The sequence below is a fragment of the Notechis scutatus genome, chromosome 4 (genome assembly GCF_049901735.1).
Source record: "Notechis scutatus isolate UNSWTSFEM ecotype Mainland chromosome 4, rNotScu1.2, whole genome shotgun sequence".
In the NCBI taxonomy this organism is placed as follows: domain Eukaryota; kingdom Metazoa; phylum Chordata; class Lepidosauria; order Squamata; family Elapidae; genus Notechis; species Notechis scutatus.
The window spans coordinates 7,528,843-7,594,673 of record NC_142012.1 but is presented as its reverse complement, the minus strand read 5'-3'; the positions used below and the strand labels follow the sequence as shown (position 1 = coordinate 7,594,673).

The 65,831-nt window shown below is 55.0% G+C and overlaps 5 protein-coding genes across 12 annotated transcripts; 3 read left to right on the top strand and 2 right to left on the bottom strand.

The window, feature by feature from the left end:
• Positions 1-18,283: 18,283 nt before the first annotated feature.
• Positions 18,284-25,626, top strand: LOC113431234 (rho-related BTB domain-containing protein 2-like). Of its 8 annotated transcripts, none has more exons than XM_087962717.1 (11): positions 18,284-18,656; positions 18,806-18,985; positions 19,469-19,679; positions 19,752-19,855; positions 20,760-20,945; positions 21,153-22,069; positions 22,175-22,293; positions 23,443-23,593; positions 23,719-23,807; positions 24,234-24,339; positions 24,532-25,626. In XM_087962717.1, the coding sequence occupies exons 3-11, from the start codon at positions 19,488-19,490 to the stop codon at positions 24,708-24,710; spliced, it is 2,043 nt and encodes a 680-aa protein (XP_087818843.1). In that variant the 5' UTR covers positions 18,284-18,656; positions 18,806-18,985; positions 19,469-19,487; the 3' UTR covers positions 24,711-25,626. The 8 variants fall into 8 exon arrangements, with proteins under 8 accessions (XP_087818843.1, XP_087818842.1, XP_087818837.1 ...); XM_087962716.1 differs by having other exon boundaries at positions 22,175-22,302; XM_087962711.1 differs by lacking the exons at positions 18,284-18,656; positions 18,806-18,985 and having other exon boundaries at positions 19,214-19,679; positions 23,724-23,807.
• Positions 25,627-25,951: 325 nt separating this feature from the next.
• Positions 25,952-29,781, bottom strand: WDR54 (WD repeat domain 54). The gene is made up of 9 exons (XM_087962718.1): positions 29,535-29,781; positions 29,397-29,478; positions 29,249-29,315; positions 28,963-29,019; positions 28,727-28,854; positions 28,426-28,526; positions 28,087-28,249; positions 26,989-27,063; positions 25,952-26,649 (listed from the first exon to the last, which is right to left on the bottom strand). The coding sequence occupies exons 1-9, from the start codon at positions 29,756-29,758 to the stop codon at positions 26,518-26,520; spliced, it is 1,029 nt and encodes a 342-aa protein (XP_087818844.1). The 5' UTR covers positions 29,759-29,781; the 3' UTR covers positions 25,952-26,517.
• Positions 29,782-29,938: 157 nt separating this feature from the next.
• On the top strand, positions 29,939-31,712 carry C4H2orf81 (chromosome 4 C2orf81 homolog). The gene is given in 4 exon segments (XM_087965856.1): positions 29,939-29,996; positions 29,999-30,162; positions 30,310-30,538; positions 30,709-31,712. Coding segments are annotated over 4 exon segments (1,392 nt in total). The 3' UTR covers positions 31,650-31,712.
• Positions 31,713-45,058: 13,346 nt separating this feature from the next.
• LOC113417893 (retinol dehydrogenase 11-like) lies at positions 45,059-55,957 on the top strand. Its single transcript, XM_026676510.2, has 6 exons — positions 45,059-45,293; positions 47,690-47,929; positions 48,559-48,648; positions 52,368-52,559; positions 53,899-54,005; positions 55,426-55,957. The coding sequence occupies exons 1-6, from the start codon at positions 45,137-45,139 to the stop codon at positions 55,717-55,719; spliced, it is 1,080 nt and encodes a 359-aa protein (XP_026532295.2). The 5' UTR covers positions 45,059-45,136; the 3' UTR covers positions 55,720-55,957.
• A 3,332-nt stretch (positions 55,958-59,289) lies between these two features.
• Positions 59,290-63,668, bottom strand: LOC113431570 (uncharacterized). The gene is made up of 4 exons (XM_087965719.1): positions 63,355-63,668; positions 62,851-63,003; positions 61,912-62,078; positions 59,290-60,656 (listed from the first exon to the last, which is right to left on the bottom strand). Exons 2-4 carry the CDS (start codon positions 62,999-63,001, stop codon positions 59,370-59,372), a joined length of 1,605 nt encoding a protein of 534 aa, XP_087821845.1. The 5' UTR covers positions 63,002-63,003; positions 63,355-63,668; the 3' UTR covers positions 59,290-59,369.
• Between the last annotated feature and the right edge of the window lie 2,163 nt (positions 63,669-65,831).

Sequence of the window (65,831 nt, the reverse complement as noted above, 5' to 3'; positions counted from 1 at the left end):
CTCTGGTTCCTACACCCCTCCTCCAAGAATCCTACTGTAGGGAGAATTCGGGACATTCTGCAAGCCCCCACTCCACCCACCCACCCGGACGTCTGGTTGGCCCTTTTGCAGGCCTGGCCAGGAACCAGCTGCACAGCTCCTTCCCTTTGCCTTATTTGGTCAATTAAACAATCTCCCGAGCACAAAGTCCTTTTACAGCTGCATAGGAGGGGGCCGTTTTCGGATACCTCAGCTCTCGGGTGTTGTTGTGCTGGGTTAGAGGGAGCCCATCTCTGCCCTGGGCTGGAGGAGAACCCTGAAGGCTAAGTTAGGGTCCTCCTTGGAGGCCTGCCAGGTGGAGCCTCCCTTTGGCAACCAGTGCCCGCCCCCCACCTCTTATTCCAAGAATCCCACCCTGGGGGCTATGGAGAAGAAGCTATGGCCGCTGTGGGGTTAGGAGGCTGGCCCAGATGAGATCCGGTTTCATGGTTCCCTAAGATGAGAAGGAGAAACGCCTCTATGCTCTCGGGCATTTAAGGGGAAGCGATCCCAAAGGGATCTTGTCTCAGTTGCAGAGTCTCTTTGGTGGCCCCTTGAGGCTGCTCCTTCATGGCATGCTCCTTCATGGCGTAAAGGAGGAAGGGGCTTCTCCAGGACCCCTACTCTATTCCATCCCCTTCGGTTAGTTGTTTCAGACCACTGCGCTGGTCCCCGGAAGCAGAGAGAGGCAACTGGAGTCACCAACAAATGCTCTGCACTTCTCCCCTCCAGCCATGGGGGGCGCCCTCTTCTTCCCACAGCTGGGCGATGGAGAGAAGAACCCTCTCCAGCCTCTCCAAGGATGCGCCCACCAGGGATCAGTGCCATGGCCAGAGGGAGGAGTGGGGGTGGTGAAGCGCCCAGGAGGACCCAAAAGGCAGTTGGCTATCCCAGGCCAAGACATCCCGGTCAGACGACAAGGATCTTTCAGGCGGGAAACAGATAATCAGAGTTGGAAGGGACCTTGTAGGTCATCTAGTCCAACCCCCTGTCCAAGTAGGAGACCCTACACCATTTCTGACAGATGGCAGTCCAGTCTTCTCTTGAAAGCCTCCAATGATGAAGCTCCCACAACTTCCGAGGGCAACTTCTGTTCCATGGGTTGATTGTTCTCCCTGTCAGAAAGTTTCTCCTTATTTCCAGGTTGAATCTCTCCTTGTTCAGTTTCCATCCATTATTCTGGCCTTCAGGTGTTTTAGAAAATAGCTTGACCCCTTCCTCCTCTCTGTGGCAGCCCCTCAAATATTGGAAGATGCTATCATGTCTCCCGTGGTCCTTCTCTTCACTAGACTAGCCAAGCCCAGTTCCTGCAACAGTTCATTGTATGTTTTAGCTTCCAGTCCCCTAATCCTCCTGGTTGTTCTTCTCTGTACTTTTTCTAGAATCTCAACATCTTTTCATAGTGTGATGACCAAAACTGGATGCAGTACTCTAGGTGTGGTCTTACTAAGGCTTCATAGAGTGGTATTAGTACCTCACTTGATCTCAATTGAAGGAAGGATCTTGATTGAAGGGAAGGAGACATGGATCCAAAACAGCTGCTTGGTTTTGTTCAATTGTTCCTGGGCCAAAATCAGCCCTCTGGACTCTCGCCACGGGGTCTCTGCAGACAGACAGAGGGGCTTCTGGACGCCCAGGGGTGGTGATGTGGTGGTCTGCAGAAGAGGGTAGGGTAGAGCCCACCTCCAAAACCAGGAAGGAGGGGCGCTTGGGCACTTGGAATCTCTCTGGAGACACTTTCTGTGCCCCTCCCCCCCCCATAGAGGGATTCCTTCGTCATTCCTGCCTCGTGGAACTGCACTGTGGGGGCACTCTCTCCCAGCCAGGCCCAGGGCAAGATGCTTTCCTGCCCCAAATGACAGAGAAGAGGCAGCTTCCCCCAGCCCCATAGGGACAGAAGGCAGTTCTTTGGCTGTGCGTCTACATTCTTATTCAGAGCATTGCAGTATAAATTCAGCACCAAAAAAAATGACCGAGGCTTCATTTAACTTCTTTATAAACATATAAAGTAAATTTTACAATACCAGTTGTAGATTTGTCCAACATGGAGCAAACTCAAACAGAGGCAGACAAGTTACAGGTTCAGAGCAGAACAGCAACTCAACTTCAGCAGAAACAGACATCAGTTTCACTTTAGTTCAGCAGGCAAGCAAGACACACAACAGAGGAGAGAAGCAGTTTCATTTCCAATAGGCAGACTCAGAGCTTAAACATAGCTGCAGAGCTTAATATAGAGCCACGCCTGTTAGGAATGTAAGTCACTTAACAGTTATTTGGGTTGGAAATATATAAACTAGGATAGACATTTTAATACTGTATCTTTAAGAAAATCCTAAAACTGTAATTGGGTGTGGTTTCTCAAATGGCCATAAGATGGAGCCAGAAACCCGGGTTGTATTAATCTCAGAAGAGAGTGTGAGTGAGTCTCTGTTCCTTTCTGTGGGAGAGAGTTGCCGTTCCTCCTAATGACAGTTACTGATCGTTGATGTAAGTCTGTTACTGAACTGTTTTTTGATACTGGACTTTGATATTTGGATTATCCCTGAACTGAACACTGACTGCTTTACCTGTGAATGACTTGAACTGCTTATCTTGGAATTTGCTTAAACGTTTTTATGAGAAGTAAAAACCTACATTTACTGTACAGTGTATCTGTGGGCTGTTTGTGTGTGTTATTTTTCACTACGTTCACTACGTCTCCCTGTATGCGCTCATTTTCCTAATGGGGAATTACCTCAACAACGCCTAAGCTACTTCTAGTTCTAGTTTCCAAATGGTTCTCATTGGCTGACTTAGTTGCTATGCCTATTCATTGGCCGACCTTGTTACCATGCTGTATTCCACTTCATGAATATATTGACAATTCTCTCCTCCACTGTTGGGCTGTGCTGCAGGGGACGGGTGGGTGGGTGGGTGGGTGCTGTTCTGGGCCAGCCCCAGGGGTGGCTTAAACCAAGGGCAGGCATGGAAGATGCCCACAGGGGTCAGGCAAGAAAAACCAAACACACACACACACACACACACACACACGCGCGGATAGGTGGCAGCTGGCTCAAGAGCAGTAAGTGTGAGAGAGATCTGGGTGTCCAAGTGGACAATCACTTAAATGTGAGCCTGCAAAAAAAAAACAAAAAAAAACCAATGCAACCTGGGCTGCATCAACAGAGGGATAGCATCAAGATCCCGTGGAGTTCTACTACTGCTTTGTAAGGCCTTGGTAAGGCCACACTTAGTGCATCCAGGTTTGGTCGCCACGATAAAAGCAAAAAAGATGTTGAGACTCTGGAAAGAGTGCAGAGAAGAGCAACCAAGAGGATTAGGGGACTGGAGCAGGGGTGGGATTCAAATTTTTAACAACCGGTTCTGTGGGTGTGGCTTAGTTGGTGGGTGTGGCTCAGTGGTCATGTGACTGGCTGGGTGTGGCCAACTCAATATCACTCACATCGAGGCACGCATCTTCTCCCCTGGCCTCTCATGACTGTGGGGATGCTGCAACAGTCGTAAGTGTGAAAAATGGTCATAAGTCACTTTTTTCAGAGCCATTGTAACTTTGAAGGGTCACTCCACACAAGCAAAGTACCAGCAAAGGAGGGGGGAAAAAACTCCAGAGAAGTTTCTGAGACAGGAAGTCTAGTCCTGCCAAAAATGTAATAAGGGTTAATGGAGAGGCAGTTTCTGTAAGCAACACCAGAATGTTTCCTTCCTGCCTTCCTTACAGGATTAGGCCAGTAATTTCTTCTAACAACCGGTTCTCCGAACTGCTTGGAATGTTAACAACCAGTTCTAGCGAATAGGTGCGAACTGGTAGAATCCTATCCCTGGACTGGAGATTAACACATACAAAGAACAGTTGCAGGAACTGGATATCTCTAGTCTAACGAAGAGAAGGACTAGGGGTGCCATGATAACATCTTCCACTATTCCAAGGCCTGTCACAGAGAAAGCAGGGTTAACTTGTTACCCAAAGCGCCTGAAAGCAAGACAAGGAGCAGCAGATGGAAATGTATCAAGAAATCCGACCTAGAATTAAGGAGAAATTTCCTAATAGTGAGGACAGTTAATCAGTGGAAGACCTTCCTTCCAGAAGTTGTAATGGCTCCATCACTGGAAGAAGTATTTAAGAAGAGACTGGACAGCCACTTGTCTGAAAAGGTATAGGTTCTCTGGCATCAGCAGAGGGTTAGACTAGAAGACCTCCAAGGTCCCTTCCACCCGTTATCCCGTTATTTGAATCTCCTTGCCCTGGGACAGCATCTCTGGTGGAGCAGGCTCTGTTTCCCCTGCCAAGATCAGCCAAGGCAGCGCTCTCTCTGACACCACCACTCCACTGCCTCCTAGCCCAGCTGGGTCAGGTCCAGCTAGCCCAGAGGGTGGTCTGGGCCCTTCCTTCCTGCCTCCGCCATCCCCGTTTTCAAACTTGAGCCCACGGTATGTATCTTTTCTTGTATGTGGAGCGTTTGCACCAAGACAAATTCCTCGAGTGTCCAATCACACTTGGCCAATAAAGAATAAGGAAAGGAAAGAAAGAATTGTACAGCTGCGCAGCATTTAGTTTCTTTCTTTCTTTTTAAACTGAAATGTTTTCCTGGCATTCGATCTTCCTCCCGGTAACTTGAACCCATTATTCCATTTTCCTCCATTCTGGAGAGAGACAGAAAACAAACCTTGCCCTTCTGTCTCTTCAGGTCTTTATCAGAGGTTGTCACTCACTCACACACTCACACACACAACACACACAAACACACACACTGCCCCCCTCCATGCAGTCTTTCCCCAGGCAACACATTCCAGGCTCCTCCCACCCCTCTCTTCACTCCGGCTCCCTTTCTCTGCCCCAGTTCTGGCTCCCTTTGAAAGGCTGGTGCCCAGAGTTGCATGTGGTCTCACAGTGGCAGAACTAGAGGTGGTATCCAGCCGGTTCTAACCAGTTCTGGAGAACCGGTAGCGGGAATTTTGAGTAGTTCAGAGAACCGGCCAATGCCACCTCTGACTGGCCCCGCCAACCCCATCTCTTCTCTGCCTCCCATTGAGTCCCAGCTGATCGGCTGGGTCTCCTTTGGTTGCCCTGCACGGGAAAACGGAGCTGGAAAGCAGGTTAGTGGGATGAGGAGGGAAGGGGGATTTTGCAATATCCTTCCCCCGCCATGCCCACCAAGCCACGCCCACAGAACCGGTAGTAAAAAAAATGTTTGAATCCCAGCAGAACTGAGTGGAAATATTGCTGCGATTTGGAAATGATACTTGGGTCCATACTGTGCTCCCCTCCCTCCCCCACCCACCTTGTTTGCTCTTCTGGCTGAACCCTGAGGGAGGCTGGGCAGATCCCCCCCTCCCCCCCCCCCGATGATTGACAGGGCCACTTAGGAGAGCCAGCAAAGCCCCTGCTCCTCCCCTCCATGCCTTTTTTGGCTATTTCCCTTTCGCCTGGGACTCCTTGGACCCCTTCCTCCTCGATCCTCTGCTGCCAACCCGCTTCCCTCTTGAGGACAAGAGAGACCCTCCCCTGTCCCCAGAAGGCCATCCCCTCCCCCGCCCCCTCCCCGCCCGCTAGCCCTTCCCAGCATGTCACACCTCTGCTCTGCCAAATCCAGGCTCTGCCTCCCTCCGTGCTGGGGGGGGGTCAGCTGGCCCAGGCCATTGGCCGCAGAGTCCACTAAAACAGGGGTCTCTAAGCTTGGCCACTTTAAGACTGGTGGACTTCAACTCCCAGAATTCTTTCAGAAGCTTTGCTGGCTGAGGCATTCTGGGAGTTGAAGTCCCCAGTCTTAAAGTGGCCAAGGTTGGAGACCCCTGCACTAAAACGGGGGGCAAGCTTGGCCACTTTAAGTCTTGTGGACTTCAACTCCCAGAGTTCCTCGGCCTTAAAGTGGCCAAGCTTGGAGGAGACCCCTGCAGGAAAAGGGGCCGGGGGAGGGGGGCAGTTGCGGTGGCTCTTCCTTTCTTTGCCTAGGTTGGGAGCGCCCCCTAGGGGCAAGAAGGAAGACATCGAGTCCCCTTTGCAGCTGCCGTTTGGCCCGCTGGCAGCGGAGCCGCAGGGAAAAGGCGCTGCCTCGCCCGACGGAGGCCACGCGCGGGCCGCGAGCGCAGCTGATTCCGGGCTCTGGAAACCTCCCTGCAGACATGAGACGGCAGGGAGGCTCCTCGGGCGGAGGGCGGGAATTGCTGCCGGCCGGGGCTGCCTCCCGCCGCCGCCGGAAGAGCAGACAAGCCTCCCGGGGAGCCTGAGCCGGGGTCAGCCTCGCTTCTCTACGCCCCGGGCTCCTCAGCCTGGTCCGGGGATACCGTACTCCGCGCTTCCGTGCTGCGGAAACCCCGGGCCCTTTCCCGAGATTGTTGGTTGGACCAGGCTGGGAAACGAGGGATCCCCCCAAACTTGGCAACTTTAAAACTTTTGGACTTCAACTCCCAGAATTCTTATAGCTGGCTGGAGAATTCTGGGAGTTTATTTTATTTTATTGATCGATTTGATTTGTCAATTGCTTATAAGATAATAGGTATGAATACAGTATAAACATAGTTATTAATACATGAAATGGATACATATAAGAAAAATAAAAAAGAATCAATAGGACAGGGACGTTGGTGCGCTTATGCACGCCCCCTACAGACCTCTTAGGAAAGGGGTGAGGTCAATAGTAGACAGTCTAAGGTTAAAGTTTTTGGGGTTTGGGGAAGAAACCACAGAGTCAGAGTATTACAGACATTGACCACTCTGTTGCTGAAGTCGTATTTCCTGCAATTAAGTTTGGTGTGGTTAACCTTGAGTTTGTATTTATTGTGTGCTCTAGTGTTGTTATGGTTGAAGCTGAAGTACTCATTGACAGGTAGAACATTGCAATGTATGATTTTATATACTATACTTAGATCGGACCAAAGACGGCGTAGTTCTAGGTTTTCTAGGTCTAGAATTTCGAGTCTGGTGGCATAAGGTACTCTACAATGAGTAGAGGAGTGGAGAACTCTTCTTGTGAAATATTTCTGGACTTTCTCAACTGTGTTAATATCAGATACGTAATGTGGGTTCCAGACTGATGAGGTGTATTTGAGTATTGGCCTAGCAAATGTTTTGTATGCTATTTTGCAAATGTTTTGTATGAAGTTGAAGTCCACAAATCTTAAAGTTGCCAAGTTTGGAGACCTCTGCAGTCTGGGCGCTCCAAGGATTTGTGGGGCAGTCCAAGGACTTTGGAGGAAGAGGAAGAAGAGCTGGTTAAAACATTTCTACCTCCGATTGTTATGTTGAGAGTCAGGCAGCAGCATATACATTTGAAAAATTATTATTTTCATCCAATTATGAACATCCTGTGCCAGATTGCAGGCTTGTTTTTCTGTTTTGTGCTGCTGGCTGTCTACTTTCGGTGTCCGTTATAGAAACCTTGAGTTTCCAGTCTGTGCCCTGCAGCCAGGCCTCTTCTGTGAAACTAAAAATCCCTCAGGTTCTGGCTGGGCTGATCTTAGGCTCTGCCTGGAGCACCGAGGTTGGTTTTGGGTTCCCTTTTAAATCACTATCCATGTTTGGAAGAGTTATCTCACTGTTCTACACCGATGTTGACTATTCTGGTTCTTATAGGACAAACTTGGCAAGCTTAAGACTTGTGGACTTCAACTCCCAGAATTCCTCCTCCAGTCATGTTGGCTCGGGAATTCTGGGAGTTGAAGTCCACAAGTCTTAAGCTTGCCAAGATTGAAGACCCTTATGATAGGTGGTGAAAATTAAAAGGCATTTTTCTAACTTCTCCCCTTTTCTCTACTTCTCTTCCGTGAGCTTGGCCCATCTGCCAAGGACAAGGGGGAGAGAAGGCCTGGGGCCACCCTTCCTGCCCTGCGGCTGCCTGCGCAGGAGGCGGCCTTGCCAAAGGGCCAGGCAAGGACCCACAGGCTGTGGTCGGGGTGGCCACTGCTTCAGACCTGAGTTAATGGGAAGCCATCAGGAGTCCAGCCAGCCTCTTTGGAGGCCCATGGAGGGCAGTGAGTAGTTGAAGCAGCCCCCCCCCCCCCAAAAAAAATGACTGTCCTGGCATCTCCTGGCCTTTCCCTCACGTTGTCCGAGGAAGAGGGACCATGCAGATGGCTTTGGGGGGCCCCAGTGAAGGATCCTGTCCTCGCTGACTCTTCTACTGTGAGAGTTGCTCTGGTCACCAGTGGTGGCAGTTGTACCAACACCTGCAGAGGTTGAGGAGGGAGGGCCCACCTTGGACAGGAGAGCACGCGGGAGACTCTGGGGAGTGGGGGAGGATGAATATTAGACACCAGCTGGGGCTCCAGCTCCACCAAGTCCGGGCTGCAGAAGGCCACGAGAGCAAAGCCATTTTCTCACCCTCTAGGTGAAGCTGTGCCAAAGCGCAAAAGATTGACAGGTGGCTCTTTCCTTATTTATTGACCCTTCTATACGGTACAGCTGCCCAACCTGCAAACAGCAACTCAGGGTGGCCTTAAGATATGTTACACATGCGAGACACAAGACAGCAAGAGCATACTGCACAGCATTGCATAAGGCCATACTCTATACCCATGATGGCGAACCTATGGCATGCGTGCCACAGGTGGCACACAGAGCCATTTGTGCAGGCACATGAGCCCCAACCAAACTTACCTGCACTGCGCATGCGTGTGCCTCCCAGCTGGTTTTCGGCCCATTTGAGGCCGTTTTCGCCCTCCCGGAGGCTCGAGGAAAGCCTCTGCAGCCTTGGGAGGCCAAAAAACGGGCCTTCTGGAAATACCGGAAGTGCCTAAACGGGCCTGTTTTCAGCCTTCCAAGGCTGCAGAGGCTTCCCTCGAGCCTCCGGGAGGGCGAAAACTGTCTTCCCCAGGCTCCAGACGTCCTCCAGAGGCTGAAAACAGGCACTTCCGGAAGGCCCACAGTATTTCCGGAAGGCCCATTTTTCAGCCTCCTGAGGCTACAAAGGCTTCCCTCAAGCCTCCAGGAGGGTAAAAACAGCCTCAAACAGGGCGAAAATGAGCTGGGAGGCGCATGCATGCACAGTGCAGATAAGGGGAAAAGGCGGGGGTGTTGCGCATGCATGCGCAGGGCGCATTGCACTGTGGGTGCTGGCCCATGCGCAGGCGTGCACTTTTGGTAGACCACAACCAAAAGGTTTGCCATCACTGCTCTTATACACACACCCCTTTCGTGTCAGACTTGCCCAAACTCTGTCCAATGCAGCATTTCTGATGCGTGAATCATTTCTGTGGAATTTGCAAGCCTCACTTTGTGCCTCCACCATACTGCGTGTGTCACCCCAGCCAATGCTTTGAGGCGTGGCTCTTGCTTTTTTTTTTTTCTTTTTTTCTTTTAAAACTGCAAGTTCTTGGGTGAGAAGCAAAACGTTTTCAAGGAGAAAAAAAAAAAAAAGCCAAGAATCGCCAGTGGCCTTTTGGGAAAAGCACCGTTGGGACACTCACTCAAAAGTGGAAAACCCCCCCACCCCCCGCCCAGCCTAGTACAGCCACGGGCTTGTCACTAGCCTGGTGGCCAAAAATGGGGTGGGTGGGCAGCTTACCCCTCCCTGCTGTCTCTGGGGAAGGTCAGCAGGAGAGGGCAAGAGCGGAGATGCTAAGCCAGAGCCAGGAGAAAGCCGGAGAAACTTCTTGGGCTGGTTCAGCCTGTTCTGACCCAGGCTTCCAAGACCGTAATTGCACACACAGTTATTTTAAAAACAAATCTTGTTTTATTGCAACGCTGGGAATTGTTTTCATTCCCAGCCGGTAATCAATCTCAAAACAATCCCTCGAGTTAAGCACCCACCTTTCTTCCCTGTGAAGTGCTGCCAATAACAGAAGTGTCAAATGAACTAGGAAAAAAAACCAACCAACGTACAAAGAGCTTCAAGAATGAATCCGAACCAAAAGAACGACTTTGCTTCCTGCAAAGGTTTCATCACCTTGGCCTGCCCTTTATACCTCCCTTATACCTTACGGGAGGGGCAATCACCTCCAAGCCTTACTCCCGAGTTGCCCCTTTTGTCTCAGCTGCTCTTGCCTTCTAGCAGCTCTGTGGATACACACACTGGAAACAGGCTCCCCTTATTCCTTGGCCTCGCTGCTGCCAGACTCCGAAGGCTCCGGAGTGAGCACTCCATTCCCGGATGGCCCCATCTTTGCATCGGACACAGGGCCATCCGAATCCCCTCCAGACTACCAGACTTGATTCCCTGTTCTTCCCCACTGTCCAATTCCACTGCCATCTGCACAGGCTGCCAGCGAACCACAACACAGCCCTCCTGAGGTGGCGAAGGCAGCAACTTCTTGCTGGGTAGCCCCGAGTTCTTCCAAAAGAGTCATTCTGAGGCTGGCCAGGGACTCTCCAGGGAAGACCAAAAGCTCCAATATCCTTTTGTGCTCCTTTTGAGTCCTCATGCCAAACTTGCGCCTGTCAATCCTTTTGCACAGAGTTTGTGCCATTTGCATAACCTGTGATGTTGGCATAGATGTGGAGTCAAAAGACAACACCTGGAGAATCTGGCTCCTCCCGTTAGCCTCTCTTGTTGTTCCCTGATGCTTAGGAGAAGCCCCTGCATGTTGGGTGGTTACCTGAATGCAAGGGAGAGGGGGCTTCTCGCCCAGGGCCAGAGCAAGTGCCATCTCATTATCCAGGAGTCATTCAAAAGGCATGTGAGTTGTGAGCTGTGGGCAATGTTCTGTTTTTGCTTCTATTGTCCGTCTTTTAATATGTCCTCCCTGGGAATCGATCTGGCTCTATTGATTCGTCTGTCAGCGGCGGGAAGTCAGTCTGCCTGGTTTCATTCCATCGGCTTTGCATCTCTGTCAGAACCAATGCAGTTGGGAGCTGTGGCATGCTGGGCAACCTCTGGGGTTTTCTACACAACATGGGGTTGAGGTGTCCATCAGAAGTAGGTTTACAGGGATATGAAGGAAGTAGGTTTCTCAGCCTTGGCAACTTGGCAAGTATAGCACCCTTCAACTCCCAGAATTCCTCAGCCAGGTCCCATGTCTCAAAGTTGCGAAGGTTGAGAAAGCCAGGCCCAGATGGGAGTTGATTGGGGAATGCGGGAGGTGGAAACTGTTGACGTCGTAGTGGATTTTGATAAGACATTCGTTTCCCAGGAGTCCACGGCTGCAGTGGTGGTATTCAGCAGGTTCTGACCAGTTCTGGACAATCGGTAGTGGAAATTTTGAGTACTTCCAAATTTTGAGAACCAGCCAATCTCACCTCGACTGGCCCCGCCAACCCCATCTATTCTCCGCCTCCCATTGAGTCCCAGCTGATCGGCTGGATCTTCTTTGGTTGCCCTGCACAGGAGAATGGAGCTGCAAAGCAGGTTAGTGAGGTAGGGAGGGTATGGAGATTTTGCAGTAACCTTCCCCTGCCACAGAACCGGTAGTAAAAAAAAAATTTGAATCCCACCACTGCATGACGGCTGATGAAAATGTCATCCATGAAGGAGCTGCTCCAGGGAATGAGAGTTAAGAAGGTCTTGTTCTAGCCCGACCAAGAAGACGTTGATGTACTTAGGAGCCATCAAAGAGGCTGTGCCAAGGCGTTGCACCAACATTTTATCGCCAGAGGCAAAATAGTTCTGGGTTAGTACACAGTCCGAGAGTCCGGTGGGCAGGCAGCCTGTTTCGGTGTCCGTGATGTTGTTCTTGATGGCTCAAAGCCATTTCTGTGTAAGATGCTCCTCAGCCTCCATCCACGGTGGCCAAATGAGGTTGCCCAGCCTAAGGACTCCAACCTCCTTAGGTGTCAAAAGGCAGCTGGGAGTGCAGGGGAAGGTAAACTCCCAAACCTTTCCCCACGAGGCTCAAACAGATGCCTCCTGGAGGAAGCGGGGGGGGGCCTCACACAATCAGCCTTGCAAGATTATTATAAATGACCTTAATAAAAGTAGCTTTATAAGAGCCATGGTGGTGCAGTGGTTAGAGTGCAGTACTGCAAGCTACTTCTGCTGCAGCCAGCTGCCTGCAATTTGGCAGCTCAAATCTCACCAGGTCTCCAGGTGGACTCAGCCTTCCATCCTTTTGAGGTTGGTAAAATGAGGACCCAAATTGTTGGTGGGGAGGCTGACTCTGTAAATTGCTTAGAGAGGGCTGTAAGTATAAAGCTGTATATAAAGTCTAAGTGCTATGGCTATTTAGTCTTCTGCTGGAATTCACATCTAGCGCTCTTCTACTAGATCATCAAGTTTCAATAAATAAATAAGTTCATAGAAATAATAAAAAAACATATTAAAAAGCAAGGCCATGCAAAATCCCCATTCAGCAGAAGCAGAGGGAAACCTGCCATGCCCACCCGCCGCCTCCTCTAGTGCTGACCCGGCTGGCAGGACTGGGTTTGCTTCCCCAGCTGAAATCCATCTTCCATCCGTGCAGATCTTGCTCTTTTTCAGAAGAAAAACATGTACTTAATAAGAAGCCGACTGAAAACTTGATGAGCAGGATGGAAATCGCCAGCCGGGCATTATTTGGGCAGACCCACTGCAGAACAGGGGCAGGCCAGTCAAATTTGGATCCCAAAGGAGCTGCGAAGAGCGCCAGGCTGGATTCATAGCAAAACTTGCCAAGAGGGCTGGGGGAAGGCTTTGAATGGCAAGTGGAGGAAGGCCTGGGGGCTGCACCCCACCTGGCACCATGGACAGGCATTGTCCCTCCCTGCCCCACACGGCTGGCTGGATCGCCCTTGTTAGGAATAACAAGGTTACCTAACGTAGTTTGGGTAAAATAATATATATAAACTATGATAGTGAGTTTAAGTGTGTGTCACTTTAAACTGCAAAGCATGTAATTTTGGGTGCGGTTGTAAAATCGCCATAAGAGGGAGCAAGAGAACTTGATTGATTGCTGGCTTACTGGATTGCTTGCTGACGATGATGGATTGATGGTTTGATAACTGCGTGTTTCCCTGTTGCTGAAGGAAGAAAGGAGGTTTGACTTCTTCATATCTCTACTGCGAAGAGATATATTACTGGACTGATATTTGTAAGTTTACTGACCTCTTTTTCGACACTGGACTTTGCAACTGATTAATCCCCGGACGGACTGAACTAGTGTATGATATATGGACTGTTTGACTATGCTAAAACTATTACTGGAATAAACTATTTAACTAGCACATTGTATCTGTTTTACTGAGTGTAAGCTACAACAACGTTTATCTCACATATTTGCCTGCCTGCCTGACTGCCGTGCAGGTTCTGCTAGGGTATATATCTCTAACAGCCCTCCCTGTTGGCAGTACATTAGCCAGGCCTTCTCCACCCGAAACTCCCCCTCCTCCCCAACCGGCTCTTCATCTGCCCTTGTCAGCACAAAACCAGGTTTTCCCAGCTTCTCTGCCTGATGCTAGTCCAGATCGCTGCCAAGCTGAGTATGCCAGTCTCTCAAGGGAGCCATTGGGGTGGTCCTCTGGTTTTACTGACCCCCCCCCACTTGTCCCCTCCAACCATCCAGACCCCACAGTGGAGGGTCAGGTGTCAAAACCAGAGGTGGTATTCAGCCAGTTCTGACAGGTTCTGGAGAACCGGTAGTGGAAATTTTGAGTAGGTTTTTTTTTGCTGGTTCTCCAAACTATTCAAAATTTGAGAACCGGCCAATCCCACCTCTGACTGGCCCCACCATCCCCATCTCTTCTCCGCCTCCCATTGAGTCCCAGCTGATCGGCTGGGTCTCCTTTGGTTGCCCTGCACAGGAGAACGGAGCTGGAAAGCAGGTTAGTGGGGTGGTGGGGAGAATGGGGATTTTACAGTAACCTTCCCCTGGAGGGGGGTGGGGATGGAGATTTTGCAGTATATCCTTCCCCTGTCATGCCCACCAAGCCACGCCCACAATGCCACACCCACAGAACTGGTAGTAAAAAAATTTGAATACGACCACTGGTCAAGATACAGCCTGGCCACCTCTAGGCTGGTCTGGCTGCCCTTCCTTCTCCTCCTCCCTGCCCTGGGCAGGATGCCCACTTGGCCTAGCATCGCCCAAATTAAAATTAGGGGAGAGAGAAGCACCGAAGAACTTGGCCTGGCCACATGCAACTGGCTGAGGTCTGCAAACAGAAACCGACCGGGCAGCCGCATCTCTGACCAGAGCGGGCACCGAAAGCCACAAGTCCAGGGGCAAAAGCAACCCAACTTCCTTCCTCCTTTTCTGGGCAGGAAAACAAGGCTGCCCGTTTCAGAATATTTGCCACAATGGAAGAAGAGCACCGACGCCAGCTCTTTCTTGCAGAAAACACCCAAGTTGTCAGGAACAAATGCAGCAAAACCCCAAAGGAAGGCAGCAGCTCCTGGAAGAAACATGGCTGCCCTGGAGGAGGATATGGGCAGCCACAAGTGAGAACGGGCACAGATCCTGGCAACCTGAGGCAGCTTCACCTGCAGCCTGGGGACGATGGCGAAGTTGTGGTGAGGGAAAGGCCCTTGTCTGGGACTTAGTGCCTTGCGGCCAAACACAAATGGCCACAGGGCTTAGGATAAGTTGCTTTATTACAACTCTTCTCTGTAGAGAGTTTGCAGAGAAGAACAGCTAAGATGATTGCAGGACTGGCAGTTAAACCATATGAAGAACGGTTGCAGGAACCGGGCATGGCTAGTTTAATGAAAAGGACCGGGGGGGACGGGACACGGTAGCAGTCTTCCAATATTTGAGGGGCTGCCCCAAAGAAGAGGGGGTCAACTTATTTGCCAAACCACCAGAAGGCAAAGAAACAATGGATGGAAACTAACCAAGGAGAGAAGCAACCTGGAACTAAGAAGAAATGTCCTCACACAGGGAGGACAATTAACCAGTGGAACAGCCTGCCACCAGACGTTTGTGGGTGCTTTAACACTGGAGGTTTTTAAGAAGAGACCGGACAGCCCACTTGTCTGGAATGGTCCAGGATCTCCTGCTTGAGCTGGACTAGAAGATCTCTATAGTCCCTCCCAATTCTTATTCTGTATATTCTACAAGGCCCAGTGCAGACCCGTGAAATGAAGCCATTGCTACAAGCGAACTTAAGTTTGCTTATCCAACTTTATTCTGCAGAATAAAGTAAAATAAAACCAAGAGGCTGAAATCTGGAGCTCTCAGGAGTTAATGGCCTCCAGAGCAGTTGAGGACACCTTCCCTCTTATTGATGGCAGGACACGCATGCTAGGCCTCCTGGGGGTGGAGATATCACCTGGCAGCCGAGACCATTAACCTCATCCTGTTGCCCTGGACAAAGCAACTTTCGGCTTCGCTCTCCCCTGCTCTGGGTCCCTTCGATGGGCCCCTGAGCACTTGAGGGACCTAGTGGGGTTCCAGAAGGAGCTGGGGAGGTTTGCTGCAATGTGGGGGCTGGGGTCTTGCACTCCTACACAGCCTCTCTCATCTGCTGATCCAGGATACATCTTGACTTACTGATGGGCTTTGGGAGAGGAGGGAGGCCCATCAGAGACCCCGGACGCCACTGGAGAAAGACTCAAAGCCCAGCCTGGTGGCATGGAGGGTGGCAGAGCATCTGCATTTCTTCCCCCACTTTGCATTTGTTGGTATCTGCAGCAGCTGTTTAGGGCAAGAGTCTTCAAACTTGACAGCTTTAAGACTTCTGGACTTCAACTCCCAGAATTCCTCTTCCAGTCACATTAGCTCAGGAATTCTGGGAGTTGAAGTCCGCAGGTCTTACACTTGCCAAGTTTGAAGACCCTTGTGATAGATGATGGATGGATGGTCAGACAGACAGATAGATGTGGATGGATGGATAGACAGACAGACAGGTATAGATGATAAATCAGGGGTCTTCAAACTTGACAGCTTTAAGACTTGTGGACTTCAACTCCCAGGATTCCTCCTCCAGTCATGTTAGCTCAGGAATTCTGGGAGTTGAAGTCCACAAGTCTTACACTTGCCAAGTTTGAAGACCCTTGGTTTAAGGGAACCCCATCCCTAGCGGGCAGGGTGGGCCCCTCAGAACGGCCCTTGAGCTGCCGTGAGGATTGCTTGGGCTCTCTGATGGATCAAGTTGCTCACTTGGACCAGGACCGATGGGGCAGAGCAGGATCATCCAAAGCTCAGTCCAGGAATGGATCCAGGGTGAATCTGAGCCAGGGGCAGGGGTCTCCCTCCATCAGTTCAGCCACCAGTTTCCTGGGTGGGTGGGGGGGCCTCCTGGAACATGTCAAGGGAGGTGGCTGTGGTTGGGCCCATACCTTGGTGTCAATCTCTCTGAGCAGGGGTTGCCAACCTTTTGGACCTCAGGGACCACCAAACTCATCATTTTAAATCCCGCGGACCACTAATATGAATTTTGACTGACGGTGGCTTGCTGACGTTGGTGGGAAAGTCGGTCCCATATTCCAGAGCTGCAGGAGTCACAGGACTGGCCCTTTGGTCGTCCCGGAGCAGCTGCTCCTCCACCCGGGTGCACCGGCCTGCCATGGACTGGAGGAGCTGCTCCGGGATGACCAAAGGGTCAGTCCTGTGACTCCTGCAGCTCTGGAATATGAGACCGACTTTCCCTCCAATGTCAGCAAGCCACAATGGGGCGGATTTCCCTCCCTGCCGTTGGTCTTACCTTCCAGTTCCAGCTCGTGTGGCTCTACTCAAGGTAAGGTTTGGGCTCGGCTGAAGGGTGGGGGCCAGCAGGTGGGTGGGCCATGTGGGCGGTGCAGCCTTGTGTTCCCTTGCAGCCTGGATTAATTGCTTTGGGGAGGGGAGTGCTTTGGGGAGGAGATTTCTCTGTGGACCACCAAAATTTTCTTGTGGACTACCAGTGGTCCCCGGCCCACCGGTTGGTGACCCCTGTCTTTGAGTGTGGAGGGTTAGCTGCTGCCTTGAAAGAGGTGGGGTTGTGCCCCCTCCTCTCCAGGCCATCCTTGGACCAAACTGCTTTTGACAAATGCTCTCCAACCTTCCTGCTACCAGGCTGAAGCTCAGGAGAGCCCCCACCGCCATCTCCACCCCACCGCCTCCAACACCAAGAGATCTGCCAGCTGGAGATCTTGCCCGGCTGCTGGGCAAGGAAAGTGGCAGATGGGACGCAGAGCCTCCAAATATCCCACCCAGTGGCAGATTAAGTCTCACGGGTGCCCTAAGTGCTGACAAATCTTGGTGCCCCTCTCCTTTGTACATACAAGATTTTTTTTACAAAACTTCATTTGTTTTTTTTTTGTTTTTTTCTCTCTCAACTTTGTGGCGAGATCCTACTCCAAACGCTCACCCTGCCCCCCCAGAGAACAAGGGGGGCTGCCACAAACAGAAGGTGTCCTCGGTAGGTAGCCAAGGAGGGGCCAGCCCCTCCCTTCAGGCCACAGGGCTTCTCTTCACCGCACACCTTTACCTGCTTGTCCATCTTGGGATCAATGCTGGGGCAACCCCATAGCCCCCACGCATAGAGGAGGAGGAGGAGACGAGAAAAAAGTTCGAAGGGAAAGGCCGCCCTGCAGAATCTCCCAATGCCACGGTAAGAACCCAGCGAAGCCTTTCCGAAGGATGGAAGGGCTTCCAACGCTCCCAGGTTGGGCCAGGAATGCCCGCCTTGGGCAAAGAAGAGATGCCCCATGTACCTTGGGCTGGGTGGGGAAGGCAAGCGGTTTTCAAAGCAAACCGAGGAAACCCAAAACCAGTTGACAGAAATCCACTTGGGTTGACTGGGGTGGGGGGGGGGGGGGGGTGGGAGAGTGTCTACATGGAACCAAAGCAAGGCAGGAGGTAAGGTGGGGGAGGGGCTCTTTAGCCATGGCTGCTCCCTGCAACCTCAGGGGGCCTTCTTGGCCAGCCAGGGGCCTTGGGCCCTTCAGTCCCAGGGAAGGGCCCTTGGAAAGGCTGCGAGAGAGGCCTCCAGAAGGCTGGCAGAACTGGTAGCAGTGGAAGGACTGGAAAGAAGGCTGGCCCTGAGGACACCCCCACTCCCCCCTCCAGGCCACCCCTGCTGAGCCCTGGATGTTTCGGCTTTGAGGTTGAAAAGCAATATGGGACGTTTGTGGAGAGGGATTCTGAGCTTTACACACACACACACACACACAGAGAGAGAGAGAGAGAGAGACAGACAGGTGGGTGCTTTCCAGGTTTTGTTTGCTTGTCAGTAACCCTCCTTGGGGACGGCCCGCCCAAAACCCCAGTGCTGCCCTTGGCCACCTGCCCTCCGGGCTCGTTGCTCGCCCACCAGCCGGATCTTGCATCGGCTAGCCAGCTGGCGGGATTCCCGTCCCGTGACCCGAACCCAACCCAGTCCGATTCGCAGAGGTGCCGGGCGCCCGCGGGCTCCACGGCCGAAACCCCCCAAACCACCCACCCCGCTGCCGCTCCGAGAGCGCTCGACTCCGCGGCGGCTTCGGTTAGAGTCCGAGCCGCAGAGCTCATCCAGCGGCACCGGGGAAGGAAGCTGAACTGCTCGGCGGGTTGCGCGGCTGCGCCTCCTCTCCGGGCCAGAGAAAAGGACGGGAAATTAGCGCCCTGCTTCCTGGCTTCTCGCCGGGGAAAAGCCCCCTATCCGCGCCCCCGCCCGTCGGCCTGGCGGCTCCGGGACGGCCGGAGCGTGACCGGGGCCAGCTCTGCGCCCCGCCCGTCGGAAGGCCCGCCTGGAGGGGTCGGCCGCAGCAGCGCTGCCTCCGCCCCGAGACATCAGGAGCGCCGCGAAGTGGAAGCCGAGGGGCCGCGTCGAAGCCAGCGGGCCGGAGACGCCCGGTCCCCGAACGCAGAGCCCGGGCGGAGGGGCCGGAGCGAAGGTGAAGGGGCGCGGGGCGGGCGGCCCCCTCGGGGACGCGGGGCCTCCGCGGGGTTGAGCCGCCCTCCGAGGCTCCGGCTCCGCGGGGTGGGCGGGAGCGGCGGGGGGGTCGGCGGTGCCCTGAAGGCGGCACTTTCCTCTCCGTTGCAGCGGAGCTCAAGTGGAATGAGGCCGCGGGGCCGCCTGGGCGCTCTCCGCCAGCGGCCGGGCTTTGGCGAGGAAGAACTGCGGACGACCGGCGCGCCCAAGACCATGTGCAGAGCGCCCTCCGTTCCACGCACCCGCCCTTCCCCCGCGGCGCGCCTGCCAAGCGAGCTGACCCCGGGCGAGGTAAGCGCCGCCGCCCGGACCCTCCGGCCGGGCTGTTTCCGCGGCCCTCCCAGCCCCGCCCGCGGGGCCCGTCACGTGGGGGGAGGCGGTTCGGGGGCGGGGCCGGTGGCGCTGCGACGCGCGGGCCCCCGCCGCCTCCTTTGTTCGGGCGGAGGGGCGCGGCCGGGCGCCGATTGGCGGGGCGGCGCCGCGGGGCAGCCGGACGGGGAGGCGGCGGCGGCGGGGGGATGGGTGCGGCGTCAGCGGCGGGGCACCGGACGCGGGGAGCGCGGCGGCGGCTGCCGGCCGAGCGTCTCGGGGTGGCGATGGGATGCGGCGCCCGGGACGCCGGTGTCCCCGGGGCGGGGAAGGGCCTCGGCCGGCCCCCGGGTCCCGTGAAGGCGCCCTTTCGCAGGGAGGGCCCGGCGAGTACTCCCGGGGGCGGGGGGAGGGGCGGCGGCCCGACTGCGCCCTCCCCGCCCTGATCCCGGGCTTCCCCCGCAGCGACGACGGCGGCGCCCCCATGGATATTGACCTGGACTACGAGCGCCCCAACGTCGAGACCATCAAATGCGTGGTGGTGGGCGACAACGCGGTGGGCAAGACCCGGCTCATCTGCGCGCGGGCCTGCAACGCCACGCTCACCCAGTACCAGCTGCTGGCCACGCACGTGCCCACCGTCTGGGCCATCGACCAGTACCGCGTGTGCCAGGAGGTGAGCCCGGGCGGAGGGAGCGCGGGGATTGCCCCGCCCCGCCCCGCCTTCTGACACCTCCCCGCTCCGCAGGTGCTGGAGCGCTCCCGCGACGTGGTGGACGAGGTCAGCATCTCCCTGCGCCTCTGGGACACCTTCGGGGACCACCACAAGGACCGGCGCTTTGCCTATGGCAGGTGAGGGCGCGGGACGGGGCGTCCTCATTCGCAGCCCCCCGCCTTAAAGTCCTGCTTCCCGATGGCCCCCGTCCAGCACGGGGCCCTTCCCCCTCTTCTTGGCCTGCCCCCTTCCTCATCCTGGGTGGGAGGGAGGCAGCAACAAGGCAGCTGTCCCGGAGGGGCCGTCCAGGCTCTCCAGCACCCCACCCCTGGAGGGGCCATACCTTCGCCCAGCCAATTTCCTGCAAGCCTCTGGCCTGCCTGGAGAGAGCCTGCTGGCCACAGCAGCCCTAGGTGGTCTCCAAGCCCTTCTGGGGACAGTGTGTGAGGGTCGGGGTCTCCGTTGCTCCTGGCCTCCCCAGAGGAGGATGTGAGGGAGGGATCCCCGAATCCTCCAGGGTTTGAGGGGGGAGCAGTCATGAGTGGTCTATGCCAGGGGTCTCCAACCTTAGCAACCTTAAGCCTGGAGGACTTCAACTCCCAAAATATATATATATATAAATAAAAGCCTGGAGGACTTCAACTCCCAATATATATATATACTGGGAGTTGAAGTCCTCCAGGCTTAAAGTTATATAATTATATAGTTATATAATTATATATTATAGTTTATAGCATAGCAAAGCTGGCTGGGGAATTCTGGGAGTTGAAATCCTCCAGGCTTAAAGTTGCCAAGGTTGGAGACCCCTGTAGCCCCTGGGTGAAAGGGGGTTGCACAGATGGGGCTCAGGGAAGAAGAGGGTTCTGGGGCCCTGCCAGAGCAGCAGAGCCGGCCCTCCATCCTGGCCTTGGCCTGCCCAGGGTGGCCCTTTGTGCCCCCCGCCTCTGCCCCTTGAAGACTAGCAGCCTGGGACTAGCAGCTGCCTGTGCCACACTGCGGGAGGATGTCGTCCTCTTGATGCCGTCCCCTTTCTCTCGACAGATCCGATGTGGTGGTGCTCTGCTTCTCCTTGGCCAACCCCAACTCGCTGCGGCATGTGAAGACCATGTGGTACCCAGAAATCAAGCACTTCTGCCCACGTACCCCCATCGTGCTGGTGGGCTGCCAGCTGGACCTGCGCTATGCAGACCTTGAGGCAGTGAACCGGGCGCGTCGTCCCTTGGCCAAGTAGGGCCCCGTCCCGCTGTCTGAGGCCACTCATTCTGGGCAGGGGGAGCTGGCAGGTGTGGTCAGCCCCCCCCCATCCCAGATTGGTTCCTGCCTGTTCCCAGGGGGGTGCCCTCCACTCTGTGCCCCAGTTCGGTTAGTCTGCCCTTCACGGGAGCCTTCCTGGGCGTTCCTTGCTAATTGGCGTCCCCTCCTGCTTCGTTTCAGACCCATTAAGCCTTCGGACATCCTGCCCCCCGAGTGCGGGCATGAGGTCGCCAAGGAGCTGGGCATCCCCTACTACGAGACGAGCGTCGTGGCCCAATTTGGCATCAAGGACGTCTTCGACAATGCCATTCGGGCCGCCCTCATTTCCCGCCGCCACCTCCAGTTCTGGAAATCCCACCTGAAGAAGATGCAGCGGCCACTGCTGCAGGCCCCCTTCTTGCCCCCCAAGCCTCCCCCGCCCATCATCCACATCCCTGAGCCAGCTGCTGGGGAAGGCCGTGGGCCCGGCGCGCTCTTCCATGAGCCCCTTTGTGCCGATGTGGTCTTCCGCCTGCCAGGAGGCCACCAGCTCTTTGCGCATAGAGTCTACCTGGCCACGGCCTGCTCCCGATTCTACGACCTCTTCGCGCTGGACTTGGGGGACGAGCCAGCCGGTGGGAAGGAACCCGCCGGGCGGACAAAGAGCTTGGATGCAGCGGACCAGGGATGCCTGGCCACAGCCACGCAGGCCGTGCCGCTGCGTCCCTCTCAGAGTGACGAGCCGCTGTGCGCCCCTCGGATGCCTCGCCCGGCCTCTGGCTGGGGCCGGGGCATCGTTGACGTGCAGCAGGAGAGAGTGCGGGATCCAGTCACGCAGCAGGAGAAGCCGATGACGGCCGTGTACCTGGAGGAGCCGGTGCAGCTGGGCCCTTTCAAGGTGGTGCTGGAGTACCTGTACACCGGGCGCCTAGATCAACCCCAGGCCAGCCTCATGCAGGTGGCCGCCATGGCCGAGCTGCTGGAGGTGTTTGACTTGCGCATGATGGTGGCCAATGTCCTCAACAAGGAGAGCTTCATGAACCGCGAGATCACCAAGGCCTTCCATGTGCGCCGGGCCAACCGGATCAAGGAGTGCCTGAGCAAAGGCTCCTTCGCAGGTAGCAGAGAAGAGGAGGAGGGAGGCTGGAGAGCAGCTCCCGTAGGCGGCCCCCTCCCCAGCACTGACCTCCCCTCTCTCTTCTCCACCCCCCCACCCCTGGCAGATGTGGTGTTCCTGGTGGATGATGGCTCAGTGCCAGCGCATAAGCCCCTTCTGCTCGCCGGCTGCGACTTCATGGTGGCCATGTTTGGGGGCACCTTCCGGGAGAGCTGCGCTGCTGAGGTGAGGCAGGTAACCCTGCTGTCGCTTTATAAGGAGGCAGGCTTGTGCAGGGGACTCCCGGTTGTGGCAGGCAGCCTCAGCTGCTGTGCGTGTGCCGTTGGGGGGGCTCCCCAGGTGTGTCTCAACGGTCTCTCCTAGGTGGCTTTTGGGAGGAGTGTCTTCCCTGCCTGGGTGTGTGGAAGCCCCAGCTTGGCCCCTAGAGACCCCCAGCCATGTGGGGGGGGTCCTGGGTGGCAGGAGACCACAAGGCCTGCCAACCCCACTCTTTCTTGGGGACAATTGAAGAGGAGGAGGCCAGGGGTGGGATTCCATTTTTTTAACAACTGGTTCTGTGGGCGTGGCTTAGTTGGTGGGCATGGCTTGGTGGTCATGTGACTGGGTGGACATAGCTTGGTGGTCATGTGACTGGCTGGGCGTGGCCAACTCAACATCACTCACATTGAGGCACACATATCTCCTCGCCTGGCCTCTCATGACTGTGGGGATGCTGCAACAGTCGTAAGTGTGAAAAACGGCCATGTCACTTTTTTCAGTGCCATTGTAACTTTGAATGGTCACTCCACAGAAGCAAAGTACCAGCAAAGGAGGGGAAAAAAACTCCAGAGACGTTCCAGAGACAGGAAGTCTAGTCTTGCCAAGAATGTAATAAGGGTTAGCGGAGAGGCAGTTTCTATAAGCAACACCAGAATGTTTCCTTCCTGCCTTCCTTACAGGATTAGGCCAGTAATTTCTTCTAACAACCGGTTCTCCGAACTGCTTACAAATGTTAACAACTGGTTCTAGCGAATAGGTGCAAACTGGTAGAATCCCACCCCTGGAGGAGGCTGCCTGGGCCAGGGCCAGTGTCCCGGCAGAGGAGCAGGAGGGGCTTTGGTGCTGTCCCTGGTTCTGAGGGGAGGGACAGCCAGTCCCATCACTCCTCCCCCCCAACACTGTGGAAAAAAACATCTGCCCCCAAAGGCCAACCTTCTCCCTAGCCTGCTCTTCAGCACTGCCTTCACCCCACCCCTCCTCGCTTGCCGGGGACCATGGAGCCGGCAGTTTTCTGCTTCAAGAGGAATACCTCCCGAACTGCCACGAACAGCTGCCAGAGGTGAAGGGCAGCAGCACCTGACGCCTCCCTGAGCGTCCACTCTTGCCGTTCCCCAGGTCTCCCTGCCGGGCACCAACTGCGCCTGTCTTCGGGCTGTGCTGGAGTTCCTGTACACGGAGCTCTTTGTCCCGAGCCCCGACCTGGATGCCATGGAGCTGCTGGAGCTGACCAACCGCCTCTGCTTGACCCGCCTGCAAGCCCTGACCGGTGAGTCCTTTCGGGGCTCCCCTCCGGGAGGCCTTTTGGGCACCGAGGGCAGGGAGCAGGCGTTTCACGGGGCTGCGAGGAAGACCGCTCCGCCCTGAGTGGCATTGCTTCCCCTCCTTTCCCAGAGCAGTACGCAGTGGACGAGCTGCTGCGTGCCAGCCTTCAGCAGGTGGAAATCGATGCCCAGGTGATCCTCTACCTGGAAATGACACAGGTATGCTGCAGCCTCACCGGGCTGACTGCCACCTGGCAGGAAATCTGAGGGGAGGCTCCCTGCAAGTTTAGGTTTTAGATTTGTTTTAAATCCCACCTTTGTTATTTTTATAAACAATTCAAGGTGGCGAATACTCCTTCCTCTTCCTCTTTTTCTCAGCCCTGTGAGGTGGGCTGGGTTGAGAGAGCGACTGACTGGGCCAAAGCCCCCCCCAACCGCCTTTCATGCTTAAGGCGGGACTGGAACTCACTGTCGCCCAGTGTCTAGTTTGATGCCTTTACCGCTAGGCCAAAAGTGGGCCGGATTTCCTCCCTCCCCCCCCCTTCAGGTGACTCTTGTGGCTATGAACTTCCCCAGGCAGGGAGGGAGGGAAAGAGGTGGCATCAGGGTTTGGGTGGCCTAACCGTGCTCCTTCCCATAACGCAGTTCCACAACGCTCTCCAGCTGGCTGCCTGGTGCCTTCACTACATCTGCACCAACTACAACAGTGTTTGCCGGCGGTTCCCCCGCGAGATGAAGGCCCTGTCTCCCGGTAAGCCCTACGCTCGCTCGGCACGCCTCCTTCCTTTCACCCACTTTCTGCCTCCCTTGGCCCAGATCCATCCCGGTCTGCACGCCAGGGAGGAACTGGGGAGGGGTGGGGGGCTCCCATAAGGGCAGTGTGAGGGCGCCCCGCGCTCCCAGCAGCAGCACCTGATGCCTACTGGGCCTGGCTTCTCCCCAGAGAACAGGGCCTACTTCGAGAGCCACCGCTGGCCCCCCATCTGGTACCTGAAGGAGGAGGACCGCTACCTGCGCATGCAGAAGGAGCGGGCACAGGAGGAGGAGGAAGCCCTCCGCAAGCAGCATCCGCGCAGCAAGTGGTGCTTCTGGCGCCCCCACCCGCCCCGCCACGTCTCCTGAGCAGGGACCCGGGGTGTGTGTGTGTGTGTGTGGAGGGGGGGGCTGCCCTACTGCTGGTGCCTTTGCTGTGGGGAGGCACCTCTGCCTTGTCTACCAGCTGCCTCAGTGCTCCCGGCTCTGTGCCTCTTGCCGGCTGCCATGCCTTTTTACCTGGGGAGGGAGGGGGGGCAGGGGTCCAGCATTGGTCGCTACCTCTGACCTTGGCGGGGGTGGGGGGTGGGAGGAGGGGGGAAGTGACTGTGCAGGTGATGGAGGATAAAGAGAGGGGGCGGGGAGTGTTGTGGTGTGACTATGTGCTGTGGAAGGGGATCGGTGGGGGGATTTGGGGAGGCTGGGTGGGTGCATGAGCGGAGGAGCAGAGAACCCCCTAAGTTGGAGGGGTGGGTGGGGCGGTAGCTGTAGAAAGGGCTCCCTCTTCCTTGTCCGCGAGAGAAGGGCGGTGCAAAGCTTTGGGGCTTTGGGGCTGCGCCTCGGGGTACCAGGCAGCCTCTGCCCAGAATCGGCCTTTCTTTGGGGTGGGGCAAAGAGGTGGGAGCCCCTGCTCTCCCCTCTTGCCCCCCCCACCTGCCTGGTGCATTAAGGGAAACCAATAACTTTAGCAAAAAAAAAAAAGGGGGGGGGATGGGGTTTGTCCTGCAGAGCTGCAGTTTTTAAACCTTTTTCACTTTTTTCTACCTGTTCCTTTTTTTTCCCCCTCAACATGTCAGCCAAGCACAAACTGACCTGGGGTGGGTGGGTGGGCCAGTGTGACCTTCCCACCCCGGACTAAAGGGCTTTGATGCCCCCAGGCCCCCCCGTGGCCTGCGTGCATCTGCAAAACCACTGTGAGCTGGGCTAGCCCGCCACCCCCGTTTCTTACACATTTTGCTGTTGAGCTGTTTGGAATTCTTTAATAAAGAGCCTTTTGTATTGTGCACCCCGGAGTTTGCCAATACCTGTCTTGGGGAGGAAGGCACCTCCCTGACCTGCGGAGGACACGTGGGGCGGGGGGATGTTGAGGGGGGTGACAGCACTGCTTGGTTCCCTATTTCAGAGGCCCCAGGAGCAAACGAGCCGCCCTGTGTTCCTGCTGCTCTCCTTGGGCCATACCCCACAACTGGGGGCGGGCAGGAGGGGGAATTTGGGGCGGCTCACCTTCCTAACCAGCAACCTAGAAGGATCAGGAGGTGATCAGCTCTGCAGGCCCTCCGGCTGCATGCGGGAAATCACAAGAAAAAGGCAAAACAGCACCGGACTGTCCAAACATAACTATATTTTATTCATCAGGAAAATAAGACAAATTAGAGCTGCTTGCTCTGAAAAGCTAAAAAAAACAGCAGCCTGACTACGCTGGAGCCTTTTGGACTTTATAAACAAACCCAGGTAGGGCAGGAGGACTGTGCAAAGCCGCGCCAGGCTGCTCTGGGGCTGCAGCCAGCATTTCCCCCCAAGGAAGGGCTATGCTGCAAGCCCAACCAAGCTGCCCCTCGGCCCCTGGGGCTGCGAGACAGCCGAGCAAGAGGCAGGATGGCCTCCCTGCTTAAAGCTCCACTGTCGGTGGGGTTATCCCTGGCAGGGGGGGCACCCAGAGCTATTGGCCCAAAGGAGCGCCCTGGCACTGGACTCCCAGGGGAAGTTTGGGCCTAAAGAATAAAGGGCCTTTTTTTTTTGGGGGAGAGGGTCATTTTCAGACAAGGGTTTTTTTTTTGGGAGGGGGCAAGAACTCCCTCCATGTGCCGTCCTGCCCTGCTCTGGCCAAGTTGGTTTCATCACGCCACGCGAAGTCCTTCCTCTTCCTCCAGTAGTAACTACCTGCTCCCCCGAAGGGCTACACCTGATGGTACAGGATGATCTCGTTCAGCTCGAAGCCTGTGACGGCAAAGGCGGTGCCCTCCGGGTTGCAGAAGCGGGCGCCACAAATCTGGGTGTCGGTCACACACTCCGTATGGCAATGCGTGATCTGCCAAGGAAATGGCGGGTGTGTGTGTGTGTGTGTGTCCCCCTTTCAGGCATTCATTCCTGCTCGCTGAGAGACCCATTGCCCTGGGAAGCCCAGAAGGGCCCGACTGGAGGGAGTCCGTCCTGGGGGCTCCCAAGCAGAATCACTGCCGGGTCTCCCCAGAGTGACCCTCCCTCAGGCCCAGAAACCTTGACCCTTACTCGATCCCAGCCAGGCATGGGGCAACGTGAGCCTGTTCCAGCTGGGCAAAGGGACCACCAAACTCCCTGGAGAGTGAAGCAGGGAGGCTCTGAAAGACGGGTGTTTTCGTCCCCTCAACCGAGTGGCCCTTGAGCTTACCTCCAGGCTGTCGGTGTCCGCCTTGTGGCGCAGCCCCCAGACCCGCACGAAGGAGTCCTCGGCGGCAGACAGCAGCTGGGCGGGAGGAAGACACAGAAGCAAGGCCTTCAACCGGGGAGGAGAGGGAATCTCTGGCTTTGTAGCCCTGGGCTGGAGAACCTTCCCACAGGCGGCGGCTCTTCCAGGAGAGTGCCCTGAGGGGCTCCCAGCTGGGCCAAGCGCCCCAGGCAGGTTGTGATTGTGGTGACCTACACATAACAAAATGCACCAGCCCGCGTGGTTTTGTGCAGACCTCAAGTGTGCACGTGCGTCGCCTCTCCTGCAGGAGCTGCATGGGTTGCCCGTTTGCTTCCAGGTGCAATTCTAGATGCTGGTTGTCACCTATTAAAGCCCTTCATGGCTTGGGACCAGGTGATCTGAGGGATAACTGCCTCTTGCCGGTCACATCCAACTGACCCACCAGAGCGAAAAGGCAGGGAATGCTGAGGGAGATACCCCTGGTGGGACCCAGAAGAAGGGCCTTCTCCGTGGTGGCTCCGTCTCTGGAATATCATTTCCCCCAGAGATTAGAACGGCCCCCACTCCGATTCTCTTCCGGAAGGTGCTGAAGACCTGGTTCTGCCAGCGGGCCTGGGGAACCCAGAGTGGGATGGAGCCCATCCAATGGCTCGTTTGATCTGCTGTCGTTGGGGCGAGGTGGGTGGGAGTTGGGGGGGGGGGCGATTTTTAATTTATTTACTTTTCTAGATTTTGTTCTATTGTACTTTATTACTTTATTTGATTCTTTTTGTTCATTTTTATTCTTTTATTTTACGTATGGTTTTTTTACCTTCTATAAACCGCCTCAAGTCGCCATGGGCAAATAGGCAGCAATATAAATTCGATAAATAAATAATAACCGTTTGCCCATCAGGGGTTGGGGGTTGGGCACCCCCACCCGCTCCGCAGAGTCTGCCTGCCACCTGCACCAAGGCAGCAGCTCAGGCAGAGTCCTGCCTCGACAAAGGTTGGGATGGAGAACCAGGGAAGCTGACCAGTGCCCCACGGAGGCCTCTTACCAAACTCTGGCTCGCCCCTCTCCCGTCAGGATGGGCTCACCTTCCCTGAGAGCGGGGCCAGGTCCAGGGCATAGATCCAGCGGGCGTGAGCATTGACTTGGGCTCTCAGCGTCCCGTGCGCCGCTTCATACAGGCGAATCTGCCCATTCCCGTAGCCAGCTGCGATGACCCCGTTCCACAGCTTCACGGAGGAGCAGGTGCAGCTGGGGCAAGAAGGGGAGGAATCGGGCCCTGCTGGAGCTCAGAGCAGGGCCAGTTCTGCCACGAGGAGAGGGCACCCCCTGCTCTGCACAGCCAACCTAGCTGTGTTGCTGCGCAGAACTTGCACCTGCCCTCCCACCCTCTCCCTCGGGTCCCCCTCTCCCCCACCGGCCCATACTCAGAAGTTGGGATTTTAGTGATCAGCCTGAAGGTCTCTCCAGAGCCCCAAACGCACAACGCCCCGGAGTCATCAGCCGTCACCAGATCCGCAGCTCCCTCCTGCAGCAGGGGATAGACCGGATGGCCGTTGCAGTTCCTAGGCATGTGGCCTCTCGAAGGCCGGCCTGAACGGCGGCCAGAGGGACCCAGGCAGCCATGCAGAAAGGCCTGAGCACTGCTCCCCCGCGCCAGCTTAAAGCGTCCCAGGCCCAGGGGAGGCAGCCCAGAGGGGGTCTGGAGGGGGCTCAGCCTGGCCTTACCGGCTGCTCACAGAGCTCTGCGCCGATGTCCGTGATGGGGCTGCTGTGCTGCTCGAGGACTTCGCTCAGTGTGATGTTGGTGCCTTTGGCGGGGACGTCAAAGACGAGGACCGAACCGGTGGATGTCCCTGCAAGGGGGATGGGAACCAGGGTTGCCTGCGGAGGCACCAGCAGCAGCCTCACGCTGTCCAATGAGGCCGCCCCCTGGCCACAATGCCCCCCCAAGTCTTACTCACCTACACACACGAAGTGCAGTCCAGTCCCTGCAATTCCCCGGGCAAACAGCAGCATTCCTGGGGGCAGGAGGCAGAGATGACCGCGCAGGGAGGAAGCACCCCACCCCCACCCCCTTCGGACAATTCCAGGGCCCAGGAAGCCCCCTAACCCACCCACCCGGGGGAATTCGGAAGGATCCTACCCAGGCGCCGCTTCTGGGGCAGCCAGGTGGAGAGAGTGCAGGTGCGTGGATGTCCAGCGTGGGACGGCCCGCGCCCCGCCCCCACGCCCCAGGGGGGAGAGTACCTGCCGAGGCCTCCATGCCGTCCAGCGCGTGCCAGTAGACCATGGCGGAGCCGTCGGGCTCGTACATCTGCCGGGAGAGGCGGAAGGGCCGGTTGGGCGCAGGTCTCCCCTCCCGCCCTGCCCCTCCCCCGCACTCCCCGGGGCTCACCTGGATGCCCTTCCACGAGGCCAGCACCAGCAGCGTCCGCGAGGGCAGCTCGCACCAGGCCGCCTGCAAGAGGACAGCGTTTCTGGCGGGGGCGGCCGCCGCTTCCCCCTCTCCCCGCCTCTCCCGCCCCCTCCGGACCTGCGTGACGATGGGGGCCCGAGGCCGCCCTCGCGGGCCTGCAGCTGGCGGTGCGCGCAGCCCGTCCCGTCCGCCGCCGCGCTGACCAGCCCGACCGAGGCGCCGTGCACGCTGGCGAAGTAGCTGAGCCGCTTGGCGGGCAGCGGCAGGACGGCCAGGTTGTTGTAGAGCGCCAGGCTGCTCCCGCGCAGGGGCACGGACCGCTCCCGCCGGTACATCACCATCGCCGCCGCTGGGTCCGCGCAGGCGCAGGCGCGCAAAAGCGGAGGAGGCGGGGCGGCCGTTGCCCGGAGACGCGCGCGGTGGGGGCGGTTGCCCGGCGACGGCGTCGCGAGGGAGGAGGGGCGCCCGGGAGCAGAGGCGGCGGCGGGAGGGGGGCGGGTCGGGTCGGCGGGGTCTCCGGGATGGCGACCCGCGACCGCGTGGGCCAGGCCAAGGCGCGCGCGGAGCGGGCCCGGCCCCCACGGTGCCGGTGCCGCAGGTGGAGATCGTGCCGGGGCGGCTGACGGAGGGAGAATGGCTGTCGCTGCTGGCCTACGAGGACGGGGAGGACGTGGCGGGCGACATCCTGGCGGCGCTGCTGGACCAGGCGCTGGCCGAGTGCTACAAGGTCTACCTGGCCCGGCAGGTCAGCCCGGCCGCCGCGGCACCGGCCCCACCGGAGGGGGCGGGGAGAGAAGGCGCCTTTCTGCTGCGCGGGGAGGGGGTGCTGGGGGGCAGATGGGGCACTTCCCGAGGCCCCCTCGCTGACCCCCCTCCCGCCCCCTCCCCGCAGTGCGTGCCCTACGTGATCGCCCAGGCGCGGGAGGCGATGCTGCAGATCGTGGAGTGGCGCTTCCTGGTGCGGGACGGGGGCGAGAGCGACGTGCCTGCGGACCCGGCCTGGCAGGAGGACGAAGAGCCGGCCGCCTCCATCCCCGACTCTTGGGCCCAGGGCTCCGTCCCGCTGCTGCAGACCGTGCCCAGCCCGGAGTGGGAGGTAGGGCGAAGTGCAGCCGGGTAAAGTGGCGCCGAAGGGCGCTCCGACGCCGGGTCGGCCTGGCCAGTACCCGGGAAGTTTGAGGGTCGGGCGGAGTCCCCCGGTTCTGCCTCGGCAGCGGCGAAAGGACCCAACCGGGACTCCCTTGCTGATCACCCTTTCCTCCAGGTTCCTGCCGTCAAAGTGCCGGAGGAGGAGCGCCTGCCCTCTGGGAGCTGCCAGGCGAGGAAACCACCCAAGCTGAGGTGCCCCTCCAGTGTGGAGAGGAACTGACCTGGAAACGGCCCCTGTCGGAAGCCAGGCCTCCCAAGCCCAAGACAAGGAGGGGGCTGCCGAAGGGCCAGGCTGAGTCCCCACCCAGGGCTGCCTCTCCTAGGCTCTCCTTCAAAAGCAGGCCGTCCTGCCAGCCGCTCCAGCACTCGGTTAAAATGGATGCCGGCGCGAAGACCGTCTCTGGGAAGAAGGGGCTGCCTTGGGCGAAGGTGTCCCAGGGATCCCTGGAAGTGAGCTCCCTGCTAGGCAGCGCGCAGCCCCTGCTGCCTTCCTCCTGCAGCAACCTCCTCCGCATCCAGATGGGCCGTCCGCCCAACATCAGAGATGTTTTCTATGACGAGATGGGCAACGTCGCGCTGGTGCCTCACCTGGAGCTGGGCCGCTTGCCTAAGCGGTGGATCAAGCCCACCGTGGAAGTGGTGGACCCCGACGTTGAGTCGAGGTGCCAGGAGACGCTGAAGATGGTCTCGGGCCGCTGCAAGCAGCGCCATCCCCCGAGTGGCTCTGTTAAGCGGGCCCCTGCAGATCAAAGCAGCCTCCGGGCTCAGGTGCCAGAGGAGGACCCCGTGAAGTCCAGGCGGAAGGCCTGCCCGGAGCAGGCGGCCTATTCTCCTCTCCCGCCGGGAACGACCCTGGAGCCCACCAGCTTTGTGTTTGTCAAGCCCAACTTGCTGGTGGAGACGGTTGACCTGGCCCCGGGAGTGAGCCTGCGCCGTGCCGGCAGTGGCTGTCTGAGCGCACGCATGCGGCCTGCAGAAGATGCCAAGGAGGCAGACGGGCCCTTTCCCAGCAGGGCCAAAGGGTCGGTCCTTCAGGAGCCACGGCTTCTGCCAAACCTGTGCCCCAAAGCTGTGCTGGGATGAGGATGTTCACCGGCCACACCCCAGCCTCACGCTGTCCTGAAATAAAACGGATGTGGCCCACTATGGCTTCTCTACAAACCCCTGACTTTCTGGATGATAATCATCCGCCCCCGCAACCCACTTGTGCTTCTGTGGTTACCCTGAAGAAGAGAGGGGTTCTGTGTGGAATCAGTCTCCCCACCCCACCCCCACACTTTGCAGTAGAGGAATCAGCCAGCAGATAATTATACCCCAACTGAAAAAGGCCCCCACCCATGCCCTTTGAAAGGCTCCCCCTGACATTCTAGGTTGGAAGGTCCTTCATGGTCGGCTGGGTGTATAATCGCCCAATGGGGCTGTGAAAGGGCATGTCCCCCCCTTTTACCGGGGAGGGTGAGAGAGGCAGAGAAGGACGTTGTGTCCCCTTTATTGGAAAGACAGCCTGGAAATAACACTGAAGCCTAGAGGGGCAAGAAGCAGAAAGGAAATTGCACAGATATTTCTCTGTTAGCTAGATGTATTTTCTTCTCCTGCGGAAGTCCCTAAGCGTGGCAGGCCCTGGTAGGATTGGGCAAAGTTGTCCAGGGAGCTTTGGTAGGTGAGGGTGGCCTTGCATCCTAGAGCATTTTCTGCCTCTCGTGGCTCTAGGATTTAAGGCGGGGGGGGGGGGTGTTGTTGGGCAGAGGCCACCAGTGGCTGACATGTTCAGCAGAATCCTGCAAAGGGCCGCCCCAGAAGAGCCAGAAGGAGCCGTGACACAAAATGACCCAAACCAAGCAGCCCCTCCCTGCCTGCCTTCTTCACGTTAGCTTGTAGAGCTGGGTGGAGGGTTCCAGCAGCTCTCTGGGTTCCTTGAGTAGCTTCCAGTGGCAAAGATTTAGTTTTTTTCTAAGCGTTGGTTTTGGTTGTCCTCAGTTTGGTTTCAGCACCGCCACCACAAGCCAGTGAGAGAGGAAATCTACAGGGGGAGGAAGAGGTGTGGGGTAGCAGGGAGAACTGCCCTGATGGACACAGGAAATTCCAAATCAGCCGACACCCAAGAATTTCTGAAAAGAAGCACTTCCTCCTTATAAGAAACAGACCGCACAAACTTCATTTTAAATGAGTTGGTGGGTGTGATAAGAGTGTTTCCACCCCCCACCCCACCCCGTGCTGTGGTATCTCACAGGGTGTTTATTAGAGGATGGCTGTGTAAGGTTATTTCACCCAAGATAATTAGCATGTGGGTTCAATAATGAAGGCCGGATTCAGAGGTGGTATTCAGCAGGTTCTGACCAGTTCTGGAGAACCGGTAATGGAAATTTTGAGTAGTTCGGAGAACCGGCAAATACTGTTTCTGACTGGCCCCGCCAACCCCATCTCTTCCCAGCCTCCCAAGTCCCAGTTGATTGGCTGGGTCTTCTTTGGTTGCCCTGCACAAGAAAACGGAGCTGGAAAGCAGGTTAGTGGGGTGGGGGAGGAATGGGATTTTGCAGTAACCTTCCCCTGGAGTGGGGTGGAAATGGGGATTTTCTTTCCCCTGTCACGCTACACACACCTAGCCACACTACACCCACAGATCCGGTAGTAAATTTTTTTGAATCCCACCACTGAAGGAGATGCCTAACGTGACAGGAATTTCTTAGCTGTGATTTTCCTGCATGCTGCACTAAACTAATGCAGAATTTTCATAAAGTTCGCACATTATTAGAGCCAGTGTGAATCTACAATATTTTTCCCAAGTTGCCTACATCTTAGATCTAAAAATAAAATCAAATGCAACTCTAAAATCAATCAAGACAACATATAGGGCTGACCCAGCTTTACTTTTCAAGTAGATGTTGTAAAACTAAGGCACCGTCTAGGACTGAATGGGGGCTCTTTAAGGCCTGCTGACTCATCAGCTAGGAGCGGATATTTTCTGACCAGTCTGGAAATTTATATGTGTGAAGGGGCATGATCTCGGTCAAGGACCATCCTGTGGGATCTACCCTTCTGGAAATCTACTAATCGAGGCAGTTCACGACTTACAAACATTCACTTAGGGACCATTCGAAGTTAAAACAGCTGAAAAAAGTGACTTTTGACCATTTTTCACTCTTAACAACGGTTGCAGCCTTCCCAATGGCCACATGATCAAAATTCAGGCACTTGACAACTGGTGTTGTAATGACGAGGCAGTCGAGGTGTTTGATCATGATCAAATGAACCGTGATGAACTTTATTAGAGTCTAGTCTTGCATTTATACACATTTTTTAGTAATCCTCCAACATTGGTTAACTTTGGTTGTTGCTCAACTTTCGTTACTGTTTAGCATAGTAATTAACACAATAAATTATCTCTAGTTAAAGTCTAACACATGTTTATTTCCTCTCTCTAATCCTACTTTACATTAGTGACTTTGTTTGCCTGAGTTGTATTTGCTTTGGAACCTTCATTACCTGAGGTTTGCCATCCAAGATAATGACATTCCTGCAATTACAACTCTACAAACTGGCTTATAAGAGTTGTAGTATCCCGGGCTCACGTAATCCAGAGGTGGTATTCAGCAGGTTCTGACCCATTCTGGAGAACCGGTAGCAGAAATGTTGAGTAGTTCAGGGAACCGGCCAATCCCATCTCTGACTGGTCCCGCCAACCCCCTCTATTCTCTGCCTCCCATTGAGTCCCAGCTGATAGGCCGGGTCTCCTTTGTTGCGAACGGACCTGGAAACGCAGGTTAACGGGGTGGGGAGTTGTTCTGTACAGTCAATTTACATACTCGTGAGCCCCGCGTCAGCGATTGGCTAAAGCGCGCAAGCGACGGATTGGTCGGCGAGCCGCACTGATTGGCCCGTTGCGAATCCCCGCGATTGGTGAAACTAATCGCGGGAGATTCAGCGGTGCCATTGGCCGCGCCCGCATGCTCGGAAATAAAAGCCGCAGTCTTTCCCTCCAAGCTTAAGCTGTATCCGGAGCCAATAAAGAGCTGAAACCAAGTCACTGACTCCGAGCTTCCTTCCCGCGACGGACACGACACTGGCGCGAAGGTGGGATTCAGAGAATAACCACCGAGCACGTGTCCCGAGGAAGACAAAGACCGACGAGATGGCCAGCATGACCCCACCAGCACCCTTCAACCCAGCTACCGAGGACTGGGAATCGTCACGGATAGATTCCTAATGTTCCTCGAAAGTAGCAATTTGAAGGATGCGAACGGGCAAAAGAAAAGGGCCGTTTTCCTCACACACTGCGGGGCCGCAGTGTTTAAGATGGCCAAAGCCCTCGCGCCCGAGGATGTGAAGGCAATGGACTGGGCCGATCTCGAGCCACTCCTTCGAACCACTACGCCCCACTGTGCCCATCCTCATCCGGCGGGATGAGTTCTATCGCGGAACCAGCAGCAGGACGAGAGCATCAGCGACTTCATAGCTGCCTTGCGGGACCTAGGGGGATGTGCGAGTTCCGGGACCTGGACGATGTCCTCCGAGACCGCGTGGTCCTAGGCCTCAGGGATCAGGCACTAAAAAGTCGACTGATGGCAAAAGGCAACATCGACCTCGGGACGCCTGGCCGAAGCTTCCGCGGAAGTAAGCCACCCGGAAGTCAGCAGCCAGACTTCGGAGGGCAGACAACGGGACCGCACTGAAACCCCGAGGCAAGCCGACGAGAGACCACCACACACCACGGGGACCTGGACTCCGCCTCCGATACCACGGACGAGGAGGAAGACGTCCACCGACTACAAACAGGACGGGACCGGCGAGATCAACGGCGTCGTAAGTCGGGGAACCAGTGCGCCGGGTGCGGGGAAATCACCTTCATCAGAATGCCGATTCATCGACGCGATCTGCCGGCATTGCAACAAGAAGGGCCACATCGCCCGAGTCTGCCGACTCAGAAAGACACACAGCCCCGCCGGCGAGAACCAAGCAACCGGGACGAGACGACACTCCCCGAGGACCAGAGATCGCCAGCCGACAATCGCTGGAGCCGAGACAACCGAGGGCGACGGAACGGGAAGGCCGCCAGAGAGAAGAAACCCACCAGACGGTCACCATCGGCCATGCCGAAACCACTGATGCCCAGAAGGTCTACGTGGAGGTGAGCATCGAGGGCGGGCCATGCCGGATGGAGGTAGACTCTGGATCCTACCTCTCCATGGTCGCCTGGAAAGAACTCAAGCGACTGGTGCCAAACATCCAGAAAGAGGACTGGAGAACCAGAAGCTGATCATCAAGGACTATCAGGGGAACCGCATCCCCGTCATTGGGACCGGACAGTTCGAGGTGACTTTCAAAACCGCACCGCGAAACTTCCCTGACTATCGTGGACCGGAACCGACCCAGCCTCTTAGGACTCCAATGGTTCGCGCCACTGGGATCGAGGTCACGGGAATAAACCACACCACAGAGGCCGACTGGGAGCAGCAACTGGCGAGGGATTTCCAAGAAGTATTCGACGGCACCCTAGGCAAGTACAAAGGGCCCCTATCTCCTTCAGCCTAGACCCAAATATCGCCCCATACGCCTAAAACCCAGACGGGTGCCTTTTGCACTCCGGAAGAAAATAGACGAGCAGATTGACAAGCTCGTCAAACAGGGGGTTTTACAGCCAATCGACCACGCCCGGTGGGAGACCCCTATAGTCACCCCAGTCAAGCCAGATGGGTCAGTAAGGATCTGCGGGGACTATAAGGCCACCCTCAATGCGCCTGCAACAAAGCGCCTACCCGTCCCAGTAGTGCAACACCTATTACACTCGCTGGGGGGCAAGGTCTTTGCGGCTCGACCTGGCGCAAGCCTATCAGCAACTGCCGGTCGATGAAGAAACCGCCGAGGCGCAAACAATAGTCACCCACCGGGAGCGTTTCGTTGTAACCGACTCCAGTTTGGAGTCAGCGTGGCCCCAGGAATTTTCCAGAGCCTCATGGAGAGGCTGCTGCAAGGAATCAAGGGGGTGGTCCCCTATTTTGACGATGTATTAGTGTCGGCAGCCAACCAGGAGGAATTAGAGGGTCGCCTAAGGGAGGTACTAGAAAAATTCAAAGGGGCCGGGCTGAAGGTGAAGAAAGAGAAATGCCAGCTATGCACAGAGCAAGTCGAGTTCCTGGGGTACCTCCTAGACCGACATGGCATCCACCCAACCGGAAGCAAAATCAAAGCCATAAAGGAAGCCCCACACCCAAGAACAAAACAGAGCTGCAGGCATTTCTGGGACTGCTAAATTTTTACAATGTGTTCTTGCCCCAAAAGGCGACCGCGCGGAGCCCTTGCATAGGCTCCTGGACAGGACGGCCAAATGGACCTGGGGAAACGGGAGGACACCGCATTCAAGAACACCAAAGACCTGCTCACCTCGGATGCCGCTCCTCATTCAGTATAATGAGACCCTACCCATCGCCTCACATGCGACGCCTCACCATTTGGCGTCGGCGCCGTCCTCAGCCATACACTTCCGGACGGAAAAGAAGCACCCATCGCTTTCTTTCGAGAACACTCAGCAAACCCGAAAGAAACTACAGCCAATTAGATAAGGAGGCACTGGCCATCGTCGAGCGGTAAAGAAGTTCCACGAGTACCTCTACGGCCGCCGATTCACCCTCATCACGGACCACAAGCCACTGCTGGGCATCCTGGCGAGGAACAAGGCCACCCGAACATCCTATCCCCCAGGATGACAAGGTGGTCCGAGTTCCTCGCCGCCTACGACTACCGGCTCACACACAGACCCGGTAAGATGATCTCCCATGCAGACGCGCTGAGCCGCCGCCGCTTCCCGACCTAGACGACGACCCAGCTCCCACGACGACCACCCTCAGCATAGAGACATTGCCCGATCTACCCATAACCGCGTCAGACATTGCCCGAGAGACTAATAAAGACAAGCGTCTGGCGCGGGTATTACATTGGGTAGAAAAGGGATGGCCAGAGAAAGACAACGATGAAGCATTCAGGACATTCCGAAACCGGCAAACAGAACTGTCACTACAGAAAGGTTGTTTGCTATGGGGGACAGGGTGGTCATACCGGAAAAATTGCAAGGAAAGTATTAAAATTATTACACGAAGGGCACCCGGGATTGTGAGGACTAAAGCTTTGGCCAGAAGCTATGCGTGGTGGCCAGGTATGGACAAGGAGATCGAGGCCTGGGTAGCCAAGTGCTCGCGCTGCCAAGAAACCAGACCAAATCCCCCAGCACCAATATTAGAATGGGAAACGCCCAGGGGCCATGGTCGAGACTCCATATAGATTTTGCCGGGCCCACAAAAGGGAACACATTCCTCATCACGGTGGATGCTTACTCCAACTGGCTGGAGGTAAGCAACATGAAGACCACCACAACAGATGCGGTAACCAAGGTCTTAAACAAGCTTTTCAGAACCCACGGCCTCCCCGGATGTCATCGTGTCAGACAACGGACCCCAGTTCACCTCGCTGAATTCAAAAATTCCTAGCGGAACGAGGCATACGACACGCACTGACAGCGACGGCGCATCCGGCGGCCAATGGTAGGGCAAACGGATGGTTCAATTTACAAAGAGAACCCTCCAAAAAATCGAACACGGGACATACAAGAAAAAATAAATAAAATGCTCCTAATACAACATATAACCCCAAACACAACGACAAACAAAAGCCCGGCAGAATTACTGATGGGGAGAAAACTAAGGTCACCACTCGACAGACTACACCCCACATACAACCCGGAAAAACCCCGGACTCATCAAGCAAGCACCGGTTTTTGCACCAGGCGACGCAGTCTATGCAAAAAACCTTACCGGAGACCCACTATGGGTACCGGCAACTATAACCCAACTGACAGGACCCCACTCCTACCGGCTACAGACAACCGACGGACAAACATGGAAACGCCACATCGATCAATTAAGATCAAGAACAAAAACACAACCGACACGCAACCAAACACAGACGACCCGTTAACACAAACCAAGAGGGGAGGGAAGATACAGGGGATCAAATAGAAAATAACCAGCAATACTCACCAGTCAACAGCCAGCCCGAAGTCTCACCAGGAAGAAACAGCCAGGCCAGCTCAACCAGCCCGGAAAGACCAGGCAGGAGCGGCGAAAGTCGCAGCTCGACCAACCCGGGTAGACCGGGAGGGAGCTGCAAGAAGAGGCCCAGCGACACCTTCCAGGGGTTCCATCGACAAGGCCAAGAGAAACAGAGGTCCCGACCGAACCGGCCGGGAGCCAAACAACAACTAATCTGCGCAAGTCAAGTAGGCAAGACGAAGCCCCGCCTACCTACGGGACTACGTTACGTAGGACCGAACCAAGAGGGAGGGGTGTTCTGTACAGTCAATTTACATACTCGTAGCCCGTCGCGATGCAAGCGCAAAAGCGCGACCGGATTGGTCGAGCGAGCCGCACTGATTGGCCACGTTCGAATCCCCGCGATTGGTGGAAACTAATCGCGGGGGATTCGAAGCGGTGCCATTGGCCGCGGCCGCCGCGGCTCGGAAATAAAAGCCGCAGTCTTTCCCTCCAAGCTTAAGCTGTATCCGGAGCCAATAAAGAGCTGAAACCAAGTCACTGACTCCGAGCTTCCTTCCCGCGACGGACACGACAGGAGTAGAGGTGGGATTCCATTTTGTTTTACTATCGCTGTGGGTGTGGCTTGGTGGGCGTGGCATGGCTTGGTGGGTGTGGCTTGGTGGGTATGGCAGGGGAAGGATACTGTAAAATCTCCATTCCCTCTCCACTCCAGGGGGAAGGTTACCACCGGTTCTCCAAACTACTCAAAATTTCTGCTACCGGTTCTCCAGAACTGGTCAAAACCTGCTGAATACCCACCTCTGGTGGGGAGGGAATGGGGATTTTGCAGTATTTTTCCACTGCCATGCCCACCAAGCCATGCCACGCCCACCAAGCCACAGAACCCACAGAACCAGTAGTAAAAAAATTTTGAATCCCACCCACTGACGTAATCCCCTTTTGCGACATTCTGACAAGCACAGTCAATGGGGAAGCCAGATTCACTCCACAATGGTGTTACTCACTTTAAGAACTGCATGGATTCAATCGAACGACCGTAGCAAGGAAGATTGTAAAATGCAGGAGGGGGAATTCCCTCAACAGCTGCCTTGCTTAGCCACGGAAAATTTGGCCTTGGTTGTGGTCGTAAGTTGAGGACTAGCTGTAACTTCTGCAGGGGACGGAATGAGTCGGTTGAGCTTAGGCTGTTTGTGAGCTTTTCAGAGGCACCCAATGCAAGGGCACCGACCGGCCTCAAGACCCCCTGGAGCCCCCCCTGGCAGTGCCTGAAGTGATCCTGCTCCCTCCTCAGATGGCCTCTTCTCGAGCCCCTGCGCTGCTGGGAGGGGCAAAAGAGAACACAACGGAATAACAGGGTTGGAAGGGACCCTGGAGGTCTTCTAGACTGTCCCCGTGCTCAGGCAGGAAACCGTAGACCAGGGGTCTCCAACCTTGGCTACTTTAAGGCTTGTGGATTTTGCTGGCTGAGGAATTCTGGGAGCTGAAGTCCACAAGTCTTAAAGTGGCCAAGGTTGGAGAAAAACTTCCAGTGATGGAGCATTTACAACTTCTGGAGGGGTTCCACTGATCAATTGTCCTGTCAGGAAATTTCTCCTTATTTCCAGGTTGCTTCCCTCTAACGATCTACCACCCCTGTTACTTCTTGTCCTGCCTTCAGGCGCTTTGGAGAATAGGTTATGAGCAGGAATGGTGTTCAGCCGGTTCTGACCAGTTCTGGAGAACCGGTAGCGGGAATTTTGAGTAGTTCAGAGAACCGGCCAATCCCACCTCTGACTGGCCCCGCCAACCCCATCTCTCCTCTGCCTCCCATTGAGTCCCAGCTGATCGGCTGGGTCTCCTTTGGTTGCCCTGCACAGGAGAACAGAGCTGGAAAGCAGGTTAGTGGGGTGGGGAGGGAAGGGAGATTTTACAGTAACTTTCCCCCAGGAGGGAGGAGGTGTAGAGTTGTAATTGCAGGAATGTCATTATCTTGGATGGCAAACCTCAGGTAATGAAGGTTCCAAAGCAAATACAACTCAGGCCAACAAAGTCACTAATGTAAAGTAGGATTAGAGAGAGGAAGTAAACATGTGTTAGACTTTAACTAGAGATAATTAATTGTGTTAATTACTATGCTAAACAGTAACGAAAGTTAAACAATAACCAAAGTTAACCAATGTTGGAGGATTACTAAAAATGTGTATAAATGCAAGACTAGACTCCAATAAAGTTCATCATGATTCATTTGATCATGATCAAACACCTCGACTGCCTCGTCATTACAACAAGGAGGAATTGTTTACAGTATTCTTCCCCTGCCACGCCCACCAAGCCATGCCCACAGACCCGGTAGTAAAAAGATTTGAATCCCACCACTGGTTGAGAGCTCCTCTTCTTTGGGGCAGCCCCTTAGATAGTGAAGCACTGCTACCCTATCAATCCTAGTCCTTCTTTTCATTAAACCAGACATAAGGTCAACGTCATTGCCCAGAGGATCATGGGTTGCCCTCTTCCCTCTTTGGAAGAGCCTTATAGCTCCCGCTGCCTTAAGAAAGTTCAAAACATCCTCAAAGATCCATCTCATCCTGGACACCCCCCCCCTTTTTTTTGAACTATTACCATCTGGCAGACGGTGAAGGATAACAAAAACAAGGACAAATAGGCTGAAAAACAGCTTCTATCCCAGGGCAGGAGCTCTTTTGAATTCTGCTGTATAGTGCAGTGTCGGTGTGGTGTCGGGGGTTTTCAATTCAATGTGTGGAGGGTGAAGGATGTGTGTTTGTGTGTATTTTCATGGTCATGGTCATGATGTGCACTGAGGATGAAGTTTGATTTCGTTGTACGAGGTGCAATGACAATAAAGTAAAGTATAACAAATTCCTGCGTTTTTTTTATATAATCTAGCCTCCCGCCCCCTCTGTCTTTCTTGCTCTTCTCTGCACTCTTTTTAGAGTCTCAGCATCTTTTTTTTAATAACTGGATGCCGAAATTCCGGGTGTGGCCTTACCAAGGCCTTAGATATAAAGTGGTAATAAACACTTCACGTCGTCTCCATTCCATCCCTCTGTTTATGCAGCCGAGCACAAGGCCTGCCTCGTCCTGATCCTGTCCCAGATCCAACCTCTTTCCTTCAGAGGCAACCCCCGCAGCCCCTTCAACCCAGGAAGGATCCTTTTGGCTCCCTTTGGGAGAGCCTCACATCCTGTCTGCCTTTCCAACCACCCCTGGCTCTGTTGCTTTGCCTTGACCTTCTTCTCTTGGGGAGGTTTTTATCTCCTGTCCTTGAAGAGGAAACCTGGCAGCTCGGCTCCCTCCTCCCTCCAGGCAGCATTGTGGTTTTCCAGCTGCTGAAGAACAACGAATTCATCTTCGAAAGCCCTCTGTGAATTCTGTGCCCCCATATGAAATAGAATAGAATAGAAAATATGGAATAGGATAGGATAGAATCGAATCGACATAAGCTCTTCAAAAGCATCCCATTCTATTCATTATCAAAGGTAAAATGGGAGAATCTTATGATGCTTATTTCTAATTCCTAGGAATTGGGAGCCTCAGGCGATAGATTTGACACCTCCAGGCCTGAAAAACGGGGGCACCTCATGGCTTGCCTGCCCCCTTCCCTTATTTGAAGCACCTCCTCTGAACCCCATTGCTGCTTCCCCCAAGCCCCGGCCAGGAGATTTGCGCCGATGGTGCAGGATGGCTGGGGGATATCTGGAAGTTTTATGGGAGCCTCACCATGGATGAGGATTGCTCATCGTTGGCTGCTTTGTGTTATTATTTCTGTTTGCTGCCCAGAGTTTTTCTTCTGGTAAACGGATGGCCATGTGGGTTTGTTTACCAAATCAATCAATCAATCAGAAGAGAGCTGGAAGGGACCTTGGAGGTCTTCTAGTCCACCCCCCTGCTGAAGCAGGAGACCCTCTACCATTTCAGACTAATGGCTGGCTGTCCGGTCTCTTCTTTAAAAAACACTTCAGGGATGGAGCACCCACAACTTCTGGTGACAAGTTGTTCCGCTGATTAATTGTCCTGAATAAATGATCAGGGTTGTAAACGATAGGAATTGCCACAAATTATCTCAGTCTTGGACCGGCTCCTCCTCTCCCAGCTGCAAGTCATTGCCTGTACAGTAATTTCCTTTATTTTCTGTTTCTCCAGAGCTCAGCCTTGGAATTTGTTTTGACTATCTTAAGTTACCAAGGATATTTTTCAGCTCCCCCGGTTCATTGGCTAACAGCCCCTGTTCCAGGGTCTGCCGAAATAATCACTTGCACTGTTAACAAACAGCTTCTAGCCATACGATCCAGGACTTTATGTCTTGGGCAAGTGGGCTCCTTCCTCTAGTCTAGATTGATCCCCTCCTCAAAGGAATAATTCCTTCCTTTCCCTGATGAATTGCAAAATAATTCAAGGGCAGTCAGTTGCTTAAGTTTTCTGAGAGTCACGGTGACCCAGACGGCTTCCTGCAAAGTTTTTGTCTATTTGCCTTTGGTATCATTACTCATGTGGAATCTTCTTATCAAATCTGAAAAAATCAGAAAAATTAACAAAAATAAACATGCGTGGTTTCTTTGCCACATTGATTCCTCTAAGGTGGGCCACACTTTTCACCAGGAGCTGCATTTTGTCTGTTAAAAAAATCTGACCCAGCATTTTCTTTTTACGCTCAATTAAATGCATTCGTGGCTCAGTGGCTAAAGACGCTGAGCTGGTCGATCAGAAAGGTCGGCAGTTCGGAGGTTCGAATCCCTAGCACCGCGTAATGGTGTGAGCTCCTGTTACTTGTCCCAGCTTCTGCCAACCTAGCAGTTCGAAAGCATGTAAAAAAATGCAAGTAGAAAAATAGGGACCACCTTGGCGGGAAGGGAACAGCATTCCGTGCGCCTTCAGGCGTTTAGTCATGCTGGCCACATGACCATGGAGACGTCTTCGGACAGCGCTGGCTCTTCTTCAGCTTTGTAACGGAGATGAGCACCGCACCCTAGAGCCGGGAACGACTGGCACGTATGCGTGAGAGGGAACCTTTACCTTTACCTAAATGCGTTCAATATAGCAGGAGCATTGGTGGAGTGATGTCGTAGGATCACAACATAACATAACCTGGGGGGAGGGGGGTACACAGAATGGAGGTCGCCCAGCCCTGATTTGACACGTCTCTCTAGGACTCTGTGAGCCAACCTGGGCTTCTCTGCCCTCACTTGCCTTTCTCCAAGGAGCTGGTCTCCCCTCCACCTGGCAAAACTGGATAAATGCTACCTTTGCTACACAACACACCTTACCTCCTTAGGAGGCCTCCTCCTCTTCCTCCTTCTCTTCCTCCTCTTCCTTTTCCTCCTCCTACTCTTCGTCTTCCTCCTCCTCTTCCTCTTCCTCCTTCCTTTTCCTCCTCCTCCCTCCTCCTCCTTCCTCTTCCTCCTCTTCCTTTTCCTCCTCCTACTCTTCGTCTTCCTCCTCCTCTTCCTCTTCCTCCTCCTCTTCCTTTTCCTCCTCCTCCTCTTCCTCCTCCTCCTTCTCTTCCTCCTCTTCCTTTTCCTCCTCCTACTCTTCCTCTTCCTCCTCCTCTTCCTCCTCCTCTTCCTTTTCCTCCTCCTTCTCTTCCTCCTCCTCCTCCTCTTCCTCTTCCTTTCTTCCTCCTCCTCTTCCTCCTCCTCCTTCTCTTCCTCCTCTTCCTCCTCCTCCTCTTCCTTTTCCTCCTCCTCCCTTTTCCTCCTCCTCCTCTTCCTCCTCCTCCTTCTCTTCCTCCTCTTCCTCCTCCTCCTCTTCCTTTCCTCCTCCTCTTCCTCTTCCTTTTCCTCCTCCTCCTCTTCCTCCTCCTCCTCCTCCTCCTCTTCCTCTTCCTTTTCCTCCTCCTCCTCTTCCTCCTCCTCCTTCTCTTCCTCCTCTTCCTCCTCCTCCTCTTCCTCCTCCTCCTCTTCCTCCTCTTCCTTTCCTCCTCCTCTTCCTCCTCCTCCTTCTCTTCCTCCTTTCCTCTTCCTTTCCTCCTCCTCCTCCTCTTCCTTTTGGTTCTATATTAGCATTCTCCAAACCTCGCAATCCGATTGGTCCGCACGGGCTGCAATTTGATTGGTCAACTGAACGGCCGTGATTGGTGCGCTAGGAACCTCCCGCGATTGGCCGAGCCGCCGGCCGGCTCTATAAGAAAAGCCACGCTGAGCGCAGGTCCTGTACCTAACTGCATAACCAATAAAGGGCTGAATGTACACTTTGAGTCTCGCGTCTCAATGCGGCCCGATCTACCCGGGGCCGATCTACCCGGAACCGATCTCCCAGTTATAACACTTTTCCTCCTCCTCCTCTTCCTCCTCCTCCTCTTCCTCTTCCTCCTTCTCCTCAGCTGACCTCCCGTTGGCCTTCCCAAAGTCCTGCAGCATGGCTTCAGTCCAAGAAATGGGCAGGCCGTTTGTTGAAAGCGGACTCTGCCCAGAGAACACTGGCTGACCTTTTGGGAGCGTTCCTCTGTCTGAACGCCAGACCGGGTCTTTCTTTCATTCGGGCCTCCGGCCGGGCAGTCCTCTTCCGGAGCTGCTCCAGAAAAGACTGCCTGCGATGGAGGCGGCCGCTCTCTTCTGCCACCCGCTCTGGTTCATCTGCTCCTTGGCCCTCCTGGCGCTGCTGTGGGTCCAAAGGAAGAAGAGCTGGAGGCCGGACGCTTGTCCCGTAGACCTGACCGGCAAGACGGCCATTGTCACCGGAGCCAGCAGCGGTGAGTCTGAGCCTCTGAGCCACATCGGCTCAGGCCTTAGCGGATGCGTTTCCACAATCCCGGTTCGTTTGGGTTTCGGGCCTTTTGCTTGGTGATGCAGCACACGGCACAAAGCCTTCAAATGTGGTCAGTGTTCCTAAAGGAACCCAGAAAAGGGATGGTCTGGTTTGGTGTTTCTGGACACGTTGCCTGGCGGACCTGGGAGGAAAGAGGCTCCCTTACCTCTGTCCGAGGGAAGAAGGGCCATCCCCGAGGCCGGCAACCCCAAATATTCCTGGGGGGGCAACAGTCTTGACGTTGGTGTGTGTGTGTGTGCAGTTGTGGGATCTTCATCCCTGGAGGCTTTCAAGAAGAGGCTGGACTACCCTCTGTCAGAAATGGTGTAGGGTCTCCTGCTTGGGTGGGGTGGGGGTTGGACTAGATGACCTACAGGGTCCCTTCTAACTCTATTCATCTATAAGTAAGTTAAGTAAGGCCGGCCAGTTCGGTCAGGCAGGCTGCTAAAGAATGGCTGCTGTCGATGGTGGCTGAGGGCAGGTGGGGACCCCCGTCTTTTGGGAGGGTAGAGAGGACATCCCAATGCCAGCCAAGATGGCTGCCCCTGAAGCCGCTGGGGCGAAGGAGACCTTGCTGAGCCTTTGGGAGCTGGGACTGAACCCTTTCTGTCTCCAAGGTGGGCTTGAGCAGGGAAAGGGCAGAGGGAGAAAACTTTGGCATGACCTTGTTTGATCATCATACTTTCCCTCCCTCCCTGTTTAGAGCCAGCTGGTGGAGGGAGGGGCCGGGCCTTGTATTCCTGCTGCCCACGAAAAGGCAAAGGGCACCTGGGGGAGGAGGGGGAGAACCTTGTGGCAGGAAAGTCACCTTTTCCTCCCTCTGGGAATGGCCCCTTCCTTTCAGACCATTGCACACACCCCCCCCATTAGGGGTGGTGTGCCAGGAGTTGCACCCCGGGGACCAAGACGCGGTACATTCCATTTTCTCAGAATTACGATGAACTGTATATACATTATTGCTCTCTGATATTTAATAAGGCTCCCAGTTTAGGACGCTTCTCGGTCATAATTTGATTATAAGTTATGGAAGTCTCCAGGCTTTGGGGAGGGGCCGGGGTGGGTGGGATGCCAGCCTGTCTGTCTCCCTCAGAGGAGGGTGTTCCTTTGGGTCACCCGATGCCAGCTCCGCCCCCCCGGTCACCCACCATTGGCCCGTCCTGAACGGAGGATGGTTTTTCTCTCTCTTGGAGGAAATTGGGAAGTCCACCCGGCCATCTCTGCTTGCAGCCTCCCTGCCCACTGGGAGATAAGGGCAGCCAAAGTGGCAGCCGCTGCCTGATGAAGAGCAGGGAGCCCTAGGGAGGGCAGCCCTGGCCAATGCAGGGCTCTCACGGAGGGCATTTAATCGAGCCCCCTGGACCCTCCCCTCCCCCACATTCAGAACTCACACTCAGTTGCCCAGTGGCCACCTGCTGGAGGAGAATCCTTCAGTCCCCCAGCCCCCTGCAATCCCCTTTCCCTCCCCTCCTGCCTCAAGAGGCCTTTTTCCCATCGTAGGAATGCGCCCATCATGTCTCCTGGGGCCCCTTTTGGCCATGATGAGGGGTGGCCCTGCTGCAGCTGGCACCTACAATTTTGCCTCCGTCTGACTGCAGGGGACTGGCAAGGGATCACCACTGTTGGGACGGTTCCCAACCCAGTTTGCGCCACCTGCTTTGAACCTGCTCCGTGTGCAAGGCAGGGGTGGGATTCTACCGGTTTGCACCTATTCGCTAGAACTGGTTGTTAACATTCTAAGCAGTTGGGAGAACCGTTCGTTAGAAGAAATTACTGGCCTAATCCTGTAAGGAAGGCAGGAAGGAAACATTCTGGTGTTGCTTACAGAAACTGCCTCTCCATTAACCCTTATTACATTTTTGGAAGGGCTAGACTTCCTGTCTCAGGAACGTCTCTGGAGTTTTTTTTCCCCCTCCTTTGCTGGTACTTTGCTTGTGTGGAATGACCATTCAAAGTTACAATGGCACTGAAAAAAGTGACATGACCATTTTTCACACTTACGACTGTTGCAGCATCCCCACAGTCATGGGAGGCCAGGCGAGGAGATGCGTGCCTCGATGTGAGTGATATTGAGTTGGCCACGCCCAGCCAACAACATGACCACCAAACCATTCCCACCAACTAAGCCATGCCCACAGAACCGGTTGTTAAAAAAATTGAATCCCAACCCAGGTGCAAGGCCCGTGGCGGAGACAAAGTTGGCGTTGCAGTTCTCCAACTTTACAGCATGCAGCTCAGCCTTGGCTCAGCCCTCAGGATCCATGGCCCCATGGATGGGTGGGGGGTGGGCAGGTGCTGCCCTGGTGTCCCAGGGCAGCTGCTCTTGATGCCCATCCTTTGCAGGAATTGGCAAGGCTGTCGCTCTCAACTTGGCACGCCGGAACGCCCGCACAATCCTTGCCTGCCGCTGCAGGGAGAAAGGCCAGGCTGCGGTGGAGGAGATCCGCAGAGCCACGGGGAACCCCCAGGTACAGCTCGGTCTGCTGGACGTCAGCTCCATGGCCTCCGTCCGTGCCTTCGCCAGGAGGTTCCTGGAGGAAGGGAGCCAGCTGCACATCCTGGTGAACAATGCGGGTGTCACAGGTAATGGGCACCAGGCAGCTATGCCCTGTTTGCCTGGGTCAGAGATGAGCAGGCCAGAGATGCGGAAGCGTCACCCCTAAGGACCCAAGTGTCAACTCATAAAATAGTTCTGTGGTCTTTGAGAGTTGCCAACAGAAAGGGGGGGGGAGCAGTGCAGCAACTTGCAAAACCGAAACTGCATTCCATAAATGTTTTCAAAGATAGTAACTGGGTGACTGAAGTTTCTGCCACGCAAAATTCTAACTGGAGAGCATGATTGACGACTTTTGGCTATGGAGGTGTCCCATTGGAGAATATGGATTACGATACACCCAGGGGGTGGGGGAAAAGCAGGGTCAAGGGTGACAGTGAATGAAGTGTCTCAGAGTCGGCTACACCCAGGCAATGCCGGACAGTTTAATTCCCAATAAATCCTTTTGAAGTTTTGGAAGTTTAGCTCGAGACTTATGATCTAAATGGGGTTAAGTGCTGGAATGCTGATAGCTAGCTGACTCTGAGACACCACTCACCTGACACCAAGGCTGAGAAAGAGGCAGACCCTTCCCCAAGACGGGTGGCTCCTTCCAGAGCCCAGAGACCCAATCCCAAAACCTCTTAAGCTGCCTTCCTCCATCCTCTCTCCTGTCTAGGCCTGCCATTTGCTGTGACGGCTGAGGGCTTGGAGCTCACATTTGCCACCAACGTCTCGGGGGCCTTCCTCCTCACCCACTTGCTGCTTGGTAAGGACCAGCTTCTCCTGCATGCAACCGGAAGGTTGTTGATACCCCGGCTTCCCCCATCACCTGAAACCCTCTACATCAGAGGTCTCCAAACTTGGCAACTTTAAGACTTGTGGACTTCAACTCCCAGAATTCTCCAGCCAGCGTAGCTTACTCTCTTGCAATCCCTTTTTCTGCAACCTCTCCACTTTGGGAGGTTAAGAGAAAAAAACAAAAAAAACAGACATAGCTGGCTGGAGAATTCTGGGAGTTGAAGTCCACAAGTCTTAAAGTTGCCAAGTTTGGGGACCCCTGCTCTAAATCCTCTCTCAGTGCCAGATATTGAGGGGGGGTCAGCCCCTTCTAAAGAGGGGAATCCCTCCCAAATTGCCTCCGATTCTGATGGTGCCACTTCCAGGAGAGATCGGGGTGTTGCCAAGATGTGAAGGAAATGCACACGGGCACAAGATGCCCCGTAGCTCCTTTCTGAGAGGCAGCGAAGCGGCTGGTGGGTAAAGCCAAAGAGAAGTCGATCCCTTTGGAACCAGAAGGACAGAAGGCCAACGTTGAGGATAATTAGGAAAGGAAATCAAAAGACTCCCACCGTCCACTCTGCACAGCCAGGCAGTAGCTCTGATCTACCTGGGCGGACCTGGAAAAAGCACTTGGACAAATGACCGGAAATCAGGATGGGCTGGGCAGCAGGAAATGCAGCCCCAAAGAAGGTGGCAGCGAATTCTTCTGCCCTGATGCCCTCCGTTCAGGCCGCCCTTGAAAATCACCTGGAAGTTAAAACCGGTCCGAAGCTAGCCACATGCTGAGCGCTGGCCGCCCCTGGCTTACCACCTATAATGCCCCTCTTGTGGCAGGTACGCTGGCTTCCAGTTTTCTTCCGGGGGCAATTCAAGGTCCTGCTCATTACCTTTGTGGGATTTGTTGTCTAGTTTAAAATGATTGCGAGTCAAAACCTAACACCCAAGAAGATAGGCTCAAGATCCAGATGGATCTTGACAGACTAGAACACTGGGCCCTATCTAACAAAATGAAATTCAGTATAGAGAAAAGTAAAGTCCGACTCTTAGGCAAGAAAACCAAAAGGATACATATAGATTGGGTGAAACCCGGCTTAATAGCAGGAACTGTGAGAGGGATCTTGGAGTCTTAGTGGACAACCAATTAAATATGAGCCAACAGTGTGCGGCGGCAGCCAAAAAAGCCAATGCAATCCTAAGTTGCATTAACAGAGGGATACAATCAAGATCAAGGGAGATACTAATGTTACTCTATAAAGCCTTAGTAAGACCACATCTAGAGTACTGCATCCAGTTTTGGTCACCACATTATAAAAAAGATGTTGAGACTCTAGAAAAAGTGCAGAGAAGAGCAACCAGGATGATGAGGGGACTGGAGGCTCAAACATACGATGAACGGTTGCAGGAACTGGGCCTGGCTAGTCTAGTGAAGAGAAGGACCAGGGGAAACAGGAGAGCAGCCTTCCAATATTTGAGGGGCTGCTACAGAGAGGAGGAAGGGGTCAAGCTATTTTCTAAAGCGCTTGTAGGCCAGACAAGGAATAATGGATGGAAGCTGAACAAGAAGAGATTTAACTGGAAATAAGGAGAAACTTTCTGACAGTGAGAACAATCGACCCATGGAACAGAAATTGCCTTCGGAAGTTGTGGGAGCGTCATCACTTGAGACCTTCAAGAAGAGATTGGACTGCCATTTTGTCGGAAATGGTGTAGGATCTTCCGCTTGGGTGGGGCGGTTGGACTAGATGACCTATAAGATCCCTTCCAACTCTGATTATCTGTTATCTGTTTACCTATACAACAATGGGGAATTTTATTACTACTTTGCAAAGAGGGTGTATCACGTTCACACCTGTAGAGTGGACGCACCTTAAGCCATCAATATACTTTCTGTATATTCCCTATATCACCTTCACAAAGTTTGCCTCCCACCTTTTCCTCATTGGTTGAGTACTCGGCCGTCACAATCTATCCGAGGCACCTAAAATGAATACATTTTCCCCTGCCCTTTATTTACAACTTATGTCTAATAACTATTCAGTTTCTGAGGTTTCTCTCTAGTTGCCGGGCAAATTCCAGCCCAAACCAGTTTTTGAGCGTAGCGAGGGCCTCTCACTCTCTGCCTCTAGGTGCAGCTTTGAGCTCAAGCAACATTTATGAGATTAGATAAATGCACAGTGTTTCCTTTTCAAGGATTAGTATGTCCTGCTACAATTTCTATTTTAAAAACAAACTCCTTTCTCCTTTCCCACACCTTTAAAGCCCTACAGAGTGGAGACCAGGCAGGCTGCAGGTCAAAGCACTTTTGAGGAAACCGTCACCCTGGATGGTTGAGAATCTCCATAGGCATCTCTCATGGCTCATAAAAAAAAGGAAAACTACAATAACCCCAGTAATGAAATTGGCCTAAAACTAACAAATAAGAAAATGGCAAAAAAGCGCCATTGGAACTAATCCAGGAGAGAAGCAACTTGGAATTAGGGGGAAACTTCCTTAACCGTGAGGACAATTAACTGGTGGATCCGCTTTGCCACCAGAAGTTGTGGGTGCTTTATCCCTGGAGGTTTTTAAGAAGCGACTGGACAGCCAAACTTGTCTGAAATGGTGTAGGTTCTCCTGCTTCAGCAGGGAGCTGGACTAGAAGACCTCCAAGGTCCCTTCCAGCTCTCTTCTGATTCATTGAACCTCTCCTGGAGGACCTCTGCCCATCCCACCAGAGTAGATAGGAGGGTGGCCATGCGCCAGGCCCCTTGCCATCCTCTGTCTCCTGGGAAGCCGGCCTTTGCCCTGACAGCCCCTGCCCTGCACAACACCCTCCCTCTTGGGATCTTGACAGCCCCCCCCAGGAGCACTTTGGACCGGCTCTTCCCTCAGGCATTGGGACAGGGGGAGATCAAGGTGGGACGGTGGGGGGTTGCCCTAGAGAAGAGAGGCTGGGCGACCAGTTTCTTCCGTTACTGGTTTTATTGTTGCTTTTACCCTTCCGCGCTGTTTTACGGGTTGTAAGTTGCACAGGTTGCTTTGAAGAGAAGCAGCTACAGGATACCAACTGTTTTAAATAGGTCAGCAAAGAAAGAACTGAATAAAATGGTGGGACCTCAAAGGAGACCTAACTGTGGAGGCCATTATTTAGGGCCACAGTGCAACTATCATTGCAGGGTTGGGCTGCTGGGGGTTCGCAGGGGTCCAGGCCCTAGCTAACATTCTGTAAAGTTCGGAGAAAACCCCCTCCCCCAAAATCTCACTCCTGGCTGGCCCCGCCCACCCCTTCCCGCTCCTCCCAGGAGACACCCACGCAGCCTGTTTTGGATGCAGGTAAGTGCAGGGCGCGCATGGAGGTTCAGGAAGGCTGGAAATGGGCCCTCTGGAGCCTGGGGAGAGTAAAAATGCCCCCGCCGCCATGGTGCAGAAGGCTGACTAGGCCACGCCCACCATGGCTACGTGCACCCAGAACTGGGCAGAGAACCCGCTGCTAAAAAAATTTAAGCCCCGCCCCCCCTGAAAACATGGGTACCAAGAGGATGAATCCAGGAATGAAGAGAGTCTTCAACTGTGCCGGCCTTTGGTGTCAAGAAATAGACAGGGGAGAGAGAGAGAGAGAGAGAGGAGGGAGATGCTGGTGGGAAGGGGAGGCTGTGGGTGGGCTCCCCGCTGCTGGTGGGAGCTCCCTCAGAGGGTTTTGGTTCCCCTCACTGCTCCTCCGTGCAGGCACCATGATGGCCTCTGCTCCGGCGCGCATCGTGAACGTGTCTTCCTTCCGGCACTTCTGTGTCAAGAAGATGGACCTGAAGTTGCTGACGGGGGAAGAGCGGACCAAGAACGCCAGCCAGGCCTACGACTGCACCAAGCTCATGAATGTCATCTTCACCATGGAGCTGGCCCGGAGGCTGCAGGGCACCGGTAAGCATATGGCTGCCTCTGGGGTCCAGAGGTGGTATTCAGCCAGTTCTGACCAGTTCTGGAGAACCGGAAGCGGGAATTTTGAGTAGCTGGGAAAACCGGCCAATGCCACCTCGGACTGGCCCCGCCAACCCCATCTCTTCTCTGCCTCCCATTGAGTCCCAGCTGATCGGCTGGGTCTCCTTTGGTTGTCCTGCACAGGAGAACGGAGCTGGAAAGCAGGTTAGTGGGCAGGGGAGGGAAGAGGATTTTGCAATAATCTTCCCCCAGGAGTGGGGAGGGAAGGGGGATTTTGCAGTATCCTTTCCCTGCCACACCCACCAAGCCATGCCCACCAAGCCACACCCACAAAACTGGTACTAAAAAATATTGAATCCCACCACTGGGATTTTGCTACGCAAAATCACGGAGCGAGAAGTTGCAAACAGAAGAAAGTTGGGGCAGAAATTACACCTGTGTGCAGTTTAGATCAGTGGTGGCAAACCTTTCCCGGCTCCCGTGCTGATAATTGTGCGCATGCTCATGCGCTTGCGCTCGTGTGCCAGCACCCAGAAGGCAATGAGTGCTGCCCACCGTGCACATGTGCGCGCAATCCCCTTGCCACGCACCGCATATCTGCGCATGCGTGCACGATCCCCCTGCAGTGCATCGCAATCTGTGCATGCACGCACAATCCCCTTCCTGCACATCTGCGCATGCACACACACAATCCCCTTGCTGCGCACCGCAAGTCTGTGCATGCATGTGCAATTCCCCCGCCACCCGCCATGCATCTGGGGATGCCCGTGCAATCATCCCTCCATGTGCCGCACATCTGCGCATGCACGTACGACCCTCAGCGTGCGCTGTGCATCTCTGCACACGCACACGTCTCTCACGTCCCCCCCCCACGCATGCGCACCAGATACCCAACAATCAGCTGTTGGGTGGTGGCAGCACAGGCAACATGCGCAGCGGGGCTCTTCTGGGTAAGCTCTCACGTGCCGGGGGAAATGGCTCTGTGTGCCACTTTCGGCAGGCATGCCATAGGTTCGCCATCATGGGTTTAGGTCCAGCCCGTTCCCTCTGCTTCCCCAGTGCTCTGCCTTTCTAAGTTCTCCTGGCTCTTCTCCAGGCTCTGTCATGTGTGAGCCCCTTCTCAGAGTCTGTGTGCTGGGGGGGACGGACCCCAAGCAGGGCTCCCCGCCCACCAGAGAGGGGCTGGGGCCAGTTTAGTATCAGGTGCCAAGAGGTGCTCCCCGCAGAGGCCCTGCCCGATGGCTCTTGCCCCTCTTGCGGGCCGGATGAGCGACAGACTCCTCTCGCTGGGATTCACTCAGGCAGGGCATCTCCTTTACAGGCGTGTCGGCCAACGTGCTTAGCCCAGGCATCGTCCGGACGGAGATCCTGCGCTACTACGGCCGGGCCAGCCGCATGCTCTACTGGCTCTGCAGCCCCTTCATGAAGGTGAGTCAGGCTGTCAGGCAGCAGCAGATCTTGCTGTGAGGAATTGGGGTGGGGAAGGTTTTGGGAATTGCTCGGGGCTGGGTGGGAGGGTGGGTGGAACTGGAGCTCCTTGCAGCACAGGTGAGAGCTCTCCGACGGCTGTTCAGGTAGCCTGCTCAACGGGGTCCCGGAGGCAGGGCTGGGCTGGCTGGGGGTTCTTAGGGGTTCAAGAGAGCCCCTAGCTAAGATTCTGTGCAGTTCGGAGAACCACCAAATCCCACTCCTGGCTGGCCCCACCCACCCCTCCCCTCCCAGAAGTCCCCACATGGCCCGTTTTGGATGCCAGGTAAGTGCAGGGTACGCGCAGAGGCTTGGGAAGGGTGAAAAACGGGCCTCCCGGAAATTTGGAAAGAATAGAATAAAGTAGAGTAGAGTAGAGTAGAGTAGAGTAGAGTAGAGTAGAGTAGAGTAGAGTAGAATAGAATTCTTTATTGGCCAAGTGTGATTGGATACACAAGGAATTTGTTTTGGTGTAAATGCTCTCACTATATATAAAAGAAAAGATACATTTGTCCAGAGTCAAGAATCATCACGTACAACAATAATAATCATAGGGTACAATAAGCAATCAAATACCCTGTTTCTCCAACAATACGGCCTCCCCCAATAGGAAGTCCCAGCATGTTTTATAGGCATGAAATGAAATTAAGCCCCTCCCCCCAAATTAAGGCCTATATTAAAACATGCGAAATGGAAGTAGGAAGTACTTTTGTTGCACACCCGGATATGGTGCTGCCTGCATTGACCCCAGTATGAAGTGCCCCACCAATGCCGAGGTCAACATCCAAACCATCGCTGCCCGCCCGCCCGAAGATGCAAAGGGGGGGGAATTAAGTCACCCCCGAAAAGACGGCCTAGCCATTTTTGGGGGGCTCAAAAAAACATAAGACCTAGCCTTATTATATGAGAAACACGGTACTAGCAAACAGTCCATATAAATCGTTAGGATACAAGCGACACAGTCCTACAATCACAAGTGGGAGTGGATGAGTGATAAGGAGTGATGAGAAGATTAACAGTAATAGTAGTGCAGACTTTGTAATAGTTGGACAGTGTTGAGGGAATTATTTGTTTAGCAGAGTGATGGCTTTCGGGAAGGCCGGAAATGGGCCCGTTTCCAGCTTCCAGAGAGCCTCTGGAGCCCAGGGAGGGCAAAAATGCCCCAGCTGTGGTGCAGGAGGCCGACTAGGCCACGCTCACCATGGCCACGCCCACCCAGCAACCGGGCAGAGAACCCATTGCTAAAGTTTTTGAAGGCCACCCCTGTCCCGAGGACGGACCCTCGCTCCTCAGGAAGACTTTTGGCAGCTGGGCCCCTTTCTCTGCCTCCCCTTCCCCCCACAAAGCTTGCTCTGAGCGGCTCTCCCTGCTCTCTCCCCAGAGCCCCCAAAAGGGAGCCACCAGCACGCTCTACTGCGCCGTCTCCCCAGAAGCGGAGGGGATTTCGGGCAAGTATTTTGACAGCAACTGCACTCTGGTGCTGCCTCAAGCCCTGGCGCAAGACCCAGACCTGGGCCGGAGGCTGTGGGAGGCGCTGGAGAAGGCCACGGGCCTCGAGACGGACGGAAGCCAGCAGGCGGTCTCTGGCCCTCTGCCGAGGGGACGTTTGGGGGCTTCTCCCTCTTTTCTGGCTGGGGGAGCAGAAAAGCTGCTGCTCAGCAACGTGGATCTCTGACTCCCTTTCCGAGAACTCTTCTCTGCAAAGTTGCCAAGAACCACGGCCAGGAAAGCAAAATTCACCCTGGATTTTCTCTCATGCTGTGAATGAAGGACTTTTGAGGACTGCCGGGGTGGGGGTCGGGGTGGGGGGCTCCAGGGCTCTGTTGGAGTTTGTGGGGCCGGGGTCTGCTTTGACTCTCTTTTTCCCAGGCTGTTTGCATGACGGATTAAATTTCTTGGAAAGCTGGCCGGAACCTCTCACCTCCTGATGGTTTTTCTCTGGAGCTGAGGATCCCCTCAGCTTCCCCCACCTCTCCCTCCCTCTCTCTCTCTCTCTCCCTCCCTCCCTCTCACCAGCAATGCCTTATCGGTCTTTTTTCTCTGCTACCCTGGTTCTGCTGTGGGGTTCTAGCCTTTAAACCGTGAATATTCCGGTTACAATAACAGAACAGAGATGGAAGGGACCTTGGAGGTCTTCTAGTCCAACCCCCTGCTCAAGCAGGAACCCCTATACCATTTCAGACAAGTGGCTGTCCAATCTCTCCTTGAAAACTTCCAGTGTTGGAGCATTTATCAGTTTCTGGAGGCAAGTTGTTCAACTGATTGATTTGTTTAGATGAGGGCAACCTGCATTTGCTCCCTTTCCACACAGCAGCTGTTCATCGAAAGTCTAATTTCGAGGGGGGAATAGTGAATTGTGGATCTTCTTACTGAAATAGAATAACCAAGTTTGTTTCACACTCTAATTCAGGGGTCCCCAAACTTGGGAACTTGTGGACTTCAACTCCCAGAATTCTCCAGCCAGTTATGCCGGTTGGAGAATTCTGGGAGTTGAAGTCCACTAGTCTTAAAAGTTGCCAAGTTTGGAGACCTCTGCTCTAATTCATAGTGAGAGCCTATGAGCTGCGTGGAAAGCTATTATCCGGTGAAGATCATTTTTATTTCCCTTGTGAGCCTGGTTTGAACCAGTCATTCTGGTTGACTGGATGCCCTCAACATGCCCCATAAATAGGGCATGCTTGGGGATGGGGGGAGCTCAGCATTGCAGGGACCAGGCCGAGGGCCATTCTCTGCCTGCAGAGACCCCCCCCTCCCCAGGTGGGTCACTCATCCATGAAGTCCCAGCGGTCACTCAAAGGCGGCCCAAAGTCCTGTCAAGGGTGGACTCCCTTTTGCCTCATCGCAGTGGGGATGAAGCACCGGAAAGGAGACCCAAGGCTGGGACACATGGACTTTGTGGCCTTTGGATAGATACCCCAAGCCAAAGAACAGGGCAGAGAATGGAGGCTCTTGATGGATGCAGCTCCGTGACCCTCACGGCTCTAATATACCTTTTTAAAGCAAAGCAAAATGGAAACCAGAGCTTCTTAAAAAAAAAAGTGGGGGGGATAGGGCCTGCAGCAACCCCAAAGTTTTCCTTGGAAAAGCTCCCCCCCTCCAAGGGACAGGTAGCTTTTTCCTAAGCAGAGCACGAGGGGCTCCCCCTCTTTGGCCTGAAGATGGGAACTTCCAAGTCTCGGGGATGGCCAGGGAACTCTGGGAGTTGAAGTCCGCCCTGAGCCCACTGGCAGAGCAGCTCTAATTTCCTTCGGATAAATCTTTTCCAGGCCACGGAGAGCATTTCAAAAGATAGGCTGTGGGATTCTCCCCATGAAAGGCAACCCTTCTTTCAGGGTTAATTTGGCTTATGGCTGGAGAAATCTTAAAACTCTTTTGTTGATAAATTCTTCATTGATTATATAATTCTTCTGGTGTCACTTCTTTGAACGTTTTTGGGGGTCCAGGAGTCAAATGTCTAAGTTAGCCAGCAACTGCGGTGAAATTCCAAGAGTGAAAACCAAAGCTCCTGCAAGTGGTGTAAATAGGTTATTAGGGTCAGAATGAATGACGCAAATGGGCATAAGCCTGGTGGGTTCTCTGCCCCCCCTTCTGCCCCCCAGCCTCTTATACCTTGGTCCTTGGACTTTGAAAATGCCACAGCTGCCAAGTGCAACTGCATGCAACAGCAGCCTCTTCCAGCTCCAGAGGTGACCAAGAGGATAGCTTGGCAGGTAATCTTCAGTGGCAGACGAGCCTATTTTTATTTTAAAAACCCACAAGGGCAGGAATCCGACTGAGTGGCGAAGACTCAGGTCCATCTTTTGGAGACCCTCCAGGTGGGGGAAGAGCTCCCCCACTCCTGAGAAAGAGCAAGGAAGGGGTGCGTGCCTGGGCGACCAACTCCGTTTCTAGGCAGGGTTTTTCTGCCTGGAAACCCCCTCCTCAGCTGGAAGTCAGTTTTTCCTGGTGCCTCTCACTCTCCTTTCCAATTCTGAGGAACGGACAGGCTGAGGTCCTTCATAACACACAGTTGTAAAGTTGGAGGTTGTCTGCCAGTCATCCATCTTGTTCTTGTGTCGGAAAAAATGGGGGGGGGGGGAGATTTAATCTAAAACTCAATACTTATAAGTTTTAATAAGCAAGTCTTCTAAATTTAAGACAGTTAATTCAACACACTCTCCCTTTCCTTCCCTTAATGTCCCATTTTTTCTTCTCTTCTTTGTATTTTATACAGTAAAATAAAACCTTGACTTAAAAAAAAAAAACAAGAGTTAATTCAACAAGCTGCATTATCATTCAGGAAAAAATCCACCAGGTGCCTGGAATCCATCCCCACATCGCAGGAACACAGGCTGCCCCCACCCACCCACCCAGGGCATGGGGTGGGGGGGGGGGAGAAGGGCTGGAATCAAGGTTTCCCCACATATTGCCAGAGTAAACAAAAGTTAGGTGGCTTGTAGGTCCTACAGCTTTTCTGTAAATGCTGGATTGCACCACCTCTTAATTTTCAATACGCACAAGAAATTAAACCAATCAGCAAGTTAGCCTTATCAATTGAGAGTAGCCTCTGGATGAGATGGGCAACACATAAAGGTCCTTTTAAATCAGGGGTGTCCAACCTTGGCAACTTTAAGACTTGTGGACTTCAATTCCCAGAATTCCTCAGCCAGCTTTGCTGGCTGAGGAATTCTGGGAGTTGAAGTCCACAAGTCTTAAAGTTGCCAAGGTTGGACACCCCTGTTTTAAATGCTCCTAATTGTAATTATGAAGTAACCAACAACCTGGAAGTGATGACAAAGAGGGCTTGTAACCTGACCTCTCCCAGTCCTTTGCATAATAGCTTCGGAACTGTTCCCCAATCGATCTGGTGTCAAGTTGTTGGTTCCCTATTTCCAGTTTAAGCCAGCCTTGGGAAGAACACCTCCATCACCCTCAAGGCTGTTCTGCATCCCTCGGCCTACCCACCTGTGCTCCCTTCAGAGGCAACTGAGAACTCTCCCCATCTGCTCCGTCAGTGAAACCAGCACCCTGCCGAGAGCTCCGCCAATGTGTGAGAACTGCTTCCTCCCTGCACGTCATTTGACTGCTGAGCACCTGCCTACCCAGGTGAGAGGCTGGACTGGAAATGCCTGGCCCTTGACTGGTTTCTAGGAGGGAGGATGTGAAACAGCAACTCCCCCCCCCTCCGACCGCCTCCCGAGTTGCACCCACAGAGGCCCCACCGCCCCGTCTGGGCCCAGGTGTCGACAGAAGCCAAGGCAGACTGTGGGAGAGAATACAAACTTTATTAAGAGGGGCTCCACTCTACTTTGGCCTCAGTATAAAGAAAACCGACTTCCTGGGCCTTCACTGCCACTGGATGTGCAGGTCAAGGCCTTCCCGGCTGACTTTCCGGAGAAGCTCGTCATAGTCGCCCCGGTAGATGTCTGGGCATTTGTCCAAGTGGAGGGAATTCAGCTGGTTGTCGGCGGCCAGCAGCAGGTGGATGGTGCTGATGGAGATCTGGCACTGCAGCAGAGAAAGGTAACGGAGGTGCACCAGGGCGGCGCCCCGGGGCTCCAGCACTTTCTCGAACACCTCGTCCAGGCAGAAAGGCAGGTAGCACAGCTCCAGGCTCTTCAGGCAGGGGGAGTTCTGGAGGACGGACAGGAGGTTTGCTCTCAACCTTGGAATAGGCTGGGAAGGTGCGGAAGTGTGCAAATGGCAAAGGTTCAAGGTAAACTCGACAAGGTGGGAGAACCTGGGGGGGGTCAAAACAGCATCCTGCTCCAGGGTGGGGCTTCCCTGGCCCCTCAGGGACAGGAAGATGCTGGCACTGAATTTATGGAGGTTTGGGCAGTGATTGAGCACCATGTGGAAAGACAACTCATCCCTGATGTAGAAGCCGTCGACGGAGAGGGACTGCATCTGGGCGCCGAGGATGGCCGCCACCGGCAGAAGCTCCGCCAGATTCCGGGGCCTGCTGCAGTCCAAGGTCAGGTCGGTGAGGGTGTGCCAGGTGTAGAAGGCGGGGCTCAAGGCAGAGCCGTCATCCAGGAGGACGATGGCTTTGGTTAAGTGTGGGCACACGGCACAAACCGTGGGCAGGAAAGTTTCCTCCACCTCCAGGAGCTCCTTGAGGGGCAACGTGAGCCTGGAGCCGGCCTGGTCTGCGCGCATGGCCATCCTGCGCCGGGCTAGCTCCTCCAGGGAGGGAAAGCGGGGGTCGATCTGGGCCGCCGCGAACTGCTGCCCGAGGATCTCCTGCAGAGCCTCAGAAACAAACTCGTTTTCTAAGAACCGGAGGCTGGGAAGGGCCAGCAGAACAAAGGCCAGGGCCCAGACCAGGTCCCGGCTTTTGCCACTGGGCTCCAAACCGTCGACTGAAAGCACCTGCAGGCCCTGGCAAGAGAAGGAGCCGGCCGTGACGTCGTAAGCCAGGTGGAGAAGGGAGTCTGCAGACAGCCGTTTGCAGTCGGAGATGTTCAGCTCACAGAGATGGCGGCAGGTGGAGCCCACGGCCGACAAGACCTGAGTGTTGCACTGGGTGTCCGACAGGTCCAGCTTCTTGAGGGAAGGCAAGCTTTCTATCAGGTCAACCAGAGCGTTGCTGGGGATCCGGCTGCAGCGCTGGAGGTACAGCAGGGACAGGTTCTGTCCCAGGGAGGAAAAACAAAAAGGTGGGCAGGTCAGCAAGGAAATGCGGCTCTCGGTGTGCACACACCCCGGGCTCATCGTGTGGAGCAGCCCCCGCTTGGCCTCCCCGGTTGTCTCGACTTTCAGGCAGACATTTTAATTCTCCTTGGACACTTGATTCTTAGTTTTTACTGCTGTACCTGTTCCCTGATCTTTAATTTTGGTGCCGTTAACAGATTTTAACACTTTAAGTAACTTTAAAATTAAAGGTTTCAAAATTATGCCACTAATCTTTTTAATGTTTTAAATTTAACTTGTTAGAGACTGCTTTAAAATGTTTTTTTTTTTTTACACTAGCTGTAGGCAGCTCTGGAAAATCTGTTTTGAAAGATAGTATGTAAAGCCTTAAGTCAGGGATGGGGAACGATGGCTCTTTTGGAACTTGTGGACTTTTAAATCCCAGAATTCCTGAAGTCCTAAAGGGGCCACAGTTCCCCACCTTTGCCTTATATAAACCATAAGCCTATTTTGCCTTCCACGAAGCCTTGCCCCGAGGCCTTTTCCATCGGTGCTTTCAGAGGCCGCAGGCTGAACTAGGTTACGGCAGGACAGAACTTTTCATGGTGCAGTGGCCTTGGGATCCTATCTGGCCACAAGGGAAAATTAGATCGCAACCACAATGTGGCCGCATCTGAAAAACTGCTTCTCTTTCCCAGAAATAACCTTGAGTGACAGAGGCAGGGGCAGATCTCAGAGCTCCTGGACTCATCCTGCTTGGATCTCAAGGTGAGAGTTGGCTGGCTCAGGGTTCCCCCCTTTCTCCATTCCCTCCCCGATCAGGTTATAATCTTAGATGCTGGGAGGTTGTATGTTGGTATTTTCGCATTTTAATCCTCCGTACGGTGCCTAGAGTGGCCAGGGTGGATGTTGGGATATAAAGCATATACATCAAAAAATAAACCCTCCTTTTATCTTGAATTCTCTTTGCTTTGATTTGACTCAATTATGACAATTATTAGGCATTCAGAGTTCCTAGTGCAGCTGGAAACAAGAACTGAATGTTTCACAGAAGACTGCCATTTTACCCAATTCATTTATTCGGTCCAAGAGGTACCAGAACTAGAAAGGAGGTAGGACCCAGCAAATAGACGTGCTTATCCAATAGGGCAGCCAAAGAGGGAAGCCCGATGGCTGCAGAGCTGCTTGAAAAACTGGGCGATGCCAGCCCAGAGGACCAGGGAGCCCCCACCCCACCCACAGCCCCACCGTCCACCTTGCAGCGGCTGGAGATCATCTGAGCCACGTCCTTGGTGACCAGCTGGGAGCATCTGCCCAGGTCCAGCTCCGTCAGCTGCGGCACCAGCAACAAGTGCAGAACCGGCCGCGTCACACGTCGCTTGATCCCCATGAAGTCGATCAGCTCGCGGACCAGGCAGCCGGCTAGAAGAGGGGGGAGGGTCAGCCCAGGCGGGGCCCAAGAGAGCCGCTCCCCTGCCCGGCCCAAGGAATTCTTAAGGCAGGAGGGAGACCTCCCAGGGAGACGCCCGGCCAGCGGAGGGGCTCGAGGGCCCCCCACCTTGTCCAGCGGCCCAGGGCAGCGGCCCAGACTCCCCAACCCCTCTCTCCCCAGGAACCCATCTCTCCCCTGTAGCCCCCAGTCCCCCTCCGAGCTCCTCTCCCCTCTGAGCCCCTCTCCCCCAGAGCCCCTCTCCCTCCCGATCCTCTGCCCGCTCCGAGCCCCTCTCCCTCCCGATCCCCTCTCCCCTCCGAGCCCCTCCCCTCCCGATCCCCTCCCCCTCCGAGCCCCCTCTCTCTCTCTGAGCCCCTCCTCAGAGCCCCTCCACCCACGAGCCCCTCTCCCTCCGAGCCCCTCTCCCCTCTGAGCCCCTCTCCCCCAGAGCTCCCCGAGCCGCCTCCCTCCCGATCCTCTGCCCGCTCCGAGCCCCTCCCTCCCGATCCCCTCTCCCCCTCCGATCCCCTCCCCTCCGAGCCCCTCTCTCCCTCCGAGCCCCTCTCTCCCTCCGAGCCCCTCTCCCCCCCCGAGCCCCTCTCTCCCTCTCGATCCCCTCTCCCTCCCGATCCCCTCTCCCTCCGAGCCCCTCTCTCCCTCCGAGCCCCTCTCCCTCCCGATCCCCTCTCCTCCTCCGAGTCCCCTCTCCCCGGAGCCCTTCTCCTCTCCCCTCTCAACCCCTCCCCCCCCCAGGCGCCTCACCCAGATCGTTGAAGGGCCCCAGCAGGTATCGGAAGCGCTGCTCGTCCAGGGAGCGCTCGGCGTAGTCCTTGGCCCAGAGCAGCTGCATGTTGGCGGCCACGTTCTCCAGGCAGAGCGCCCGCAGCGGCCGCGCGGCCTTCCTCTTCGGCATCTCTGCAGCCGGAGGGTGTGAGCGAGCGATCGGCGAGACGGAGCCGCGACCTCCGCTTCCTCCTCCTCCTCCTCCTCGGGAACGCCCGCTGCACTGGCGCGCTTCCGGCCGCCAGGGGGCGCCCGCCGGAAGTGCCGCTGCTCCCGCCCTCCCCTGCGCCCTCGAGGGGTCCTCGCCCGGGCTGCCCGCGGTGCCTGAGGAGCGGAGACCGCAGCCCCGGTAAGGATTCTGGGACCGGCGGCGGAGGGGCAGCCGCTGCCCGGGGGGGCTTTGCTGAGGCGGCGGATCCCGCGGGAGGAGCAGGAGGAAGAAACGCCGGCGGCGGGTAGGCGAGAGAGGCCCCGGCGGCCTACCTTGCAAGGCCGCGCGGCCGGAGGCTTGGCCGAACTCAGGGACCCGACCCGTGCGCGGCCTCTGGGCGGAGGGAGGCGGTCGAGAGCCGGAGCGCGGGCGCGGCCCAAAGGAGCCGCGTCGCCGCCTGAACCCTCGGGGGCTCCGTCCCGGGAAGCGGCGGGAGGAGCGCCCGGCTGCTGCTCTGCGGCGGCTGCCCTTCCTTCCCGGCGCCGGGGCTGGGCTAGCGAGCGGGCGCCGCCGGTCCCGGCTGCTGCTGGTGGGGCGGGCTGGGCGCGGAGTCCTGGCGGCGGGATCCGTCCGGCTTCCGCGGGAGCGGCCCCTGCGTGGAGAGAGGAGCCGTGAGGGGCGGACGAGGGGTGCTTCTCCTCTCTCGGCGGCGCCCCTTGCTCTCGCTCCCTGGGCGGCCTACCTCGCAAGGCTGTCGTTGAGCGGGTGGGGGGGCGTGGAAGCGAAGGGAGAGACGTGGAGGCGCCTTGAGCTTCTGGGAAGCAAAGCTCCGCCACTCACCTCAGGTGCTCGGCGTTGGAGGGGGGGGGACCCCGGAGAAGCCCCCTCCTCCCTCTACCCGGGTTCAGCCCGAGGGGGGGGGACTTGGGGGCTTTCTCCCTCCCCCTCTCTCCCGCGATGGGGCGACCCCTCAGCTGCCTCCCCTGTAGTCGGACGTAAGCTCCCCAACTCTTCCCTTTAAAAGAGGGGGTCCCCAGGGCTTTGGCCTTTTCGGGAACCCCTACTTGTCTCTTGCCCTTTTGACCCGCGAGTCCCCAGACTGGAACCCAGGTGGCCCCGTCAAAGAGGAGCATTCAGTTCCCCTTAATCGGCATCAATATTTATATGCCGCTTTAACTGCCTTGAAGGGTGGGGGGGGAGCATGAGAGGCTGCGATTGTTCTGCATCTGGTGAAATGGATTGTCAAGTTTTAAGTCAGAGCCGCTGGGAAGCAGGTAAAACAGAAGGGTGTTAAAGAGGGAGCTAGGAACAAAATAACTGAGTCGTGGTTATTCACATTTTCCCTGTTCATTTCTTATGGGGGGGGGGGGTCTTTCCCCAATCTGCCATAGTGAGCCTGAGTGCTGGGAATGGTCTCCAGAATTTGACTCGCGGAGGGGTTGCTTTCGCTGGGGAAGTTTTATAACCTTACAGCAGGAGTCCCCAAACTTGGCCACTTTAAGACTGGTGGACTTCAACTCCCAGAATTCTCCAGCCAGCATATGAGTTGGAAGTCCACCAATCTTAAAGTGGCCAAGTTTGTGGGGGCCCTGATCTAGAGGGAGGAGCCCACTGGCCCAAGACATAAAGTCCTGGATCTTGTGGCTAGAAACTCTTCGTTAACAGTGCAAATGATTATTTCCACAGACCCTGGAACAGGCTGTTAGCTGTAAACTGTTGAGCTGAAAAAATATCCTTGGTAACTTAAGATAGTCAAAACAAATTCCAAGGCTGAGCTCCTGGTGTCAAAAGGTCTACCTCCTCGTCTCTGTCGCAGCCTCTCAAATATTGGAAGAATGCTCTCATGTCACCCTTTGGTCCAAGGGTCTCCAAACTTGGCCACTTTAAGACATGGTGGACTTCAACTCCCAGAATTCTCCAGCCAGCTCTGTTATGCTGGCTGGAGAATTCTGGGAGTTGAAGTCCACCAGTCTTAAAGTGGCCAAGTTTGGGGACGTCTGCCCTACAGTATCTCTCCTTCCACTCCTGGAGTTCCTCAGCAAGGAAGGTTACACGTTAATGCTGAGGAAGGGTCCAGCAAGCACTTGGCAACTGCTAAGAGCTAGTTTGGTCTAGTGCAGTGGTGTCAAACTCAAGGCCCATGGAGTGCTTAGATCTGGCCTGGAAACAGCAAAGGACCGACTGACAGTGAAAATGGAGCGTTCCTCCCCCCCCCAGCTCCGTTTTCACTGGCAGAGAGCTAGCAAAGCAAACTAAAAACAAAACAAAAGGAGAAATGTTTTTGAGCATGCAAGAAGGGACAGGAAAGGAGGAAGGGGAAGGGGAAAGACGGAGAAAAAGATGGGAAGAGAGCAAAGAAGGAAAAATAAGGAAAGAGGAAGGAAGAAAGGGAAGGAGAAAGAAGAAAAGAAAGGAGATTATAATGAGAGTGAGGGAGGGTCTGAGGGAAGTCCTTAGCACTTGGCCACCACAGGTGCCCCCTCCAGGAGTGGTGTCGAGCTGGCCACGCCCATTCTGGCCACGCCCTCCCAGGTCAAACACAACCCTGATGCGGCCCTCAATGAAATCGAGTTTGACACCCCTGGTCTAGTGCAGCGGTCATCAACTGGTGGTCCGTGGATCACTGGTAGTCCATGAGAAAAATTTGGTGGTCCACAGAAAAATTATTTGCATTTTTTATATTGCACTAAATCAGGGGCTGGATACGTGCAATGAACGTTTGTGTTGCTGCAGAGTGTTTCCCCCTTCGGGGTCTTTTTGTGTGGGTCAGAGGGGGGTAGAAATTCCCATTTGGGGTCTGCTTCAGCCT

Coding starts and splice junctions, on each gene's coding strand:
- LOC113431234 (XM_087962710.1), top strand. CDS start 19,296: ATGCGGCGCCCGGGACGCCGGTGTCCCCGGGGCGGGGAAGGGCCTCGG. Junction 19,856..20,759: donor CGGCGCTTTGCCTATGGCAG/GTGAGGGCGCGG, acceptor TTCTCTCGACAG/ATCCGATGTGGTGGTGCTCT. Junction 22,303..23,442: donor GCGCTGCTGAGGTGAGGCAG/GTAACCCTGCTG, acceptor GCCGTTCCCCAG/GTCTCCCTGCCGGGCACCAA.
- WDR54 (XM_087962718.1), bottom strand. CDS start 29,758: ATGGTGATGTACCGGCGGGAGCGGTCCGTGCCCCTGCGCGGGAGCAGC. Junction 29,316..29,396: donor CCTCGTGGAAGGGCATCCAG/GTGAGCCCCGGG, acceptor CTCTCCCGGCAG/ATGTACGAGCCCGACGGCTC. Junction 28,527..28,726: donor CAGAGCTCTGTGAGCAGCCG/GTAAGGCCAGGC, acceptor CCCCTGCTGCAG/GAGGGAGCTGCGGATCTGGT.
- LOC113417893 (XM_026676510.2), top strand. CDS start 45,137: ATGGAGGCGGCCGCTCTCTTCTGCCACCCGCTCTGGTTCATCTGCTCC. Junction 45,294..47,689: donor TGTCACCGGAGCCAGCAGCG/GTGAGTCTGAGC, acceptor CATCCTTTGCAG/GAATTGGCAAGGCTGTCGCT. Junction 47,930..48,558: donor GAACAATGCGGGTGTCACAG/GTAATGGGCACC, acceptor TCTCCTGTCTAG/GCCTGCCATTTGCTGTGACG.
- LOC113431570 (XM_087965719.1), bottom strand. CDS start 63,001: ATGCCGAAGAGGAAGGCCGCGCGGCCGCTGCGGGCGCTCTGCCTGGAG. Junction 62,079..62,850: donor GGGGCCCTTCAACGATCTGG/GTGAGGCGCCTG, acceptor CCCCTCTTCTAG/CCGGCTGCCTGGTCCGCGAG. Junction 60,657..61,911: donor TGATCTCCAGCCGCTGCAAG/GTGGACGGTGGG, acceptor TCCCTGGGACAG/AACCTGTCCCTGCTGTACCT.